The sequence below is a fragment of the Theobroma cacao genome, chromosome 2, assembly GCF_000208745.1.
Source record: "Theobroma cacao cultivar B97-61/B2 chromosome 2, Criollo_cocoa_genome_V2, whole genome shotgun sequence".
Lineage (NCBI taxonomy): Eukaryota > Viridiplantae > Streptophyta > Magnoliopsida > Malvales > Malvaceae > Theobroma > Theobroma cacao.
In genome coordinates, this window is record NC_030851.1 from 37,291,537 (window position 1) to 37,363,301 (window position 71,765).

The 71,765-nt window shown below is 33.0% G+C and overlaps 8 protein-coding genes across 10 annotated transcripts in view; 5 read left to right on the plus strand and 3 right to left on the minus strand.

Annotated features, from left to right (window-relative positions):
• LOC18609950 lies at positions 1,816–5,676 on the minus strand. The gene is made up of 7 exons (XM_007045325.2): positions 5,478–5,676; positions 4,912–5,367; positions 4,702–4,778; positions 4,499–4,535; positions 3,751–3,898; positions 3,307–3,574; positions 1,816–2,146 (listed from the first exon to the last, which is right to left on the minus strand). Exons 2-7 carry the CDS (start codon positions 5,036–5,038, stop codon positions 1,862–1,864), a joined length of 942 nt encoding a protein of 313 aa, XP_007045387.2. The 5' UTR covers positions 5,039–5,367; positions 5,478–5,676; the 3' UTR covers positions 1,816–1,861.
• Positions 24,258–28,041, minus strand: LOC18609953 (NADH dehydrogenase [ubiquinone] 1 beta subcomplex subunit 7). Its single transcript, XM_007045330.2, has 2 exons — positions 27,631–28,041; positions 24,258–24,494 (listed from the first exon to the last, which is right to left on the minus strand). The coding sequence occupies exon 1, from the start codon at positions 27,949–27,951 to the stop codon at positions 27,643–27,645; it is 309 nt and encodes a 102-aa protein (XP_007045392.2). The 5' UTR covers positions 27,952–28,041; the 3' UTR covers positions 24,258–24,494; positions 27,631–27,642.
• On the plus strand, positions 29,779–31,240 carry LOC18609955 (short-chain dehydrogenase reductase ATA1). The gene has a single exon (XM_018115530.1). The coding sequence runs from the start codon at positions 29,876–29,878 to the stop codon at positions 30,686–30,688; it is 813 nt and encodes a 270-aa protein (XP_017971019.1). The 5' UTR covers positions 29,779–29,875; the 3' UTR covers positions 30,689–31,240.
• LOC18609956 (protein NRT1/ PTR FAMILY 8.3) lies at positions 31,101–37,046 on the minus strand. The gene is made up of 5 exons (XM_018115529.1): positions 36,885–37,046; positions 36,550–36,655; positions 36,236–36,453; positions 35,058–35,614; positions 31,101–32,199 (listed from the first exon to the last, which is right to left on the minus strand). Exons 1-5 carry the CDS (start codon positions 36,933–36,935, stop codon positions 31,377–31,379), a joined length of 1,755 nt encoding a protein of 584 aa, XP_017971018.1. The 5' UTR covers positions 36,936–37,046; the 3' UTR covers positions 31,101–31,376.
• On the plus strand, positions 44,924–47,468 carry LOC18609957 (glutamate decarboxylase 4). Its single transcript, XM_007045335.2, has 6 exons — positions 44,924–45,134; positions 45,249–45,453; positions 45,710–46,125; positions 46,219–46,472; positions 46,584–46,636; positions 46,758–47,468. The coding sequence occupies exons 1-6, from the start codon at positions 45,049–45,051 to the stop codon at positions 47,238–47,240; spliced, it is 1,497 nt and encodes a 498-aa protein (XP_007045397.2). The 5' UTR covers positions 44,924–45,048; the 3' UTR covers positions 47,241–47,468.
• On the plus strand, positions 50,438–52,629 carry LOC18609958 (non-specific lipid-transfer protein 4). The gene is made up of 2 exons (XM_007045337.2): positions 50,438–50,857; positions 52,384–52,629. Exons 1-2 carry the CDS (start codon positions 50,506–50,508, stop codon positions 52,398–52,400), a joined length of 369 nt encoding a protein of 122 aa, XP_007045399.2. The 5' UTR covers positions 50,438–50,505; the 3' UTR covers positions 52,401–52,629.
• LOC18609959 (protein XRI1) lies at positions 54,465–56,199 on the plus strand. The gene is made up of 5 exons (XM_018114654.1): positions 54,465–54,812; positions 54,971–55,131; positions 55,244–55,328; positions 55,462–55,653; positions 55,750–56,199. The coding sequence occupies exons 1-5, from the start codon at positions 54,707–54,709 to the stop codon at positions 56,028–56,030; spliced, it is 825 nt and encodes a 274-aa protein (XP_017970143.1). The 5' UTR covers positions 54,465–54,706; the 3' UTR covers positions 56,031–56,199.
• LOC18609963 (probable potassium transporter 17) overlaps positions 69,796–71,765 on the plus strand; it is a 4,946-nt gene continuing 2,976 nt past the window's right edge. Inside the window, exons 1-4 of one of the 3 annotated variants that reach the window (XM_007045342.2) lie at positions 69,796–70,012; positions 70,427–70,649; positions 71,088–71,330; positions 71,407–71,457. In XM_007045342.2, coding sequence (XP_007045404.2) covers positions 69,884–70,012; positions 70,427–70,649; positions 71,088–71,330; positions 71,407–71,457 — 646 coding nt within the window. In that variant the 5' untranslated portion in view covers positions 69,796–69,883. Of the gene's footprint in view, positions 70,013–70,225; positions 70,650–71,087; positions 71,331–71,406; positions 71,458–71,765 lie in introns of all 3 variants that reach the window. The other 2 variants (XM_018115495.1, XM_018115496.1) reach the window with 2 other exon arrangements.

Sequence of the window (71,765 nt, forward strand, 5' to 3'; positions counted from 1 at the left end):
ATCATTAATATTTTATAATATTAATATTTTATTTATAATTTAACTAATATTGTGATTATTTATTTTTATTTAATTTTATTGATTAATAATTTATAATTTATTTAAAATATATTTTTTATTTTAATATATATTAATATTTTATTAGAAGTTGGAATGAAGGGAGAGGAGGAGAGAGGAAAAAATGTTTTTAGATAAGTAGAGTTGTAATTTTTCAAACTTGTAAAGGGTATTTTGGTCTTTATAATTTTTTAAAGCTATTCTTAATCTTGAAATAGATAATACCATGAAGGAGGACAGTATTAACTATTTATAAGTTTTAAATGATTTTGAGGAATAACCATTTTAGAGAAGTGGCCATTTAAGAGGGATGACTATTCCTACAAGTATGCGACACCCAAACAAAGGAACAAATGTTTACTTAACCCATTCCCCAACCAAAACATACAGTTAATCCTTAGATTGTTATGCTGTAGATGGAAGATCTAACAATAATATATTACATTTCATCAAATCTTTTTCACATGGTAGCCAATAAACAAACGAGATATAGCAATCAGACGTTACCCTCAATGATAAGATCAAAAGGATAAGTTCAAAGTCGTACACTGAGTAGTTTTAGGTTGACTTTGTTAAGTGGTATACAGTATATTGTTTACCGTATGTGTACTCTCATTAAAGGAGAAAAGGAAGACAAATAATTTTCAATGTAAAGCTGGGTTTTAGTGGATGTCGAACGTCAAAAAAAAAAGACAAGTTGGTTTAATAGGTGCATTTATGCGGTCCAAAATATTTTAATATGAAACCTAGCTTGTTATCTGTCTATACACTAAGGTTGTTAACCCCCTTAAAATATTTGATTTGTAAAAGATTATATGTTAAGTTTCTTTTAGTAATTAATTGCAATTAGACTTGTAGCCCCCTAGCTCTAAAAAATTGTACACTCGGAATGCAAATATCTCAACTAAATATTAAACCGACAGCTAATTTGGTCTCTGCCATTGGTAGAAATAAAACTCAATTACTAATCTAGAGAATAACAAGAAACCAAGTGTCAAATTGGGTTAAATGATACTTTAATGCTAAATAGTACGAGATCAGATTGCGTCCACTCTATCTGAATTTTAATTTTTTTTGTTTCGTATAGCATTTTTTTTTTTTGTGCCTAACTTTTCTTGGCATCCACAAGTTCGGCAGGAGGTTAGTTGAAGTTAATTAATTTAAAGAAGGGTTCATTAGTTTCCTTTATAGAGTATGTTCACGAAGTAAATAGAGTACTTTCGAGGAATTTGAGACTTAAATATTTTAACTCTTGGTGGTATTAGTATTAAGCCAAGTTGGAAATTGTTGGTTTAGATTAATAATCACAAGCAAGTAATTTAATTCATTCAGTTCGTGCATACTATATTTTATTTTCAACAATATCGTGTGAAGTGATTTCTGCCTACATGCTGCGAGGCTACGTCAGTTGATTACTCGTTTACTTTGCTCGGTCACCCAGCAAATTACAAGCAATAATATTGCTTTAAGGATAAAACCAAGTATCTCAATCAAGTACACTGGCGTGGCCTGTACATGCTCGGTAGACTTGTTTTCCATGAAAAAAAAGTGATTATAGTACCCTGCAGGTGATTCATGTTTTAAGTATGAAAACTATATGTAAGTTCTTGCTATTTCAGGTCATACACTCTAAACCAAAACCTAGATGAGAGCTAGAGCCATGATTAACCAGAGAGTTCAAGGAGAAGAAAAAGTAATAAGAACCAAGAGATATAAATATATATATATATATATATATATATTAGCTTAAAATGGAGGTGGAGGTAAAAAAAAACTAACTCATAAAGAAGAAATATGGGAGACATTAGTTGCCACAAAGAGCAATAGAAAGATCTAAGTTTACACTACGTTGGGCGGAGGAAGTGCCGGAACAGTCTTTATAACTAGACCTAGAGTACAATGAGAATGCCTCGCTGCTGCTGATTTCACTCGTGGAAGATGTGTTACTTTTCTGGGAAGATGGATGATGATGCAATGAGAGTGACAATGATAATTCACAACCACCGTCTGCTTCTTCTTCGTCCCCTGCGTGTCTCCTAACAATTTGTTCAACATGTGTGTGATGATCTTCTGCTTCTACCTTGGCAACCTAAAACAAGCCAAAAATTCTGGTTTAAATTACTACTACATGCATTTTTCATGTCAACATGTAAATGTTTGATAGACTTCCTTTCCATGAGAAAGTCTGTGAGGATAGAACCCTGGCAGGCCACAGTGTACTAGTTTCCTAGCTGGGAAAGATAAAAAATTCCTGGGTAAAATTTAATGGAGATAAACAGTGGGGAAAAGAAATAATTACGAAGGCAAAATAGATGTTCCAGGAAAAAGCTGTAAAAGTAAAAACAAAAAGAGAAGGGAAAAGCTTCTGGGAACTTAATTAAAAGCTGAGTTTGGTTTTAGGGACAAATACTAGTGCAGAATCAACCATGGAATTCAATAAAAAGGGGGGTAGTCCCACCACGTTAATCTGTAAAGACCGTTGGTTCTCAACAAGTAATGTCTGGTCCAAAGGCAATAAAGGTTCATTTTGAATTTCCATTCTGACTGCCCCAAAAAGGGGGGGGTCCCCCCATTCATTAGCATTGCAGTGGACCACAGAATGTATGAACTCTAGCAATCAAAAAGCTTCATAGCAGTTTTCTAGGTCATGGACGACCTGGAATTCCAATTTAATGAAGGGTAAATACAACCTTTTTAGAAGCAAAAATGTAAATATATATATATATAATAAAAATACAGTTTGGCATTGAATATTTACATAAAAAAAAGAAAAAAAAACATTCTTTCCCTTAACTTAAGCCGTAGAATATGCTATTCTTATACATGACTGACAAACGGAGAGATCACCATAACGAAAGAAACTAATGGAGGGAAATTCTAATTCTTTCTGGCCTATTTCTTTCTGCCTTTTTTAATTCGGTTTGAGCAATTAATGTGAAAGAAAAAAAAAGGGTTATAGGCTTATACGGGGTTGTGCTTTTCCTGAAGAGGTGTTGAAGCGGAAACACTATGTAACTAGACCTGTAACTGTAAGGCGAGTAGGATCAGAAGACACGGATATTCCCTGTTACCACTGGTCATAAGAGACACATTGTGTGTGAAAACTAGCTACAAACAAGTCACCTTCCCTGAACTGGTTGGAATGTTAAAAGTTGGAACCAAAACCAACATTACACTCAAGCTCGTAAACAAAAGCTGGCAAAATAAATACATCAGGGACAGAGAGAAGTGTGGGTTTTTCTACTGTACCTTAAGGAAATCAGGTTCCCCCATCGAATATTTGAAAGAGTTGAGGTTGTAAATATCATATGGCAGAGAGAAGGTTGTGGATTGACCCTGGGAGTGAGACTGGGTGTGCTCCCACATGAAAGCACCATTACCCTCCTTTATTCCCTTGTGCACAGCCATGGTCTGCAGATAATCATCAAAAGAGTACGGATTTGAGACTGTCTCACATATTCCTTGGCTGCATTGCAGATTCTGATCAGAGATTGAACTCCTGGTCTCGATTCTAGCTCTGAGAAGATAAATTTTTTAATATAAAACAAAAAGAATTTTAGAGGAAAAAGAAAAAGTAGTAGCTGAAAAGAAAGGATCATGCAATACACTTTTTTTGTTTGTTTCTTGCACTACACTATCAACTTTTATTGATATTTGAAAAGTCTGTACCCATGAGGGTAAAGCTAAGCTGACCTTTTTGAAGGAGGAGGACTGTAGATCAAATGAGAATCTGATTCTTCAAGTGGTTTTGAAGTTGAGTGAAAAACCAGATCACTCACTTCATCAACGCATCCATCATGGTTCTCAAAAGATTGTCTTCTTTGATGGGTTGAACTCCTATCTGTCATACAGAGACCCAACACCAACACAAAAAGCAAACAAAAACATGTTGGATAGAGGAGACCAAAAGTAAGTTCAAAGCAAAACATATAAATACGGTTAACAATAATAATAATAATAGTAATAAATGGAGTCAAAGAAAGTTTGTGCATCACTCGGTTTCTGATAATATGCATGCGTTATTCATGTTGGGAGAAAAGGTAAAAAGGATGTTGTCATTTTTCATGGTTTTGATTGATGCAGAAAACATTGAGAAACAGCTACAGTGAAGTCGGAGTTATGGGTTTTATCAGACATACCAATAGTAGAAGATTTGCAAGTAAACAAGTTAATAGTTGTTCTCATCTATTTTGGTATCAAAGTCAATAAGAGAAAAAGGAGATAATAAATGAAGTGATGCATCTACTCTTTACCAAAAAATATGTAAGGATGGGAATATGATCTTTGATTTTTATTTCCAAAAGACAACCATTAGAGGAAAGTATCATAGAAATTCTGTCTTTAATGCAAAAACACACACACTGATGAATAATAAGCAGCTGCAGAATTAAAATCGAAACTTGAAAAAGGTTATATGGAAAGGAGCATAGAGCTACGGTACCTTGTCTGCCGAGATCACTTCTCATGCTCCGGTACATCTGGTTTAGAAAGAATAAAACCCATGTGAACAAAACGATCAAAGGACACAGACGGATAACATTTGAAAACAATTTCAAAGAAATAGAGATTTGATGGCTAGGAATCAAGACAAGTGAGGATACTAAATAAATCAAACGGTAGAATAAGTGAAAAGGAAAGACCAACCTGAAGGTGGCTTTTCACATGTGAAATGGTGAGTCCTTTCACATCCATCAGTTGGAGAACAAGTTTTGGCGTGGCTTCTGGCAGACAACGAGGCCAACAGGAAAAGAAAACGAAAAAACCATTATCATTAAAATAGCTCAAAACCGAGCAACAAGCTGATGAGGAAGACAAGAAGAGAGACAGGAGGAGAAGAAACAAAAAGGAACTTACTGTCTTGACCTCCAAGCCTTTCGATGGCATGAACAAAACAGTGATGAAGTTCAGGAGTCCACCTTAAACGAGGCACCTTTGATCTTATGTACTGTCTCACTGCACCACTCCTCCCACAACTACCCATTTCTCAACTTGTTTCAATCTTCTTCACAATCTTTCTTTCTTTCTTTACAACCCTTTGATTAAAAACTCAAATGGGTATCTCGAAGCCACCCCTTTTTAGCCAAAAGTATATGCTTTCAGGCTTTCACCAAGATTCTCCGCAAGGAATACCCTTATTACTATCACTTGCAATAAAAAAGAAAAAAAGAGAGAGAAACACTTCACAAAAACTTTATAAAAAAAAAAACTATCTTTCTGGTTTTTATGTTAGCTTTTACTCCGGCTTCTTTCGATCTTGTTGGGATTGTCTAGGTACAAAGCAGCAGCAACAAGGCACAAGGTGCAGGAGCCCTTGAAGGAAAGAAAGAAAGAAATATAAGGTATAAACAACGAAGGGAAGGAAAGAGAAAGAGAAAAGGAATAGACGAAGCTGCAAATTCCTTAAGGAGCACTGATTATACCTGCCTACTGCTGGCTTTGTTCTGTTTCTATACTCTATAATCTCTGCACACTTTCAGATAAAAAAGAACAGAGAAAAATAAAACGAAAATCCCATCACGAGTTTCTGATCTGCCTTCCCTTAAATCATTACCCCTACCCAACTGCCTTACTTTGACCTTTGCTTCCGTCTCTCTGAATGTATACAGAGCTATCTGCTCTAGTTTAATACCAAAAATAATATATATATATTTTTATATTCTCTAAATTGTAATACTGCCAACGTCGTCATGATCACAAAAAGGCCCCATGAAAAATATATATAATTTTCCCCCTTGTTTTCTTTTTATCTTGGCACAGATTTCATTTTTCCACCACAAGGGAAGGGGACACGGTCTAGGACACCCCTTTGACTGTGCTTCCTTCTAAAGAATGCCAGCATCAGCTACTGCACCATTTTCTCGTACACATGTTTTTAAAGACGGTTTTGCCCCTTTTTCAGACTTGTTTAAGGTTTTAATCAGTTTATAATTATTCAGCCATAATTATAATTTTTTTTACTACTTTTTCCATTGTGAAACGCATATTTGTAATGTTATCATAAAAACAGTAATCATAAATGAAATGTTCCCGTCGGGTGCCCTTGATAAGGGTAACTGGGAAGTCCAAGTCATTGAATAGTAGTAATTACTTTCTTTTTGGGAGGTGCCCTAAATGGCTGGCCTAGAAATAGTAATAATAAAACTGGTTCTACTACTGCGATTTATTTTAACCTAACCGAGGAAATGTTTAAAAAAATCGCCGAGCTGAGAATATAGAAACTACGGTGAGGGCTGGGGTAATAGTAAGATACACTAAATAATCATTTATGTTTATAAATTTATTTTTGAGTTGTTAAGGTCAATGCAGAATATAGCACCATGTTCTTTTTCCTGGGATTACACGTGCCGTTTTGGTATTTTCAATTCAAGTTTTCGACCAGAGGGCGCGTGGTGGGAACATACAGGGATAATATAATCATAATACAAAAATCGCATTGACAAATCACAAATTAAATAAAAGGATACACTCAACTTGGATTAATTTTCAAAGTTGAATGAGTGATGTGTGCTTATTGTGTAATTATTGAGATAGATCTTTTTTCTATACTAGGCATGAAGACCAATGGGAGTTTTTTAAGTTCACAAGTTCTTCAATCCCAACGTCCATGGGGATTTATTTATTGTGATTTTACATGACTATTGCAGCATCCATAATTTAATATCTAATCCAACCATTAAATTAAGAAAAATAAATGTTGAATCGAGTTCTTTCTTCCATGGGTTAATAGTGGAAAAGAAGAAAAATGTGGACTAAATGTTGTGAACAATTCTTAAATCAGATTTAATCCACAGTACTCTTTGAATGAAAATATTAAATGTATTTATTGTTGAATCAAATTCTCGCACACACAAAAAAATTTGCTAGCATGATTGTGTAAGAAAAGCTTGATGAATGACCTCGAAAAATCAGAATTAAAGTGTTTTTAACACAAAAAAAAACACGAAAAGATGAAAAACATGGGGCAAAAACCAAAACACAACCATTTAAAGAGGGCAACGTTTGGCAGCCTATAATAACTCTATAAATGATGTAACCAATATTGTCCTTCAGAGGTTGGGAGGCTCAACTTTTTTCTGTAGAACAAAATATAAAGATATATGGATGAATGAAAGTATTCTGAATGTCATCTACTTGTGCAAACTTTTTATTTCCAATAATATTAACTTACTATTTTTACACATTTGGGTAAGTTTAATTATGGAAGGGAGTGAAAACTCAATATTCAAGTACATATTTGAATTAAAAACTCACTAAATAATATTTTTAAAAAAATACTGATAAAATTCGAATTATAATTCATTTACATAAAAGTCACATAGCCTTTATGTATTGATCCAAGTTACATGGAATAAGTGAGAGCCAAGCAATGGGGGTGCAAGAAAAGGTGGTCAAAGCTAAAAATCGTAATAAATGGGAATGGGCTCTAAGTCTAAGGAGGGTCCTATCTATCTGTTTTCGTTAAATCAAATCGAAATGGACAAAGTCAACTACAGAGACAATAGACAAATTTGACGTGGAAGCCCCATCGAGACAAAGCTAGTTCGTGCTGCTAAGATCTAGACCGTCCAAGTTTTCGATAGCATCGCCAAAGCGGATCTCGAGGAAATATCAACGGTGATGTAGTGAGAGAGAGGAACACGTAAGTGGGACCGGCAGATAATAGGGTTTCCGTATATGGAATTTTGGGAATAAGGATTTTGTTTTGTGAATCCTGACCAACTGGACCCGACCCTCATTCATCAAATCAATCACGTTATTTCCACTTGTTTTCTTGTAGAGCCGGTGCCGACTATTCGACAAATGCCACATTTTATTACCAACTATTCCTATGTACTTTCTTATCATTATATTTCACCAATTTTTTTAACAATATTTTTAATAAAGGTTTATAAATTATTTTAAAAATATTTTAAGTTTTATTTTTATTATATTTAATTTAATTGTTATATTTTATTTGTATTAAATTATTTTTTTAATTAATATTTTTTATCTTTTTATATCACATGATGTTAATTTAGTATGATAATATATCATTATTGATAATAATATATTAATGTAATATGAAGACATAATCACGTGACATAATAAGTAATATTTTGATTAATATTAATTAGTTAAATATTAGTAATAGAATCTATTTTATCTAAAACAAAAATATATAAATTTAATTAAATATAATAAAAAATAAAAATACATTTAAATTTTTTCAAATAGATTAATTTTTTAAAAAAATATTATGTATTCTTTTTATTAATTTATCAAAATTCTTAATAATATATTAAGAAGTAAATAGCATTTAATTTAAGTTGCTAGCGCTTCCCCATGGTACAGATGGATTTAGGTTAGAGAAGTGGTTAATATAGAATAACAAGAATCATATAATCCATGGGAAATGATAAAAAAATCATAATTGAATAAGCTAAATGGGACATACAAAATTTATATCCTTAAGTTTGAAATAGTTATATTCATTATTATTATTTTTGCTTTCTCTCTTACAATATCAAAATAATACACTGAGTTTTCTTTAATTATTTAATGTCAACTACGTTTTAGTACCTTTTTAATTATCACTTACATGTTTAACACAATTTAATGGAGAAAAGTTGAATAATCCATGTTTAACACAATGTGTAATAATTTGTTTCGTATTTTGGATAGGAGTGTAATAATTAAGCAAGTTCAATTAATTTGTGGTGTACTTTATCATGAATTATTCAAATAACAATTAGTAAAATATTAGTAATAGGGTTTATTTTATCTAAAACAAAAATATATGAACTTAATTAAATGTAATAAAAAAATAAAAATATATTTAAATTTTCTTAAATAGTGTAAGAATTTTTAAAAAATATTATGCATTTTTTTTAATTTATCAAAATTTTTAATAACATATTAAGAAGTAAATAGCATTTAAGTTAAGTTGTTAGAGCTTCCCCCATGATAGAGGTGGATTTAGGTTAGAGAAGTGGTTAATATAGCAAAACAAGTATCATATAATAGATGGGAAATGATAAAAAAATCATGACTGAATAAGCTACATAGGACATATAAAATTTATATCCTTAAGTTTGAAATAGTTATGCTCATTATTATTATTTTTGCTTTCTCTCTTACAATATCAAAATAATATACTGAGTTTTCTTTCATTATTTAATGTCACTTACTTTGTAGTACACTTTCAATTATCACTTACATGTTTAACATGATGTTTAACACAATGTAATGGCGAAAAGTTGAATAATCCATGTTTAACACAATGTGTAATAATTTTTTTTCTTTTGGTGGATAAGAGTGTAATAATTGAGCAAGTTCAATTAATTCGTGGTATAGTTCATCATGAATTATTCAAATTCCATACACACATAACGTGTGTCATAGACGCATTGGAGAACAAGTAATTCAAATTGATTGTGACAACATTATCTAAATTAATTTAAATAAACTTTGACGAAATTTGATCGATTAATTCGGCTTAACACATTAGTTTATGTAAGCAGCATTGACAATAAAAATTATATTTGGATAAACCTTATCAAAAAGGATGTCTGGATTGAGACAACTCACGTCTGATGCTTAATATTATCATCAAACAAATCCTTCCATTTGTGCCAACACACACAAAAACAAGTTTAAAGTTTCTCCATCCTTAGGATCAAGCTTGATTAGTTAAAATTGAGTATATTTTTTAGTTAGACCAGAGCTTGATTAACATAGCCTTTATCTGATTGTTGTTTTTGTTATTTACTTTGTTATTGTTTGCTTTAACATTCTATGCTTAAAATATAAAAGAAAATAGTAACAAAATCATAATAATTAACTACAAATGAATAAATGATTAAATTAAAACGTCCATTACATTCCAACATAATTGTTCTGAACAGAACTAATTAACATGTGCATTGTTTTCCAAAAATATAAAAAGGTGAGAAGAGGCACATAGAAAAGATTCTACCTTTAAATAATATATATAATTAGAAATGTATTTAAATTAGTACAAAGTTTGAGGTATAAATAGTTGAAATTTTGTAATATTAATCTATAAATTACTCAATGATATTAGAATTTAAAATTAAGAAAAAAATTTCAATTAAAGGTATTCAAGGCAACTAGAATCCTTAATAAAAATCATTTAATATAATTAGAATTCTTGATTAAATAAGTCAAAGTTACATTTCATTGTAGCATAAAACTCCAACAATTCCTTTATCACATTGATTCCAAAGGTTAGAAACCCAGTGGAAATGAAAGATTATCGACCCATCAGCCTAGTTGGGAGTCTCTAAAAAATTTTGGCAAAAATCCTTGCTAATAGACTTAAGGAGGTGATCGGCCAAGTGGTTGGAAATAATCGGTTTGCCTTTGTGGAAGGAAGACAACTGATAGATGCTGTTCTCGTTGCCAATGAACTTATAGACCTGATCAAAAAAGAAAGAACTGGTGGGCTGATTCTGAAAGTTAATTTCGAAAAGGCATATGACTGCATTGATTGGGGTTTCCTAAACTTCATTATGTCTAAGATGAGCTTCCACGAAAAGTGGTGACGATGGATTCATGAGTGCATTTCACTTGCTTGAATGTCTATTCTTGTCATTGGATCACCCTAAAAAATTTTCGATATGCAACGAGGCCTTCGTCAAGGGTGTCCGATGTCTCCTTTCTTATTCAACCTGGTGGCTGAAGGTTTTAGCTGTCTGATGAAAGAAGTTGAAAGAAAAGGTCTTTTCAACGGTATTCTTGTGGGCAGGAATGGACTCTCGGTATCCCATCTTCAATTTGCAGACGATATCATGATTTTTGGCTACCCTGACCTTGAGCAAATAAGGAATACCAAAAGGGTTCTTAGAATTTTCCAATTGATGTCTGGTCTGAAAATTAACTTCGCCAAGAGTAGCCTTATGGAGATTGATATGGAGCCTGATATCATTGAGGAATGGGCTTTTTTATTGGATGTAAAACTAAATTGCTGCCTAGCTCTTATTTAGGGCTTCATCTTATCTCTAATCATAGATCTAAGCAAGTATGGAGGTCGGTCATCCAAAAATATCAAAATAAACTCGTTGGTTGGCAATCAAAGCTGCTGTCTATGGGCGGTAGGATCACGCTGATGAGGTCGATGCTCTCCAATTTACCCATTTATCATATGTCCACCTTCCCTATGCCTATTGGAGTGAGCAACAAAATTGAAAAAATTCAACGAAGATTCTTATGAGGTGGGAGCGAAGACAAGAAGAGGATTCATTATATAGGGTGGGATAAGGTATACAAATCGAAAAATGAAGGGGGACTTGGCATCGTTGATTTACAAACAAAAAATAGGGCTTTGTTAAGCAAATGGATTTGGAGGTACAGAAGAGAAAGAGAGAGCTTGTGGAGAAGAGTGGTGAGTGAAAAAAATGAAGAGAATCCAAAGTGTCTACTGCCCCAAGTGCTATTCGGAAAGAGAGTTTCGTCAGTATGGAAAAACATCACAAAACCCCTTTCCCCTACTAACTCCTTTTTTATGCAGGTACATCCTTATTTTGGTTTTGCTCTTGGTGATAGAGGCAATATTCGATTTTGGATTGACGAGTGGTTTGAAAACGGAAGCTTAAAAAAGCTATTCCCAAGAATATACGCCTTGGTTGAAAACAAAAGTGGAACTGTCAAAGAGTTTGGAGAGTGGCTAAACAGGATCTGGGAGTGGAAAGTGAAGCTCAGATGGAATATTTTTGGATGGGAACAAGAGCAGCACAACTCGTTTATTAATACTATTAGTGAGTTCTTTTTATGTGAAAACATGAGTGATGAACTTGTGTGGAAGAAAACTGCCAGTGGCGAATTCTCGGTCAAATCTTTCTGTCAAGAGCATGATGCGCAAAGAGGGATAACCCAAAGGGAATGGAAATGGGTCTAGGGGGTATAGCACCTCACAAAACGAAAGTGCAAGTCTGGCAATTTTTGCATGGAAAGGCTGCAGTCAAAGGTGAACTAATGAAGAGGGGAATCATTAATAGTGTTGAAACTTCTTGCCCGCTGTGTAAAGATTCTACTGAAACCGTGGATCACTTGTTTGTAGGATGTAAAAGTGTGACAAGTCTGTGGTACGATTGGTGCAAAGAGTGGGGTTTAGCTTGGGATATGCCAGCAAGATACAAAGAGCTGGTGGTTATATGGAATGCAATCAAGATGACGTCAAACTGTGACAGAATATGGAAAACAGCGATGTTCACTATAACTTGGACTGTCTGGCTTGGCAAGAACGATGTGGTTTTTAACAACAAAGTCTTGGACAAAGAAATCTTTTGGGAGATAATTAAACTCAGAGTGGCTATGTGGGTTAACACTAGATGGCAGCATTCTGCAAGTTCAATCCTTGATATTTACAGATACCTTGCAGCGGATTTTAATCAGCAAAGAGATTGGGATACAAGACCTTAAACTATATGGGAAAAACCTAGGGCGGGTGTAGTTAAATTCAATGTTGATGGAGTAGCGAACGGATGCCCAAGTAAAGCGGTTATAGGTGGTTTACTTAGGAACGAAAAAGGGGATGTCTTGATCAAATTTTCCAAAGTTGTGGGCAGAGGAGATTCCAACCTTGCTGAATATTTAGGCATTAGGGAAGCTTTTAATTTGTTCTCTAATTCCATTTAGGCAAATAACCACTCTCTCGTTATTAAGAGTGATTCAAGGAATGCCATCAAGTGGATTAATGACCCTTCCAAAACTCCTTGGAGGTTGAGGAAATGAATGCTACACATTGAAGTCCTAAAGAAAAGAGTGATCGATTGGAAGATAAGGCACATGCTGAGGGAAGGGAATAGGGAAACTGATCAACTAGCCAATGAGGGAGTGGGTAGAGAAGTCGACCTGATTGAATTCTACAACCCCATATGAGTCTTTCTTGTTTTGAGGGGTTATTTCTTGTCTCGATTTACGTCTTGATTCGCTACTTTGCTTGGAGTGATCTTATGGCAAGGTGAGATTCTGCTCTTCTCTGATGATGAATTTCATTCCTCTGTCAAGGGTCCAGTGGATGGTTTTGTTGATGTTATCTAGTCGGGTTCCTGCGGTTGGTTAGGATTGTTTTTGTCATTTTGTTTTCCCATTCTTCTGGTTGTTTCTTATGATGAAAGGTCAGGTCTCCAAGATGTCCACGGGAATCGCTCATGTTTCCATCACCTGAAGGTAATGCTAGTTTTCAGTTATCAAAAGGTCACGTGATGGGAACCTGATACTGAAGGATTTCTGTTATGATTTTGCTAAGAGGTATCTTGAAAGAATGAAGGAAATTTATTGTTAACTGATTTTTGTGGTTATCCTTCGTTGAAGAGTCTACCTATGTATCAACCCTTTATGCTTATGATTCTAGGTAGGAAGGTCTGGTTTCTGTTTCTCCATCCCAATGTCCATGTAAGACATCGGTGTTGTATAAGAGATGCTACTTTTTGATCAGGAGTATTGGGAAAGTATACCTTTACAAGTTAAAGGCATACTAACCAATATTTTTTATGTATGCCATGGTTACTCGCCACGGTTCTTGTAAAGGGGAAATCAATTTCCCAGTTCATTTATGAAATCTAATCTTGCTTTTTAAAAAAAAATAAAACTCCAATAATTAATTTAAGATTTAGTCAACCTTGAACTAAATCCAACCAAAGCGTATCTTAAAACTCTATTATATATATTTGAGCTTAGTTTGGTAGAGTTTATCAAGTTGTCTACTAGAATTTTGAACCTATGGTAATAAATATTTTGAAGTTTGAAAAATTAAATAATTATGCTGAATTATAATTATTAGTCCAAGAAAATATTAATAAAAGATTAAAGTATAAGATCTACACATTGTAATCTCAAGTTTTAACCATTGCCATGTTTTCTTTAAGATATAAATATTGCACTTACAAACAATTAATCCTCGATAACAAGAATTTAAGCATTTGACTTATTGGTTGGTGTATGATCTCTTTCAAGAGAAGGGTTCGAATCCTCTTTCCCTTAAATAAAAAAAAAAATCTTGACAACAAACACACTATCACGAATCTTTTCAAAAAAAAAAATCCTCGACAATAATCACGGATCTCACATCGATAAAAGATATGGTGGATCTTAAATATATAAACATGAGTTTTTCATCACTTATCAAGCATATCTTTTAAGTTAGGAACGTGTGTCCGTAATTTATAAACTTATTTAATTTATATTTTCAAAGCTTTAAGTCCGCATGAAGTTTGGCTTAAGTTTCGACCTGTGAGAAGTGGTATTAAAGTAAGCTTGAATTTTTACTGATATGGAGCCCCCATGAGAGATACAAAGGTCGAAGTGAACCTAGACTAATGAAAGAGTCCATCTCCTTTATGAGTAAAGAGCCAGTACAATGGAGATGTTGCACAATTAGATATGGTAGAATGTTACAAATTCCACATTAGCAAGAGATGGAGTGGGTCTTTGACATATAAACATGGATTTTTCACCACCACTTATTAAGCATGTCTTTTGAATTGGAAATATAAGCTCATGATTTATATGTTTTTTTTATAATTGAAGGAGGGGGATTCGAACTTTACTCTTTAAGCAGTGGATAATGTACTAACCAATAAACTAAATGTTTAGATGCTCATGATTTATATGTTTACTTAAATTCTATTTTTAAAATTAAAGTCATAAGTGATTAGGTTTAAGTTTCGATCCATGACACACACGTACTATATGATACAACTATTTCAAACAAAAAGAAACCATTTAACAACTTAACTAACTTATCAATATAAAAATAGAAAAGCTATTCAAAAAAATATATATACAAATAGAAAAGTTTTAAGTGTAAAAAACTTTGATTGTTCAACTATTTATAAAAAATAAATGTAAATGCTTTAATAATCAAAACGGGAAAATCAAAGGATGTAACATCAGTCGTATAAATAATTAAAAGAGGATTTCATTAATGAGTGTCCTAAAACATTTTTAAAGTTAATTAAATTACTTGTTTATGATTTTTTTATAAAAAAATCTAAGGTAAACATCAATAAAGTTGGATGTAAGAAAATATATAGTAGCAGTAATTAATTGTAGCAGCAGGAAAAATCCCTAGAATTGAGTGAAAATAAAAGAAGGGGTAGTTTAAAGGGGACTCTCCTCTGGGTTGTCTCGGTGGTGGGAGGACAAAACGCATTTACTAAAATGAGCAGCTACCACTGCCCCCTGGTGCTCGTCACAGGTGCAACAGTGAGAGAATATCCATATATTTTCTGCATTTCTGAATCTGATTCTGCAATCCAACCCAACCGTAGAAGGAATTATCATCACACCCTGCTCCTGCTCTCTTCTTCATTTTCCTTGGGATACGCGCTGGCTCCTGTCCCGTACCCTCACGCGCATTCATTGTAGTATGCTGGTACTAGCCATTTTCATTTCTTCCTTTTTCCCGCTGCAAATAAATTCTACAAAAGAGTTCAACTACACCACTCTGCACCGTTTTTCTTTTTCTTTCTTTCTAGTACTAATTGCTTACCTTTCGCTCTCGAGCTCTAGGGTGGCTCTAGCTTCCGACTCTTGCCATGATTAATTACAGTGAGTCATAGCCCGCACCACACTTCTTTGTCAGCTTTGACACTATATCTGATTAGTATTGCATTTTGCAGACTCTTTTGAGAGTTTTAATTCTTTTCCAAAAATAATAAAAAATGTCTCTCTTTTCAATGCCAAAGTAATAATACTGAGCTACATCACATTTTTATGCCATTTAGGCAGTAAGGTTATTTATTTTAATTGCAAGTATTGAGAAGAAATTATGATAGATTTTATTTAATTTTTAAATTTATTAAAATCAATTATTGATTAATTACGGTAAGACATCTCATTAAATAAAAAAATTATTATAAAAACAAAATTTTTAAATTTTTAAAAAATAAAAATATATTATAAAATTTTAAAACTTGAAAAGTGAGGCTCTTGCTAACACCCCATTTCCTTCGTCACTGAGTAGAGAGCTCACACGTGAAGAATAGTGTTAACAATGTTATTCTACATTAATTAAGTTTTAAAAGTTTCTTAATATTTAAATTAAAATTTTTCACTTAATACAATTTGATTTTGAACTTATCAAGAGCGGTGGAATAGCTATTTAAATTTTATTTAATCGTTATTATCTCTGTTGAAGGATTGAGTTTGAAGTTTTACATGTCAATGTAGTATTCAATTATAGAAATATAAAAAGAAAATGAATACAAAAGGATTTATAAAATTGAGAAATAGTAAAGTAATAGTTGAAAATATCCTAATAACTGATATGGAGAAGAACAAAGATGAGGACATGTCAAGTAACATCCATACTCATTTGAAAACCAAGGTCACTTTCTTGTTTGACTTTAGGTAGCTTCAATTCCAATCCAAACCATTGTTCGCAGTGGTGGACTGGAGCGTTGCATCTTCAGTACTGATATCATTATTCCGGCAGAGCCCCATATACATATTCAAATAGTTTTTTACCAACAATTGGCTAATACATGGGGTAATCGGATCTGCGTTACACGTGTCAAGATCTGGTAACTTGCTGGCTGGCAGGAATCTGCCTCCTAGATTGTTTACGTGTCATTTTGGTTGAGATAGACTAGAAGCAACCGTAGAAACCTTGATGACTAATTGTTTCTTATAGGGTTAAGTCAAAGAATGAACACAACAAACATCTAGTCCGATGTGTATCTGGAGTTTTTATATAAGTTGTGCGATCCTCACCCGAGAAGCAAAAGAAAGATGAAAACCAGAACAATGATGAAGTTTTAACCTTACGTAGAAAGCAAGAGTGAATGAGAAAGAGAAGGAAAATTTATAGTACGGCCAGAAACCATAAATGATAGTATTTATTTGAGCAAATAGCAGGTCCCCTTTGGCCTTAATTCACAAGCCCCGGCACCAAAAAAAACAAAACACTAGCCGGTACTATCAAGACAGTAATAAGGGGGAATTATTATTCTGATAAGAGGAAAGGAAAAAAAAAAAAAGAATGGCAGAATCGTATCTGCAGAAGGAATGATGGGAATTCCTGAGAGAAATGGAATGATTTCAATTTTGGCCAAAAGGGTTCTTAGGATAAGTCCAAAGAAACCCACCGGAAATTTATTACCCATCTGAATCTGAATCTGAATCTGACTAATAAAAAACGAAACAAGAGATGGGGATGGGGATTGGGGTGAGGCTTCGAGGCCGCCGGGTAGTTTTGGCGTGTGTGCAGCAGAAAGGTTGTACATTACTTACTGCCTTTCTTTGATTTGCCTCGAACAATGAGTCGAGAGGGAAAAAAAATCTACAAAAATTATTATGCAATAAGGGAGGGGGAATGAATTTATGAATTGAAATGAATATGAATGTTTTGTGTTGGCTGCTAGTGAATCCAATATTTTTATATTTTGTGTTTTTTTATTTTAATGAATTATGATGCATGATGATGATAAGTCTAGTCAAATCGCCGAGCTAGAGGAGGCATCTTGACGTAGACTACGTGTTTTGTCCATACATCCGAAACTATTTGCCGATGCTGCACCCATAGTCCACCCTCGTCATCATCATTTCGTCAAACTTTGTGAAACAATTCCGCGCTGGAGAAAAAAGTTACCCTCTTTCTTTCTTCCACAGAGGAATGAAAGAAATATTAAGAGAATGTTTTCATTTTTTTCAACAAGAATACAAGAAATAGTACGCCGGTATGCAACATATATTTAAAGTTCTTTAGCAAAGGGGAAACGATGCATCATGTGAGGATGTATATGTAGACATATCAAATTAAATATCCCTACGGGTATTAAATATGTTGGTCGTATATAGGAAAAGGGTGGTTGTTCGTAAACCATAATCATATCACTTGCTGGAAATAGAAATCTTATATCTGAATGCCAATTCTCAACTTAGCTTTATTTCAGATACACAGAAAATCCTGGCATGTGTTGTTCAATAGCCAGAATTATTCATAAAGAAAAGTAACTCATCATTTGACATTTACTTTGTTTCACAAATAATGCCCATATATTGTGATGATGATATGCTTCTCATTTCTGCTAAAATATATGAGTTAATATTCACATGCAAAAAAGTAGGTTTGGGAATTGCAGATTGGCAGTGGTTGAGAATTAGACACGACATAAGATAACGTGCAGGGCTCAGTCAGTGCCCCAAGTTTGAATAATGTATGAAACCTACTAACAACTGGTAAGTAGGCCGGTGAGAAACTAAAGTATTAACAGTAATACCAATTTATTAATTTAAAGAGTGTTAGAGATTGTATGCCCCTGCAAATTCCCCTTCTTTTAGTTATACAATCTTACCTAACCAAATCAGGTCATCCGCACTGGAGTATAATTTGTAGCAAAAACATTTGAACAATAATTTCCTATATATTCAGATTGTCACTTTTAATTCTTTTTTTTTTTTGTCTCGGTCAAGTTTATGCAAAACAATATTCTTTTTAGACTTTAGCCGTTTAGAAGGAATACAAATCTCTTGTCCCTCATTTGGTATATATTCGTGAAATTTTAACCTAATAAGTATTAAATATCAGTGCTACATTCATTCATGAACGTCCTATTGACTTGAAGACCACATTAATAGGTGAGCTTCTGTCTTTTTTTCTTTTTTTTTTTTATGCATGTAAGGCATATCTTGTTTAGGTAAAAAGCTTTTTAACAAACTACTATATCTTTATTCCAGGTTTTCTGGCTACTTGATTGCATACTTTGATAAATTACTGATTTATGTTTGATTCAAGGGTTATTAATTTTTCAAAGCAGAGGTTCAAGATTCAAACTCTCCATTGCAATTTCAAGTTAGTAAGTTTTCACGCCATGAAACACCAATTTTTCTTCAAAACATTTATTGTAACAGTGTACTAAGCTTCAAATAGAAGGGTTACCACAATGACAAGCTGCATAGCAAAAGATAGAAGGACAAGAAGAAAAGAAAGGAACAAAGGGTAAGAGCTCTACAAATTTGCTTTGCATTTACTTTCCGATATTCAAAAAAAAATTAATATGACAAATTAAAAGACATACAATAATATTTTATTTTCGTTTATTGAGTTCAAAACTCTTATCAAGGATATATAAAATAATAATTTTAAACATAACAGCATATATACTAAGGATATCATCATTGGAGTTTCAAAATCCGTAAACAAAATTAAAAAAAAATTATCACATATTTTATTAAAAAAATTAAAAAATTAGTAAATCCATATAAGGAACTTGGCGATATATAGAATAATAATTCATATTGCTTAAATTCAAAAAAAAACAAAGGAAACTTAACTAGAACGGTGACATATACGGTAGGCGAAGAAGGCTAGCTCTCCTTTTGTCTACAACAGCGGCATTTGAGGAAGGGATTTCTTCACCCACTTTATTGCCAGTTATTTGTTTTGAAGCTTTTTGTTTAAAGGTTCCCTCCCACATCCCACCCACGTGAGCTTTTGCAAGAAAAATGACCTGCTACGCTTGTAAGGTTTGACATTCACTTGCTAAGCCATTTTTGTCAAAAAGATGGGTCATCTACATTGCAAAAAAGGCACCCTCCTCCATTATTTCCCCGTTTCTACCTCGACTCAAGGTTACCTAAAACATTTTCAATAATCCTTGAAAGTGACAATGGAATTCTGGCATTTTCCATGTCCTTACCCTTTTCATATGTTACTCTTTTTCTTCTTTTGGTTTAGTCTTTACGTTTTTTTTTTTCTCCCGTGGCTTTTTGTCAAACTAGGAAGTTTAAGGGAAAAGGGAAAGTTTATTAATTTGACCAACTCTCTAATTCTTATGTTTTGACCCTAGCTAATGCAATTCTTACGCATGCATTAATCATCCTACTTGTCGACTGACCGATCAATACTAGTGTTCTTCCATGCATAAATTTCACGGTTAAAGACTAAAGCTTTGAAATACAATTGCACCAGCCTAGCACGGAAGCAAAAAATGTATTTTTCAAACGAAAGGACGTATATGTGCAGATATTTGAGAGAGACGCAGGGAGAATTGGTGCATGAAAACCAGAAGAATAATATATGTATATATAAGTTTGGAGGAATTTTACAAATTGGCTTTGACTGTTTGTTGTTTATTTATTGTTGTTTGTTTGTCTCGATGTGCATGCAAACATGAAGGAAGAGTGGAATGTTGGGAAAATATTAGTATATTGCATATGTTTATTCTGATTAATCTAGGGAATGAACAATGATTGAGGAAGGGTTCCCACCATCTTGACTTTTCTACCTCCAGGCATTGAATTAGGTACAAGTTTGAATAATTGTGTCACTTTTATTAATTGAAGTGCCTTTTTGGTCATGCATATCATGCAGGGTGAGTGAAGTTTCGGCAAGTTTTTGGTCAAGATTTATTACTAGAAAACTTCAGCTCGCCATGACCAATTTCTGGGTTAAGGACCATTTGAAAAACACTATTACTTTATACCAAGTTTATTTAATAATGGGTATATATATATATATATATATATTAATGATTTTATGTAGAAAATTGGGGTTTTCGCAACACGTGCGCAACTTGTCAATAATATTTAAATTATTTTGTGAATTTTAAATTAAAACGTATATAAATGAATTTTGAAATATAAACATGATACTAATAAATTATACAAAAAGATATTCTCCTCATATATATGCTTACAGTCAACAATCAAAGAATTTCCAAAAGAAAACAAAATTTTGAGGCAGAATTGTTTCTAGCTAGCTATTGAGCACATATTTTAATTTCGAAAAAAGATAATCAATGCTAATTACAGCATTGATTATATATAGTTTGGAATTTTTTTCTGTATATATATATATATATATATATANATATTATAAAAAAGTGGGTTTGAACTTTTCTTCAAATGTTAATCATCACTCTCCATTGTAATAAGATTGAGACATTTCTTGATGGCAATAATAATCAAAGTAAAAGATGGCCAGTCAATGATCTTAATATCATCAGCACATAAAAATAAAAGACAGAAAGCACTTTTGAAATTTGTGGTGTGACTCCCACTTTTAGTCTTTCCGCTCTTCACTTTATTAGAAAGAATTAGGGATGGGAAAGGGTTGTCACCCACTAAGGGGAAGACTTACCTAGAGAATGGTGGACGGTATGACAAGTTGGCAAATGAAATTAATTTTGCCAACCTTCCCCCGCCCAACCTTTTTGCACTTCAAAAGCCTCCATTTTCAACATGGAAGATGGGCTACGGATTTGACGACTGCTCAAACTGCACATCTCTCACAATCACATAATTAATTAAACACTCATCTCTAATATTTGCGTTTATGTGGAGAGAAAATGGAGGAGTTTTTCCATTAATTTGAAGTTCGTAAAATAAAGATTTAGTTTGAAAATCAAAACTTAAAAATATAATTAGTTAGTTTCACCCTAGCTATATACTGTATGCTAATCAAACTATATATAAACATGATTCCCAAATGGTGTAGGGAATATCTGATGATCGGAGAAAATAGGGCCCATCTGCTTTGACTTTCCAAGCATGAAGATGGGGAATTGGCTTATATAATAAGTAAGAATACAAATGGGAGGATTGTTTGGTGTGTTAAATATTGATTTCTTCTAACCTCTATTTATGCACGTAACCAGCCGTAAAAGCCATTTTCTGACCTGGCTTGGATGACAACGTGATAAATTGTGAGTATGGTTTCTAGACAATCCCCCCCAAAAATCAAAGTGGTAGGTTACGTTTTGATTGTTGAAGCTTCCACATTATTCCCCAAAACCAAAACTTCTAATCAATACCAATTTCTTTTTATAATAACATTTCTCCGATATGCGTGTCCCATACTTCCAATTATTTTTAATTTAATCCAAGGGAATTTGACTTCCCTAATCCAACCTTGATGTTTTTATACTTTTATTCTTACATTCTCTCCACAAAGTTTGTCTTTTATCGCTTTTTCCTTTTGCCCTTTTCTAGCTTACTTTCTATTTCTTATTCAAAGATGTCATCCGTCTTTCACACTTTGGTGTGAACTCTCTTCTGGACTCTGGATCAATCCCATATTTACCTAATCGGTAATCGCTTTCCATGGACATTAGACAGGTTTTAATCAATGCATCATGATTTTCAATGCACCCCTCTCTTAAGTAATTACATTGTGAAGTTTCAAAATTGAATTTTAGAAAGAGAGATATATGTAGTATCTATAAATTAAGAAAGAGTTACCTCTATTGGGTATATATTTGAGACCATACATACTAAGAGAAAGCCCTAATTGATTTGGCCTTCTAATACATAGGTAATGGGATTATTAACTTGATCGATTTAATTGAAATAACATTTTCAAAATAGATTCAGTCTGTGAATGCACATATATAATTTATGCATGCATGCATGTATGTATACAAAGCAAACAATGAAGAAATATGCTTTGTTATGGTTATAATTGAGGCAGGTGTAATTGTTAAATTTATGCTGATTTTGCCATTTGTTTTCTCCTCGAAAACAAACAATTTAGATACAAGAGGATTAGGAGAGGTGGGCGATTAGGTGATAATGAAATAATGTTATAATAATGTAAAGGTTTTTGATGAAATAGAAAAAAAGGGAACAGAAAGTTTGTATTTGTATCATGAATAATAATCATATGAATTGAAGAAGGTGTTTATTCCCATGGGCACCATGGTTTAACTTTAGAAAACCACGATATCTTTGTCGTCAAAAAGTCCTTGACAAACTCATTTTACCAAATCCTTCACCCATTCTTAAGCAAGAACGAAGATGGAAAAACAAACCACGTGCGGATGTCGCGTGTCGTCTCTCTGTGAAATTATTTGCAATTTTTCAACATTACCCGAATATCAATGAATGAGTTGAACCCAAGAGATCATCAGAAACTTTCACATTTGGCTCTATAGTTTTTGGGATAGATTCGTTGCAAGTTGGCAAATCAAAAACAACATTGAGAAAAGATAACAGTGATATTGCAGCCATTCAACTGTTTGTCAAGCTAACATGCTATAATGAACACACATGGTTCTAAGTTCAACAGTGAGCTAGCCTCTAGGTATTCTATATGCTTTGCATTCTCCTACACCTTGCTTCTTAAACTATGCATGCACCGAAACCAGCTCAAGAGAGAACAAGCCAATAATTGAATGTCTAAGAAAGGAGTCTATGATTGCATTAGGTCAAAGTGATCATACCTTTAGTTTTAAAAGAAACATCTCAATCTCATCAAAATCATAAATTTGAATCATGAAATGGAGGGACTGATATGTATAGTCCTCTTAAGCACCCAAAAGGCATACCTTAAAGTGCAAATATAACCCCTAGTTCACTACATTATTTTGGTAATCATGGAAAGCAAGATGGTTAAATCCTCAGGGTACTCACAAAGAATGCCCAAAGAAGCGCAGCCTACATCAGTGGAGAACAAAAGCCCAGTACACTATCTCAAAACCCATTTTCCTCGAAGGGCCCCCAGTCTTAAACTACTAAGCTAGGAATGAATAACCTTACAATAAATCGGGAAAAAGACATATGCCAATGTTTGGTTAAAGCTCCAGAGTCCAAACCCAAGCACAGTTTTTAAAACAGAAAAACAACTAGACATATAACAGGCAGACGCAATCGAAGAAGAAAACAGGAGGCTAGTGTTCTCCGGAGTATCAGACATTAGCGACCCTCAAGAGTCCAAGCCCTTTGGATAGAACTGTCGAAGTATAACCCATACCATTGATTAAGGGATTAGCTTAATAACCGTTTCTTTTCCATGCTCCAAAGAAACCAGGCTACAAGGACCGATTGAGATTGTAACAGTCCACCATTTTTTTACTGTTGAGATTGGAACGTGACTCTTGTTTGAACCGAAGTTCGATTAATTTGTAACCTGGAATTGGCCTTACTCACAAACATTTCAGTCGTGGCAATCTATCCATACTGATTCATTATCCTCTTTATCAGTTCCCTTTTACTTAGTCTAATGGTTGTGCTACAAACTTCAAGTAAAAACCTTCATTTCTTACTCCCTACGACCCCATTGATCTTATCTGACTGGTATCTCAACCTCACAGATCCCATTCATTTTCTGTGATACAGAAGTGCAGCTCACTATGGTCATCAGCAGGTTCCTTAAATTTAGTACAAAAATGAATTACGATACCTCCCCTCACATACCTCTAATTTGAAACATATAATAATGTCTATGCAGTTCCATTGGCTGTCTGCTACAATTATCATCCACCAATCTGAGGCATATTTGCCTAGTTGGCTAGTCGTGACCATCTTCATAGAATATGTGAAAAAATCATGTCAACTTTGATGAGCAACTTTATTCCCATAAACAAGATTGTAGAGCTGATAAAGATCAGAAAACAAATTGTATCCTTTACATTAGTCCAGGACAAACAGTTTCAAATTTCCCTCAAATTAACGGTGACAAACATCAAACATCCACCAAAGTAGTTTAAACCTTCCTGCCACATTTAAACCAGGTATCATAAGCACAACTCATGTAGAATAAAATAAAAAACCATGAAGGCAAAGAGTGATGAAAACTAAAACAAAAAACATATTAATTCAAAATTAAAAAATACTATCAACAGAAAGCATTATTAGCAACTAAATCTTGAGAAGATTAAAGCAAACAAATTTCATATAGACAGGATATAACACAATTGCAGTGCATCCTGAGTCTTTTTATTCTTCCATTTGAAACAATTATAGTTTTTCTTTCTTTGTAATTCTTTTTTTTTTTCTAAGAAAAAAGAAAATCAATGATTTTTAAAATTTGATCATCCATTTTGATGCCCTTGCATATGCATTGCATGCTAGAAAAGGCTTACCGTCCTTAAATAATAATCTTATTACAAAGGATATTAATGATAGTAAGAATGTTTAAGTATATATATATTTGAACACCTAAAATTGAATGGCCAATACATCACAAGCTTATTCTCAGAAACCAATATATCAAAATCCTACAATGTCTTCCACATTTTGTCTTAACAAGCATGCACATTGTGGCTTTGATGAAACTGCAATGCCACCTAATACATGCATCAGCTTCTGTACCAGAAAATAAGGAGTTGATGCAGCCTTTCTAGAGCATGAAGCTAAAACCGGAACTGACACATGAAGTCCCTTAGGATGTAAATAGTGATATTTAATATTTGACACAGCTGTTCTAGGCACCATTAGCAATTGACTTGAAATAGGAAAATGTGATGTCCAGGATTTGGTTAAAAACAGGAATTTCAAATTTATCAGTAAGGCACACTTATGTATCCCTTTTAGCATATGAAGATCAAATTCCATAGTTCTCTAGCAGGCAAGCAATGATGGACCGAACAGTGACACGCTGAACACCATGCTTTCTTATATGTAAAGAAATTAATTAGAACTAATATTTCAAGAAAAAGTATGTAAGCACTGTGTTTTCTCTTAAATAATAATCATAAAAGGAAGCAATAAACATCTAAAGTGTCAAACACTCCTTACTCAGACGAATAAATCATGCTCAATGGTAGAATAAACCAGAAGGCCAAAAAAACAAAAGAATCTTTTATAACTTCATGACAATTCCTTAAAAGATGCATGTATATGTATCTCCAAATCCTAAATAGTCATATGTCAACTCTTAATCAATCTCACATCAGATTCAGAGTAAATAACTTTCAAAATCAACTATGTACTGTTAACAGTGTCAGGGCAGCAAGCTCCCTAAATCCTTGATTTCTTCACTCTACCTTAACCCTACCAAACCCCGTTGTAAAACCTAATTATACCAACAGTTTCCCACTGTTCTATTCTCAAAACCATAACCAACCACCCTATAGTGATTACCAGTTTCCATCTGACACATCCTACTACACCTTGCGCTTGTTTGGTGATAACTTTCAGCAAGGTGTTTTCTTTAGTTAATAACACAGCTCATTTTGACTCTGTTCACTGCTTGTTTGCGGGTAACTTTCAGCAAATTTTGTACTCAGGAGTGCTATAATGAGGGGAGAGAAACAAAATAGATGAGTTTCACTAGTATCTGGATCTTGAGCTTCTGATCTAAAAATGTTGAGAGTATGATGTTTTTGTGCTTTCAGAATTTGAAAAGATCATATTTGTTCCTTCAATTAAGTTTAGTTTACTAAAAATTATTTTCTATAAATATTCTCATCAAGAAATGGTTCCATCCTCTAAACCTCTAAATGTAAAGTTCTATGAAATTTTGACCAAATACTTCCATTCAGCTCTCGAATTCAAGTCAGCACAGTGCACAGCAAAAGGGTACCTAAGTATTAGCTCTTTACCATGTCTCTTTTCAAGCTCAGAACATAAGGCATATAACTTCATCGCAAGCTTTAATAAAAACAGCAGTATCATCAATTCATTGGCTCAGGACTTTTAAGATATCTCAATTAAATTTTGAATTATACCAATACCAGTTGAGAGAAACAACCACAGACACTTAAACAAAAGGATTGATCAGATCTCATGTTATGTAAATAACTGAGGTATTCCACTATTGTAGATCTCCATGTATAACCTCACTGATCTCGAGTTACACTTCCATTTCTTCTTTACACAGTAACCACACTATCTTATACTGACCATAATCAACATATTTCCATTGGCTGAACCTACAAATCCACTGAAATAAAGAAAAGAGCCTAATTATAAATTTTGCACGCAAAGTAACCTTCACTGGCGAAGATACCCCAAAAGAGTCAAAGGTAAGTGAAAAAAGTACCACCTATACATCCAATGGCGTCCAAAAAGTAAAATGCAATCTGATTAATCATGATCCAGAAGAACTTGCAATCATTAGCCATCACAAAACTGTTCATTTTGTCTTTAGCAAACCCATTTTTAGAGGTTGTACACAACATAGAAGTCCAGAATGTGTGTTGTTCTCAATCTCCTATAAGAATCCCCACATTGTGGATAACACCACAATATTCTAAACCATTAGGCAACTACAACCTAGTATCAATTCCAAAATCTTCAAAATAAAATGCTAAAACAAAACACGATTCTATGGATTGATGGACCCAAAGCACACACCTAATGGTAGGGTACATTCCACTTACCCTTTTCTTTCCAATGAAATACCACAGGAACCAAAAACAAAATAAACCCAAAATTCAATATACCCTGCTATAAATAGACCAAAAGAAAAAGACTCCCTCATTAGAATACAGGAAACCACCAAAAACCTAAAAAATTATTGATAATGGAGTGTCTGATTGTCAAGAAATAAATTAATTTCAAAATATTCAACATTAATCCAACAAGAAAAGAGAAAACAGTTAAACGCTTCAAATTCAATACTAAGACCAAATAAGAAATTTCTATTGAATATTCAGCAGCAAACCCTTGATTAAAACGAAGCCTTAAAGAAAATTAATAAAATCTAAAACATAGACAAATTCCAGATCGCCCAATAAACCATATGGTCAATTGAAAAACCCAAAAAGCTAAACTTAACCTAGCTAAAAACCCCAAATTTTCGATCTCTAAAACCCTTAATCTAAAATCAAAGAACCCATCAACAAATTACGCAGGAAAACATCAATCAACAAAAACCCAATAAAAAAAAACGAAATTTTGACTGACCATTGAGGTAGCTTAAGCATTAGCAGTTTTGGGAATGAGAGGAATAGAGCCGCCTTGTTTCCCAGCCTGTTTCAACTTGGCCTCTTCTTCACGGATCTTCTGCATCTGCAGCATCCTCTCCATGACGAGCTCGTACTCGCATTTCTCGTAGGCGTGGCGTTCGATCTCGCATTTCCAGGGAAGGTAAAACTCGGCTTGGCGGCACTTGTTGAGTGGGATGAGAAGGTGGGCGCATTGGTCCCTGTATGGAATGGGGACCTTGTTCTCCACCATCTCTTCCTGGGTCGCTATCATCTTCTTCGATGAACCCTCCACTTCCATTTTTCTCTGGGTTATGGAAATGCTTCGGTCCTTTGATGTTTTGTTTTCCCGGACTGACTTCGGGTCTAGCGTAAGGACGCGCGGTAAAGAAATATATTTTCAGGCGGTAACTTTTTTTTTCCTTCGTATTATGGATAAAATTAACAGCTCATTTGTTTAGATTAAGAGGGCAAATAAATCAAGCTACTCGTGAGTGATTTTAGTTTTGCTTAATAAATAAAAGAAACTCGAGCTCGACTTGTTCATGTTAAGTTTGAATTCAAATCATTCCCGTATATAAATAAAGCATTGAATTTATTTACATGTTCTCAATTTTATTTAAATTTTAAATTTAAGTACGATTTAAGTTTCAAGTTATTTATTCAAGTTGATAATAATCGAGTCTAATTGAATGGAGATGAACTAGTTCAATTATTTTTCAAATGAGAAAAATCTATATTTAGCAATTAGTAAATTACTTTCTAAAATATTAATTACATAAAAATATTTGAATGAATTAGAAAATAAAATTAAATATAACATAAAAAAACAAATTTTAAGTTTGGTATGTAAATATTATTTTGAAAAAAAAAATATTTATCATATAAAAATAATTACAATTTTATAAAAAAGTAAGTTTTTTATTCACACGTTAAAAGGGTAAAATTGTTTATAATAAATTTTATAAATCACTTCATCTCAATAATAAATGTTTTATATGAGAATTCAATCACTTTCCAAGACAATGATCTAATTACTTTCGATGATCTTAAATTATTATCACGTAAAATTAACAAGATCTTACTAAATACAATAATCAAATCATTAAACATAGATCACCATGGATTTTGAGGTAACCGCCTCATATCCAACGTCACCTATATGTCTAACATTTTAGACGCATAGACTTTTTATATAATGAATTAAAACATATTAACCTTCATTGTGTTAAAAAATACTTTTGTAATTTTTAGTCTAATATTCATTTTATAAAGACTAGTATTTATTTTCATTGCACGTGAATATTTATTTTTTAAATAACAATTACAAATGTTTTTAAAATGTAAAATGAATTGTTTATTAAATAAAAAATAGTTATAATTAAAAGACAATTACTGTTTCAATTTTGTATAATTAAAATTTCATAATATTAATTTATAAATTGTTGAGTAATATTAGAAATAAGAAAATATTTTTTAATAAAAGTGATTCAATACAATTAGAATTTTTATATGTTTACAAAGTAGATAAATCTTTTAATATTAATAATAAAAAATTTTAAAATGATAATTTAATAAATTATCCATAATTATATCCATTTTTCTAATTTCTTTTCTATTTTAGGCCTTATTCCTCTCTGCCAACCATCATGATTAAAAATATCACAAGTGTTGGACTGACTTTCATCTCTATTACCATATTATTCTTTAAACTTACTCAAACTAAAATGCCTTGTTGTATTCCACATTAATTATGAAGTGAGAAGGTAACTGGTTGTTGGAAAGCAGATTACAATCAACAAGTGAAATGCACATATTCACATGTATTAAAACAAGATTCTCTCAGTACAAGATTACCAGCTTCTAGTTTGGAAGTAGTTGTTTGACAATGAAAACAGTGCCTTTGGGTTAAAAAACACAGCCTTTTCAAAAAGCCTGTTCAAGTTTAGCATTAACAAATTTTCATGGACTTTGAGTTGTTGCTATATAACATGTTTGCTCACAACCCAGAGTTGCTGTGTATGCAATGGAGCTAGGTGTTGATAAGCATGATCATGTGCAGAATTTATCTGCTAAGAGGTTGGTTCCGTTCATCATCACTTCAACAGCCTTGTTAATGATCCTGCTCTTTTCTCTTCTGTTTTTTCTCAGTTTTAACTCACAAATTTTGAACAGAGCAAACTTGGAAGTCTATGTAAGTAACCCGAAATGGAATATTCATTTAAATGAATTCTTTGACTTGTAGGTTGATTGGCAAAGTCGCAGTTATAACTGGTGGTGCAAGAGGAATTGGAGCTGCCGCAGCTAAATTATTTGCTGAAAATGGGGCTTATGTTGTCATTGCTGACATATTGGACGAACTAGGGGCCATGCTTGCTGAATCCATTGGAGCTCGCTACATTCATTGCGATGTAGCCAAGGAAGATGATGTGGAATCGGCTATCCAACTAGCCCTTACATGGAAAGGTCAGCTAGACATACTGTTCAGCAATGCTGGCATTGGAGGTCCTGCAGGCAGCATAACCAGCCTTGACATGGAGCAAGTGAAACATCTCATCTCAATTAATCTGCTAGGCAATGTACACGGAATCAAGCATGCGGCTCGAGCCATGCTCAAACACCGCACGAAAGGTTCCATCATATGCACGTCAAGCTCTGCAGGTGTCATGGGAGGGCTCGCATCTCACATCTACTCTTTGTCAAAAGCAGCCATCATTGGATTGATGAGAACCGCAGCCTGTGAGCTAGGCGTGCATGGGATTCGTGTGAATTGCATTTCTCCTCATGCTGTCCCTTCAGATTTGCTTGTCAGTGCTTATAGAATTTTCCTGGGGAATGAAACAAGGCCAGAACAAGTGAGTAAACTCGTCGGTGAAACGGGGAGTTTATTACGAGGGAGAGCTGCAACTGTAGAAGATGTTGCGCAAGCTGCACTGTTCCTTGCCTCTGAGGATGCTGGATTCATAACAGCACATAATCTTGTCCTTGATGGGGGATTTACTTCTTCTTGCAATACATTGAGTTTCATCTACCAATAGTCACGAGAGGGAAAAATAAACAAAGATTTATCACAGTGCTAGCTAACTTCCTTACAGAAGCAGAGCTACAATCCATACCGGAAGCTGATATGAATTTTGACCATTTTATCACTGTAAGCACCTCCTGAATGTTTATGGGCTGCAATTTTTGTCATGTTATCTAACCCTGAAGATTCTTTAATCTATACGATTATGGTCTAAACAATTCAAACCACCACATATGAGCAACAATTATCCATTGTCCAACTATTTAATGCTTCCCAAAACAGAGCGATATACCACATGCAAACCTGAATTCATCAAACAAACAACTCTTGGAACTGCTAATAAACATGCGTGAATGCCAACACCTTTAATCAAATAATAACAGTTGTATTACATCTAATTAACTATGAGAATCAACAAGTAAAAGAAAGCAAGATTATTGCTTTAAGAAGCAATTCCTTTCATGCGATAAGATACAGACAGTTTCTTTGAATATGGAACGCATGGTTTATAATTGAACAGCATGCAGTAATTACGTACAATACCTGAGAATGAGCTCAGACAAAAGAGCAAGATTAATGCTTTCATAAGCAAGTCATTTAATCCAATAAGATACAAACAGGGAAGGATGTCTTGTATTGAAATGATGCAGTTTTCTGTACAATGAATTTCAGTTGTTGTTCTCTCCATAAGAGAAGGAACCTTAACAAGCCTTCTTCTGTTTGTACTTCTTAGCGCAGACAGTATAAACCAACATATTTAAGAAGCTGAGACCAGCCAAGAGCCAGAAGAAATAGTCAAGATGACCCTTGTTCAGGTTATTTGGTATCCAACCAGTCTGCCCATCCCTTGTTGTGAAGTATGTTACGAGAGTAAGAATAAAAGAACTGAGATAATTTCCCAAAGATGTAGTTAGAAGCGAAAATGCACTACATAAACTTCGCATAGCATCAGGAGACTGATCATAGAAGAACTCAAGCTGTCCAATGAATGTACAGACCTCTGCAGCACCCAACAAGAAATATTGAGGTATTTGCCAAAAAATACTAAGTGGTACAGCAACGTCTTTATCAACCAACCCAAGCTCTTTTGCAAGCTGTAATCTCCTGATCTCCACCACAGCAGCAGCTGACATGCATAGGACTGAAATAAAGAGACCAATTCCCATACGCTGCAACTCTGAGAAGCCCCTCTCCTTGCCTGTGAACTTCCTCGCAATTGGGACAATGATCCTATCATAGATGGGAACCCAAAAAATAACACTGATAACATCAAACGTTGAGAGAGAAGCAGGAGGAATTGTGAAAGAACCAATTGATGTGTCCATCACCATCCCTTGTTCCACAAACATAGTTGACATTTGGGCATATACAGCAGAAAAGACAATTCCAGTAGCCCATATGGGAAACATGCGGATCAAGATCTTAAATTCCTCCACTTGAGTTACAGTGCAAAGCCTCCATGGGTTTGAGAAGTCCCCACTTTTGATCTCAGCATCAGTGAGTATGGCAGCTTTATCAAGGCACCCGTAACAAGATGGACTTAGCAATACTAGCACTGAAAGAAACTGTATGGCTGTTACGACTTCAAGAAACTTGTCTATAAAAAAACAAAAAGAAAAAAGAAAAAGGGATTTAAAGACATGCAAGTTGAAACTTCAATGAACCTACAATTACAAACCAACAAGTTGATAGATGACAATTGCTTAAATCAGTGATAATTTCCAAAATAAATCAGATAAAACTCTCTCCAATAAGTGCCTCAGTGGAGTTTTTAAGAAAAAATGTAGTGCTATGAGAAAGGAGAATTAGTGAGTATGGCAGCTTTATCAAGGCACCTGTAACAAGATGGACTTAGCAATACCAGCACTGAAAGAAACTGTATGGCTGTTACGACTTCAAGAAACTTGTCTAGTAAAAAAAAAAGAAAAAAGAAAAAAGAAAAGGGGATTTAAAGACATGCAAGTTGAAACTTCAATGAACCTACAATTACAAACCAACAAGTTGATAGATGACAATTTCTTAAATCAGTGATAATTTCCCAAATAAATCAGATAAAACTTTCTCTCCAATAAGTGCCTCAGTGGAGTTTTTAAGAAAAAATGTAGTGCTATGAGAAAGGAGAATTAGTGAGTATGGCAGCTTTATCAAGGCACCTGTAACAAGATGGACTTAGCAATACTAGCACTGAAAGAAACTGTATGGCTGTTAAGACTTCAAGAAACTTGTCTATTAAAAAAAAGAAAAAAAAGAAAAAAAGGGGATACCNTAGCACTGGAAAAAAAAAAAAAAACGAGCAGAAGAGAGAGAGAAAGAAACAAAAAAAAAAAAAAAAAAAAAAAAAAAGAAAAAAGGAAAAGGGATTTAAAGACATGCAAGTTGAAACTTCAATGAACCTACAATTACAAACCAACAAGTTGATAGATGACAATTTCTTAAATCAGTGATAATTTCCCAAATAAATCAGATAAAACTTTCTCTCCAATAAGTGCCTCAGTGGAGTTTTTAAGAAAAAATGTAGTGCTATGAGAAAGGAGAATTAGTGAGTATGGCAGCTTTATCAAGGCACCTGTAACAAGATGGACTTAGCAATACCAGCACTGAAAGAAACTGTATGGCTGTTACGACTTCAAGAAACTTGTCTATAAAAAAAACGAAAAAAGAAAAAAGGAAAAGGGATTTAAAGACATGCAAGTTGAAACTTCAATGAACCTACAATTACAAACCAACAAGTTGATAGATGACAATTTCTTAAATCAGTGATAATTTCCCAAATAAATCAGATAAAACTTTCTCTCCAATAAGTGCCTCAGTGGAGTTTTTAAGAAAAAATGTAGTGCTATGAGAAAGGAGAATTAGTGAGTATGGCAGCTTTATCAAGGCACCTGTAACAAGATGGACTTAGCAATACTAGCACTGAAAGAAACTGTATGGCTGTTAAGACTTCAAGAAACTTGTCTATTAAAAAAAAAGAAAAAGGAAAAAGGGTATTTAAAAGACGTGCAAGTTGAAACTTCAATGAACCTACAATTACAAACCAACAAGTTGATAGATGACAATTGCTTAAATCAGTGATAATTTCCAAAATAAATCAGATAAAACTTTCTCTCCAATAAGTGCCTCAGTGGAGTTTTTAAGAAAAAAGGTAGTGCTATGAGAAAGGAGAATTAGTGAGTATGGCAGCTTTATCAAGGCACCTGTAAAAAGATGGACTTAGCAATACTAGCACTGAAAGAAACTGTATGGCTGTTACGACTTCAAGAAACTTGTCTATAAAAAAAAAAAAAAAGGAAAAGGGATTTAAAGACATGCAAGTTGAAACTTCAATGAACCTACAATTACAAACCAACAAGTTGATAGATGACAATTGCTTAAATCAGTGATAATTTCCAAAATAAATCAGATAAAACTTTCTCTCCAATAAGTGCCTCAGTGGAGTTTTTAAGAAAAAATGTAGTGCTATGAGAAAGGAGAATTAGTGAGTATGGCAGCTTTATCAAGGCACCTGTAACAAGATGGACTTAGCAATACTAGCACTGAAAGAAACTGTATGGCTGTTAAGACTTCAAGAAACTTGTCTATAAAAAAAAAAAAAAAGAAAAAAGGAAAAGGGATTTAAAGACATGCAAGTTGAAACTTCAATGAACCTACAATTACAAACCAACAAGTTGATAGATGACAATTGCTTAAATCAGTGATAATTTCCAAAATAAATCAGATAAAACTCTCTCCAATAAGTGCCTCAGTGGAGTTTTTAAGAAAAAATGTAGTGCTATAAGAAAGGAGAATTAGAACTAGTAAAAAAGGAAACAATGCATGAAGTAGCAGCCCAGCATAAACACAGAACACTCTTGCTCTAGATAAAAATGCATGGGTAATACCTTCTTTCTATGCTGTGTTTTTGATATAGTAAAGGTATCAATTATCACCACATGTATAACTTAAGCTGAATATGCAGAATTTATCAATTTAACATATAAGACATAGCTCCTTTATAGCATATGTTTCCACAATCATGAAGCAGAAAATGAAAAGAAGAGAAAGGAAAAGATAGAGAATGAACTAAAGATAAAATAGGGTTCTCAACTCCCAGGGAAATTGAAGATCACAAGCTGTTTGGTAGAGTGGTCAAATTAACACCAGGGTATTTCTATAAGAGATAATCAATCAGTGGTTTCAATACCTATTTTTGATTCCTTATCATCCATTAACCTATTTCTTGTATTAATTAATGTTGTCTAAAGAGAAACAGAATAAATCAATTTCAATTTCATTGGATTTCAAACAAAAGAGAATTTTCCTGATGAAAAACATGACTAAGAGCAAATTGGAATACATGATTCAAAACTCAGAAAATTAATTCAAGAAATGTAGAATATATTTACTTTAACTCATCACTGTGCTCCAGTTTCCGACTTCCTTCAATGGCAGAGTGTTTGTCACCTGTTTCATAAAGGAGACTACTGTCTTCAGGTACCTTCAGATTCCATTTACGAAATGATGCAACCAAAACCTGGCACATTCTGGTAATAGGGCTTCCTCCAGGTCTTTGAAATCTATAGAGAGGTGTGCCTGAGAAAAAACTTGCTATAGCAAGGCCCATAAACAATGCTGGAATGCCAAATCCTAGACCCCATCCAGCATTGTCTTGAATCCACACCAGAAGACTGCTTGATATCAGAGCCCCAATGTTGATAGAAAAATAAAACCAGTTGAAAAAGGACCCTTTCTTCACTCTTTCTTTGGGATCAGTATCATCAAACTGATCTGCCCCAAAGGATGAGACACACGGTTTGATACCACCAGTCCCTAATGCAATCAGATAGAGCCCAAGGAAAAATACCGCATACTGAGCTGGAGTAGCTGAGGGACATATAGAATCCACACATTCAGCAGGCTTCAGTGCAGGGATTGATGCTGAGAGAGTCAATGTACACATTCCCTATCAAATATTAACTGTGTTATCAGAGGCTTCACGAAGAGAAATCAGAACATAGATACAAGTCTTGCACTTTAACCTAATATAAATACCAGAATTCATTAACCAGAGTATGACTAGAAGGATCATAAATTAATATTCCACATAACCAAAAAGCAAAATTTCTACCACGTGTACTGATGGAGGAATGAAAAATACAATTCATAAATTCCTTCAACTATGCTACAAACTCAGAAATTTTGTGCAACAGGTGGTAATTAAATCTTCAAAAAGGAGCCAAAATAAACTACCAATTATCCCCTATGAATTGAACACCGAAGATACTCACTATAAAAGCTGCTAACAACAAAATATGAAAACCATGAATTTGAATTGCATGTCACGAAGGATCAAGAAGAGAAAACCAAGGTTAATAGCGTACTGGCATTGGTGAAACATACAATGAGAAAAGAATGGCATGCAAAGGTTCTAATGGTGCTGGCTCAACTTCATGATAACTAATTGAATATAATGAAACAACAATTTCATAATATAGAGTAATGCAGCAATATAACTAACCGGAGCATAAACATAATAAGCATCTAAGGCAGGGAAAAAAAAAGTAATTTGAGTAAATAATTATACAATGAAGTAGATAGTGGAGAAAGTGGCAATTGTCCAATATCTTCCCCAATATGCATCTGCTAAAACAGCTCCAATGAGAGGTGTAAGATAGCAAGTTCCTTGCCATGTTGTCACATTTCTTGCAGCTGATACATTTCCTTCATGCAGCTTTTTGGTTAAGTAAGTAACAAGATTAGTCGCAATCCCATAATAAGCCAAACGTTCGCAGCATTCATTACCTATAATTTCAAATTAAAAGAGAACAAAACTTGTCAGAAATTAAATAAGCTTACCCTTACTAGAAAAAAATTAATAATATGATATGATAAATTCACCCAAAATGAAAGGGCATGCTTTCCAATTCCCAGTATTCTGCTTCAAAACAGGCTTCCCATCAAAGTCAACAGAGCCATCCCCAGTGTAAAGTCCACTGCTTTCAGCCTGGAAAATATAAGATATTAAGACATTATTTCCAACATAAATTCCAAGATAAGGCTTTTAACAGGAAAACAAAACAAATCCAGAATCTCGTTACATGTTAAGATGTCTCTGATCAAACTATTTAAAATCTAGGACTACAAAAAATTAAACAAATTAAAAACTAAAGATCAAGGGGAGACGTAGTGAATCTGAAAAAAGTGAAAAAGAGAGAGAGAGAGAGAGAGAGAACGTGAACAAGTCCAGCTTCCAAAAGCGATCTCTCTTCGTCAGCCGATCCCATGTTTGCTGTTTCACCGAATCAATCAAAGTGCTCAAACCCGAAACAGCGAGTCAGCGACAAGAAATATAAGGGAAGATGAGGGACAAGGTATCTATCTAATCGCTATTATTGGAAATCTAAATAAATGGGCAATACGGGCCTCCACGCCCTGAAACGTATACGTATTTACCTTCTTAGGTTGGTAACGGTTTTTGGTTTTTTTGAAACTACTGTAAACAAGAGGAACGTTAGGTAGGAAGTCATGCCTTTTGCCTTTGATTACAATGAAAAGGAATTTACTTATTTCATCTAATTTAACCTATAATGAGTTTTTGACGTTAGTTGAGATTTGGTTACATATTGATGATTAATATGGGATTATAATCTTAGTTATAATTATCCTTTGAACCTATATTAGATAAATATTAATCCATCCCAAATCAAATATTAAGATTCAATCTTATCTACTATGTCCAAATAAAACTACCGTAATGTTTGATCGGTGGATGCACACATCATGTGGTTCTCGTGATTAAAGAATTTTTCTTTTTTCTTTATTTTAATACATTTTTAATTTTTTATCGTACAAATGGATTCAAATTTAAATTATTTTAAATATTATATAAAATATCATAATATTTTTTAATTTGGATGTATTTCGATATTCTGAATTTAAATTTGTTCAGTCAATTATTGGTATCTTTAAAACAAAGTAATTTTATCTTAATTTTAATTGCCTATTTATCTATATCTTAGTTGACTAGCATTGAATTTATCTCACCTTTTTCATAATTCAATCATACGACTTTAACTTATCCATTTTAATTAAATGTTAGAGTCCTATCTAATCAACGCCATCCAATTCAAGGAGTTAAATTAAAAAAATAAATAATAAATAAAAAAAAAGCACATGCTACTCATTTAGCATGAGATAATGTATAATATTGATATCAAAGTAAGGTGGAGATGAGACATGAACCATATACGGATGTGGAAGGTATTACGAGTGGCATAACCTCAATCTTATATTCTTCTATCAATTGGGAGTAGCATTTTGAATCAATAAAAATACTTTAGTCTTACATCAGTAAGGTTATCCATCCTTAATCGCCGCTACTTAGTTTACATAACCTCAAAGAAGTCTGAAAAGAGCAGAAGAAGGGCCTTTGCAAAAGACTATTAATGTGGATGAATGGAGTAACAGGACCAAGTAAAGTAACAACTCCAATGGGCCTTTAAAGGGCCTCAGGCCTACTTTAATCATGAGCCAACTCCCTGTAATGAACAAAAGTCAAATACAAATGGTGATTTCCCCAAATAAACCTATTATTATTATTATCACCAAATAAAACCATATGTCCTTTTTTCCTTTATAAAGTTTATTATGATTTAACAACCTAAGTTAGACATAAAGATTGGTAGACGGTGGGTTTTACTAATTCAATCAACACACATTTAACTTAAAATTTTTATATTAATTAACCCAACCAATCAAATAGCCAAAACAATTTATTAGTCCAATTTAGTTGGTGAATTCGGTCAATTCGTTTGGTTACCAAATTGTCAAAGCTAGATGTTAGATGGGTGTAATTTGACCCTTATACCTTGTTCTTTATATTTTATATTTAAAGTAAAAAATAGTTTTTATGAGGTTACCCATTACAAGTAAAAATTTCGATTATAATGAAATAACATTCATGAAAGAAATTACTTAACAAATCAGCTAATTAAAGAAACCAACACAAAATTGGACAATATACATACCTATAGTGAGACTTGAATTTGGGATCTAAAAATTTTAAGACTTCCTCTTTGTCATTTAGATAAAGTCTCATTGACATACAAAAATAAAATTTTAATTCGGTTAATTGTTTGATGTGGTTATGAAATTTCATAATATAACTAAAACTACAGATTTAATATCCAGATTCAAACTCATTGTCGTACCAATGAAGAGATCGATTCTTGATTCAAACAATTTGATCGGTTCAAATAATCAATCTGATTAAAAGTTATTTTTTATTTAAAAATATATTTTTGTTATTGAATATATATTAAATATGATCGACATTTAACACACATGTGATTGGCTTAATGGTAGGACCTTAGTTAAAGGCTAACTAGGTGAGAGATTGAATCCCAACGATAATAACAATTTTTTTTAAAGATATTGATACTAATGACTATTCAATGACTCTTGTCGGATTGAATATCCCTTCGAATCTTAGTTAAATTGATCAATTTGGTTTAATTTTTTAAATACAAATTAAAATTAATATAAAAGATAACGAAAAAATATGTCTAAGTAAATCACATAACTCAATTAACCAAAATTTTAAGTTCTAAACAAATTTAGTTATAATTAATTTGGATTTGACCAATTTATTCTTATCACTAGTCGTTATTATCTCTCTCTTTAAGAGGATTTGAAAAAGATTATGCAAATAAGAAAATAACCAGACTCTAGACTTTCTCAAAAGAAAAAGAGAACTATGATTCTTGCTTAGCTTTAATATGTTCAAACACAAAAAGAATATAAGTTAAAACATGTAACGGGGTAATAATTTTTTTTTAATTTAAGAATTTCATCATCGATATAAAATAATAATTTTATAATTTATTTAAAAATTTCACAACCCATATATAAAATAATATTCCTATTGTTGTTATATATAAGCAAAGGGAGCTTTATGTAGAAAATTAGAACACTTTGATTGGGATAGGGCTTAGACAGGGGTGGAGTTAGCCAATTTTTATTGGGAGGGGTCAAAGATGAAAAATATATAAAGATTAAAAATTTTTAAAGCTAATATATTGAACTTAAGAAATAATCAAAAAATTTATAATATACAACATTTTTATATAACATGTGCATTAAAAAAATAAAAAAAGATTTATAATAGTTTTATAAGTATCAGATTTTACTTGAAAAACATCCATTTCTTCAAGATTGAGTCTACGATGTCTTGATTTATATTACTCTTTTTCATTAATTGAACTATTGAGGTTTGATTATTCATGTGTAGGAAAATTATTCGAAACTTACTCATACTTTAATCAAACTAGAATTTTTTTTTTTTTTGTGAAATGTGTTTTTATTGAACCTCTAATTGACCAAAGACTCTTAAATTACTCGAAAACTTATAATAGCTACTCAATGAGAACAAAAACGCTTAACAACAAAAAGAAGGGCAAGCACATCAGACCACTAATATAAAAAAACCTAAAACCAAATCCTAGTTAATGTATAGTCAACATTCAATATTCTTATTTTATTTTTATTTAAATTTAAAATATTAAATATAAAACTATAATGTTTAAAATATAAATAGTTAAATACGATATATAGGATTTTATATAATGGTTAAATATATAAATAGTTAAATAATATAAATAAAAAAAAAGATAAAAGAAACCTTTACCTTTTCTTAATTTCACATAATGATGGTGAGTGGTTTCCGTCATTTTTTATTCAAGCTCATAAGCTCATAAATGTCTTTTGAGAAATGAAATATATTTTAATTGTGAGTTATAGAGAAAAGACTAAAGAAAAATAAAAAGACAAAAGAGAAAAAGAAAGAGGGAGAAAGAGGTGTAAAAAAGCTTAAATTAGGATAAAGTTAAGTATGGTTTATGAGATCATTTTATTATTATTTTGTTTATATTAATATTAAAATAAAATATTATTTTGAGAAAACTATTAAAAATATATAGTAAATAAATAATTTCATAAATTTTGAAAGGAACCATTAAAAAATATATAATAAATAAAAACTTCTAAAAATTTTAGAAAGGTCATTAATATATATATATATAAATAAAAAATTTTAAAAATTTTGAGGGGGCCGTGGCCCCCCCATAGTTACATTACCCTCCGCCCCTGGGCTTAGGGCCCTAGTGGAAGGAAGGGAATCAATAAAACTCTTTTGCAGCAATGAAGTTTCCAATCTGCGCTTTCCTTGAAGACCAAGACAAAGAAAAGAAGTCAAGTTAAGTATGATATCTGCCAAAGCTACACTATTTGTTTCTCAGATAGATCTTTCATGTTCGTATGGCAATGGTTAGAGAATAACTTCCAATTGGAATCTGTTGGAAAATATTGAAAGCGGGGACCCTACAACCAAAATAATTAAATACCAACCACTATAAATATAATGTCATCATGGGGTGCCAAACATGCCACAAAGGTTGAGGCCAATGTCAATGGCTTTGAAGTTGATGGACATCCACCGCTTTAATTATTTCCTTAGAAATCAACCAGCCTTCCAATCATATCCTATGGGCGGGGACCCCCTTATTGTTTAACGTAATCAATGAAATAGGCTAGTTAGACATCTATCCCATTCCCAAGCCCAAAGCACAAGACCTTGAATTTCATGTGCATCTACTTTAACCTTTTTTTTTTTTCAAATTTGGTTTCTGGATTGTGTGTATAAGTACAAAAAAAAAATCTTTTTCGAAAAATAAAAGAAAAATTTTTTCTATCTCATTTAAAGATTTGGTATGAAATCCACTGGTTTCTTGTTTTTATTATTAATTTTTGTTTTTTCAAATGTTGTTCTAAATAAAAATTTAAAATTAACGTCATATTAAATAACAAATTCATAAGGATCAATAGCAAAATTAATTTAAAAACGGTGATCTCATATAAAAGTAAAAATCTTTTTTCTTCTATTAGAAATGGAAGTACAAACTTTAATTTCAGTCCACGAAAACTATTACTTTACTTTACATATTTGGAACATTAAAAGCTTCATTAGTTAAGCTTTGATATCATAATCTTTATTTTCCTCCTCATAGTTATTGAAGGGGTTTTTTTTTTTTGGTCAAGGAATTTTATCAGTATTATTTTTATTAGATATTTTGTTTTTATTTATTTTTCATTAATTTATAAATTTAAAAAAATTGAAAAATTTCACGTAATTGCCGGTTGTCATCCCAGTAAGATAATAGCGAACCAGATTCGCCGCGTCCAGCGCGAGAGTCGGTCCATTGACAGACAGCTGCCGGTTTCTTTTTTATTTTCCGCCTTCATAATGGCCGTTGAAACCGCGTCTTTGACTTTTATGTTCAACCCTTTTTTTCCTCCCTAAAAAAATACAAGGGGCTAACGCCTTGAATTACGCTAAATTAAAAACCTTTAACCCCCCCTTTTCCTAAACTAGCATCAGATTCTTTATCTTACCACTCCGTCACCCACCAATTGTTTTCAACATGCGAAGGGTATTATTACTTGGGTCTCGAGATGCATGCCAAAGGAAGCTGAATTTGGTGTCTTAATTTCATCAAACATTACATTTGAGATTTTAGAATTTTGTTGCCACACAAAAGGAATTGGACCTTTCTTAATTCATTTCTTGTTTCACACGATATTCTCTCAACAAAACCACAACACCAGATTTCCAATACAATGAAAAAAACTCATGACGTCATCATATTCAAACTCATTAAAATGGAATAATTTTCATAATGACAAGACAAATATCAAAAATAATTATCTTCATTTCATTTATAAATAACTTGACGATTCCATTCAATAGTATTATCTCATGTTAAAACTCTCTCTTGTAAAAAAATATTATTTTAAATGATGGGTTTGATAAGATTTACAATTTAATTAACCATTATGGTGATAAAGTGGTAAACTATTAACCTTTTTGAAAAAGGAAATTTCTATATTTTCACTGTCTATGTAAGGGGATTTATATGATTCAATCGTAATTAAAATGAATAAAATTCAAAATTGTAACCTCTTGGAATGGAAGATTGAACAATATGGCAAGCAAGTACAAATGCCCTTCACCTTCATTGGAATGAATCTTATAAAGCAATCATTCTCTCTTGTAAACGTTTGATGGTAGGGAACATGTTCTTTTTTCTAGAAAGAGAGCAACATCCATTGCTTTGGAAAGAAGTTATGGTGTGAACTAAGTGTGTGGGTTGGATTGATAATTATAACCACAAAACAAATTACTTTTCATCAAAATGTGTATATATTTTATTCGCACGTGCAAATGTTACGAAGCAAAACAGAATTAAGACAGCTCATAATACAAAGTTTAATAAGTTGAGACAAAGTGAATTATTACAAGTTTAACTATAAAATAGTGATTTGGTTGGCTATCATTTAGCTTCAAATCTTCACGATATTCCATTTCATGAAAAGAATTTGGGTTTTTTTGTCTTGCATCTCTTGGCAGTATTGATGGAAGGGATAAGGAGGAAATACGTTACTCATATTCAATCTTATTTAATATGTTAATAGTTAAATTAAAGCACGAGTTTCTCATGTATAATTATCAAACAACAATTAGTTTCTTTATATTGATTATTATAAAATAAATAAATCAAAAAAAGGAAATACTGAGGGCACTAAACGAATATATTCTCTGGTTTCTTTGTAACTTTTATTTTCCCATTTGAAGCAAAAAACTGTTTCCTTATCCATTGGTTTTGTTTAAAAATGGTTCTTCTCTTCTCTTATTTTATTTTATTAATTATTAATTGGAATTTGTTGGTGGCAAATTATTTCCCATTGTTTTTGTCTCCAAACCGGAAAAAAAAAAGTTGGTTCCCATTATATTGGATTAAAAATATTAATTTTTATTATTTTACAATATGACTAAGACTTCAACTGAAAACTCATGCCAAAGACTTGACTTTTTTGGAGCCGAAGCTGTTTGCATCACTGGTTCAGGGCGTAACTATGGTTTGATTAAATCAACGTCCTGGTCTCAATTAGCAGTCCAACTGACTTATTATAATTAATACAAAGCTTTCTTCATTTTAGTTTAGGACGTATTCTGTTGATTGTTGACTAAAGAAAAGAATATTAAATGTTTACTTATTTTTTTCAAAACTTTTGGGGCAAAATGGAGAGGGACAGGGTGCAGGGTCCTCCATGTTCAATGCCCCCGGGGGGTTTTTTTTGACCGCTACCCCATCCACACTAACGTACGCCGTGCCGACGAAGGCATGTGTACTAGGCCCTGTTTGTTGGATGTCAGTTGTTTTATTTATTTTGGTTCTTTTTAATTACACCCCACAAACCCTTAATTTGGCCTAATTGATCATCATTATTTTCTCAATTAGATGCCATAATTAAGCCACGTTGCTAGGCTTAATAATTCATCATTAAAGTATTTGCTTTGAGTGCCATAAAATAAACTTAATTTTTGTGTTTTTTTTTTAAGTCAATATTGACTTGAGATAATATTCAACAAAAAATTGAAAATCCTCATCACTCAATTTGGTTACATAAATGTTTAATAGCAACTTGATTATTGGGGTGCAAGTTGAGACTCCTTTACACCTCAGTTGCAATGATACTGTTTGGAGGTATTAAGAAGGTATGGTTAACAATTACAAGGATAATATTAATTATAATGACCCCTTTTAAGCCAAACATGGATTATTAGTTACAAATGCTAAGCATATTTCTCCACCAATAGCGACGCCTTTTTCTCTTTTAAAGGAAATACAAAATATATAAAATAAGATAGCAAGAAACACCCAACCCAAACGATGCTTTGAAGTGGCTTGGGGAGAGGTGCCGTGTGCCTTGGGCGGGAAAGTTCCCATACGTGGGAAACAGGGGAACTAGCACTTGGGCTGTGGACCAGAGCCTGGAGCCTCGTATTTCTAATTCCATACGTTTCAGTGGGTGGCTAATGGCTAGCTAATGAGCGGAAACATCCTATCAGGGTTCGTTTTTTAGGACCCCACCCATTGTCCAAACTGGGCTGCGAAGGCTTGCTTTGACCTCTACTGCTCGCCACATGTTGCCCCTTGTCTGCAATGGAAACATCCAGCAAGTTTGCCCTTTAATTGCTCAACGCTCTTTTTTTTGACCAATAGTTGCAAACTTAACAGCAGGGTCAAATTTGGTATTTGAAAGTAGTACCACCTTTTTATTTTCTAGACAATTAAAGATATTTGTTTTCAATTTCATATGGGGGCGAAGTCTTGCTTACTTTTTCAACGATGCGACGCCCCTATAAATATCATTCGCATCTCAAAGCCTCCTTCACCAAAGCAACAACAGCTCTAGCTTTACGCAAGTTTCATTATTCTCTCTGTTTTGCAGTGCATTTCATACATTTTTAGACTGTTTTAATTGCTTAAGACATCAAAGATGGTGCTATCTAAGACGGCTTCTGAGTCTGATGTTTCAATTCACTCGACGTTCGCCTCTCGCTATGTCCGAGCCTCACTTCCCAGGTAATCCGTTCAACGCCAATTTTCTAACATGGATGCCTGACTTAATAAATGGTACTCTAAAAAGGCATTGATTTCATGGTGATAAGGTGGCTGATTTGTGTGAAAATATTGCAGGTTCAAGATGCCAGAGAACTCGGTACCAAAAGAAGCTGCATATCAGATCATTAACGATGAGCTGATGCTTGATGGGAACCCAAGGTTGAACCTTGCCTCTTTTGTTACTACCTGGATGGAGCCTGAATGTGATAAGCTTATCATGGATGCCATTAACAAGAACTATGTTGACATGGATGAGTACCCTGTCACTACCGAGCTTCAGGTATAAATTTCTGACTTTCTCCTCTCTTCTTCATTCATACTTCTTTTTTTAGCAAATCTCAAGAAAAAGTAAGCAACAATTTCTCAGAAAAGTCAAACGCTTGAATGGTCTTTGCCTCTTTCCTCAAAGTGTCAATCCAGTTGCAATAAACAAAAATCCTGGGAAGAAAATTTGTTTTACCATCATAATAGGACTGAAACATAATCATGATTAAAATTTCGGTTTACTAAAAGGTGAAAGTGTACTTTTGATGCAGAACCGTTGTGTGAACATGATAGCACATCTGTTCAATGCACCGCTTCAAGACTCCGAGGCTGCAGTTGGAGTGGGAACAGTTGGGTCATCTGAGGCAATCATGTTGGCTGGCCTTGCCTTCAAGAGAAAGTGGCAGAACAAGCGTAAGGCTGAAGGCAAACCTTATGACAAACCCAACATTGTCACCGGAGCCAATGTTCAAGTGTGCTGGGAGAAATTTGCGAGGTACTTTGAGGTGGAGTTGAAGGAAGTGAAGCTGAGGGAAGGCTACTATGTGATGGACCCCGCCAAAGCTGTGGAAATGGTAGATGAAAACACCATCTGCGTTGCTGCTATCTTGGGTTCCACCCTCAATGGAGAATTTGAAGATGTCAAGCTTCTAAATGATCTCTTGATAGAAAAGAACAAGGAAACTGGGTACATATCAATTTTTGCAGTAACATGAATCTTAGTAATAGTTTGAAATATCAAGTGCTAAATTTAATATATCTAAACTTATCTCTTCTGCAGATGGGATACACCAATTCATGTTGATGCAGCTAGTGGTGGATTTATTGCGCCATTTTTGTACCCAGAGCTTGAATGGGACTTCAGGCTTCCCCTTGTGAAGAGCATTAATGTTAGTGGCCACAAATATGGTCTTGTCTATGCTGGAATTGGATGGGTTATCTGGAGGAGCAGGGAAGACTTGCCTGAAGAACTTATTTTCCACATTAACTACCTTGGAGCAGATCAACCCACTTTCACTCTCAATTTTTCCAAAGGTGACAATTCCTATCCGATTTCCTTGATTCTCAAACTGTCCACACTTCTTTTTTCCAAGTCACAATTTATAGCAAACCAACACTAAACTTATGTATATTTGTTATCTGCAGGTTCTAGCCAAGTCATTGCCCAGTATTACCAACTTATCCGTTTGGGTTATGAGGTGAGAACCTAGTTAAGGCTTTTAATTCTAAAACAATCCTTCCAATGTAAAATTTATTCAATTCAATATGTCTTGCTTTCGACATACCGATTAACGTGATGCAATGATGTTTTAACTACAGGGATACAGAAATGTGATGGAAAACTGTCATGAAAACGCAATGGTCCTGAAAGAAGGATTGGAGAAAACAGGGCGGTTTAACATTGTGTCAAAGGACCATGGGGTTCCCCTGGTGGCCTTTTCTCTCAAGGACAACAAGCGCCACGATGAATTCGAGATATCTGACATGTTGCGCCGGTTTGGTTGGATCGTGCCTGCCTACACCATGCCAGCAGATGCTCAGCACATCACTGTGCTCCGTGTTGTCATCAGGGAAGACTTCTCCCGCACCTTAGCCGAGCGTCTCGTGCTTGACATCAAAAAGGTGCTCCATGAGCTGGATACCCTCCCTGCAAAGGTCAATGCCAAACTGGCTATGGCTGGCGAAGAGAATGGCAACAATGGCACTGTCAAGAAGAGTGCTATTGAGACCCAGAGGGAAATCACTGCTTACTGGATGAAATATGTCAGCGAGAGGAAAACTAACAAAAACAAGATATGTTAGAACTTGTTCTAACCCATACACACAATTTTATTCCAATCTTTTCTTTTTTATTTTTAATTTTTGTTTTACGGTGTTTCACTCCCCTAATTTGTTTTAGAGCTTTCTGAGTTGAGCCATTAATGTAATCGATTTTTTATTTTGTAATTGTGAATCTCACAATGTGAGGTTTGACTTCTATATAATGAATGCTATATAAGGAAATTTGCAATTGATGGTTTTTGAGTTCAATACAATGAATCTGTTTTAAGAAAATTTCCAATTTATGGCTTAGTTGCTTCTTTTTTTCCATAAATTCCTTTGATATATTCTCTTTTTGGGTAGATCATCAATCAAAAAGAAGGCAGGACAATCCTGTGCTACAGAGTAAACATGGAGCTACTATTGCTAGCATTAGAGCAGAGCCGGCCCTTGGCTGAAGCCACCCAAGTAAGGGTTTTAAGTTCTGGAGAGGTTTTATATTTAGAAAAGATTTATAATTTATAATAATTATATATTTTAATATAATTAATTATATTAAAAATAAAAAATAATTAATAAAATTATTTATTATCTGATTTTTTTAATTATGTGTCTAATAAATTTTAATTTTCTATCACTTCCTTATTTTTAGAATATTATCAATTTTCAATTATATCTTCTTATTTCCAATCAACTAAAGGTCATATGTATTTAATCATCTCTAATAACTATTTTTTTCTCACTTATTTCTCTTATTTTCAATCAACTCATTTAATGATTTTCAACAACTATTATTTTTATATAAAAATTAATTATTTTTTTTATTTTCTATATAGCGATAAAAAGTTGAAATCATTATATGATAATAATTTAAAAGAATATTGCCTTAATCTTGAATGTTCTTTAAAATATAATAACTATTCCGATATCGATGGTTTATATTTATTTTTAGAGTTAAAAATTTTTAAAAAAATTATATAGGAAGAAAACAATCCAATTAACATACTTAATCATACAAGAAAACTCGATTCTTTTTCAAATGCATATATTGCTTTTAGAATATGTTAACAATGCCAGTAAGTATTGCTTCAGGAGAAAGAAGATTTTTAAAACTAAAATTAATAAAATTTTATTCAAGATCAATAATGTCTCAAAAAAAATTAAATGGATCAACTATATTATTAATTGAAAAAGAAATATTAAAAGAACTTAATTATAAAAGTTTAATTAAAAATTTTACATATAAAAAAGTTAAAAGAATAAAATTTTAATAATTTTTTTTTAATTTTAATAAAAAAAAACCTCATTTAAATATTTTACTTTAGCATTTAAACTTATTAGACCATCTCCGCATTAGAGCAGCATATAAAAACAAAAACAGAGAAAAGTACATCAAGATAAAAGGAGAAAACATGCAATTTAAGGTCGAGTAACATATTCTAATTGGAGTAACTTTCCTCTTCTGTGTTAAGCATGGTGGATCTTCCGCATCTCTGATACAACATAGTTAGGTTACAAGAATAACAAGCACATAGGGGAGCTAACGCTTGCGATATACTCCTTACCTCAGATCACGATTCAACCATTCATCTCAATTCCCGTCAACTTTTGAGTTACCTACTCATCAGTCGCCTCCAAGCATGGGCCTAACAATTCCCCTGATTAGTTCCCATGTTTTCTCTGCTCCAACCTGATGGGGCTTTACAGCTTCTAACAAATATCATGATCGCAGAGTTGAGAGAAGGAAACCATTACGTTCCTCATCCAAGCTAAGCTTCTTGGGACTTGTTTCCTTCTTTATCTTATCCTCTTACTCCCTCTTCTTTGCACGCTTACTGTTGTGCTTCCTTTCGGGAAATGCGAGCCATAGACCTCAATTGCTATCATATTTCTTCAACTGATTCAACATAATTAAATATTAAAACAGATTCATCAGTTCCCTCAGAGAGAAGTTGCATGAATTATTTTCATTTGCTCAACATTTAAAAAGAGGACCCAATTCCAGGAATCTTTGCTATATCTTCAGGAATCCTGGTCATCTTCCTTATTATGATCCTTTCAGCTGGACTTCTTTGTTCACGCTTGATACCTTATGTCTTAAGCCTAACTCTGCTAATATTACTTACTTTCAGCCATTTCCCCTGCTAATGTAACAAAAGAATTTCCTTTGGGTCATCTTCCACCCTCTGAAATCCCTGTGGATCCTGTTGATTTTTATAATAAACGAGTTATAGAGCAAAATCCAGCCATGGGGTGTGTAAATACTTAATGAATTTTCTTTTAATTTTTTCTCTTTTTTGATTTTGCTATTTAGCCTGGAAATACTTTCATATGTATATTTATTTTATGAAAATTTGGCTTTTGTTTATGTTCTTTCATATCTTATAATTTTCCCATATTGTTTCAATTCAAGTAATTGAATTCATATGAATTTTATGCTATTTTTCTTCATAAATTCCAATCTTTTTTTTTTCTCAAGATTCGAACAAAACACTTCCAAATTGAAATTTTAAGTTTTTACCATGGAATCCCCTTAAGATATCAAACTATTGGCACTCTTAAAAATTAGTAACAATATTTATTACACCTTGCTTACATCACCATTTGCTAACTCTTTATTAAACCTCAAATTATCAGTTGAGAAACCGCTAGATAGATACTACTCTCTGCCTTTTTAAAGGTTTTCATTCATAGTTCAGGTTGGTCTTTAGAAACAATAGGCTAAAGCAAAGCATTATTACATGGCATATACCACCATACAATAACAATGCTCGAATCTATGTTAACAATATTATCTTCATAATTAATAAATTTATGACACGTATACTCCTTTGTCACATACATTCATGCTTCTATAGATCATAGTGGAGTGAATTATTGAATGTCTCCAAGCCTGCCAAAAGTTGAATGAAATTTTACATACCCAAGTCTAAATGTTCACACGGAGTTTTCATGCCACCTGCCTAAGGAAATGTGAAGGAGAGAACGTGCCAGGATAAAAAAGAATGAAGGGAGGAGCATTCTATTTATGAACAAAAAACCTATGAAAGTAGCAGTGGATCAGCAATTCTTAAGTGGGAACATTCAAATGGTTCAAAATCATTACATCTTGAATAAAGATAGAAGCAGAAGCCACAAAATTCTTCCACGTTTCCACAACCACCCCACTAAGCCCCGAACACCAGGCCACACAAACTTTGTTTTTTCTTTTAATATGTTGCAGCGTCTGTGTATATATATCCATGGTTTTAGTTCAGCAAAACTCAGAGTAGAAAAGGTGTTGTGTGAATTGGCGAGTTTCACAGAGATGGCTCTCAGATTTAGCTTGAAACCTTGCGTTGTTGTTCTGTATGTGTTCTTGATAAGTTACTCCGTGTTGGTTAGGGATGTTGATGCAGCTGGAGAGTGTGGAAGGACCCCGATTAGGTCTGCCGCTGCAAGCTTGAGCCCATGCTTAGGTGCGGCTGGGAATGCAAAGGCAAAAGTTCCACCTGCTTGCTGCTCCAAGGTTGCTGCCTTACTCAAGACTACTCCGAAGTGCCTTTGTGCCATTTTGCTATCACCATTGGCAAAGCAGGCGGGAATCAAGCCTGGGATTGCCATTGGCATTCCAAAACGGTGCAACATTAGGAACAGACAAGCTGGGAAAAAATGTGGAAGTAAGTAGTTGTTTTTGTCTCTTAACGCATGTTTGGCTTAATTTTTTTTCAATTTATCTACTTCTTAAAAACAAAAATAAGACTAAACATGATTTTTTAAAAAGCACTTGAAAAAATAATTTTTTTTTAAACAAAATTTAAAAAAAAAACTTAAAAAAAAGCTCACGGGAAGAGCTTTTTTTCTCTTTTTTTAAAAACACATTAATTTTCAAGAATTACCCATCTCTTAATTAATCTCCCTCTCCTCTCTTTCTTTTTACAAATTACCATTTTTCAACATAAATACATGATTTCTCTCTTTTCTACCTCTCTCTATAAAAACTAATAAAAAAAAAAGAACTAATAAAAAACAAAAGACTTAACAACAAAATATCAAAATCTAAAATTTTTTTATTCTTACAAAGATTAAGAGAGAAAAAATCTAAAATTCAAAACTACATTCAAATACTATTTAAAGATTTTTTCTCTTTTTTACCAAAAAAGATTTTAATATTAAATACATCGTTTCCTCTTTTCTTTTCTTTATTGAAAATTAAAGTATCATGATCTGATTGCTTATTAGATCAATAAAAATATAATATTATTACTACTATACAAGTTTAAAAATTATTTTTTTATTAATTTTTTCGATTTTAACATCTGAAATTATATACAAACTTGAAACATTACATTATAACTTATTAGGTGATTAAAGATAGCATAAATACTTTTTATGGTAATTTTAATCGAAATTAGAACTTATATAATTTATTTTGTTAAATAGTTTACCAAATAATTTTAACTTAATTTTAAAAGTTATTATTTTTTATAAAAATTTAATAATAACTTTTAAATTTAAAAAAAAAACTAGACCAAACAGACTCATAGCTTAATCTTTAATTTGATACACCTTTTTTGTCACTTGGATTTCCAATAAATTCATGCCGTATTTCATTTCTTTGGGCTCAAGAGTGGCAATGGAAAAAGCCCAGCAGTAGACAAATCCCGGACCAAGATGACTGGGCCTGACACACCCTCAAAACTTTTTTTTTCCTTATAAAGCAAAATCAGATTAATTTCCATTTCAAGAAGCTAAATTTGCATCACATTTCTCTCAAACTAAAATAATAATAATAATTGATTAGGAAATATTTTATAGTTATTCACCTTTAAATCTTTGAAAAAATGGTAAAAGACAGATGAAAAAAAAAAATTGGGTTCTCATGTGATTTTTGAAGAATGACAAACTCAACATAAAAAAAAAGTGAGAATCCTTAAAAAAAGGGTAAGAAGTTCAATTTTCAAGATAAATTAAGAGGTGAGATTTGCTGGATTAGATCTAGTTTTAATTCTGAAAAGCATGAGATATATAGAGAGAGGGTTAGTCCAATGTGTACAAGGGCAATATTTGAGTCTATTATATTAAATTATATATATATTGATTGGAGGAAAGGAGATTGGAAATTATTATGATGTCTGCCACTTAATTGTTCAATAAAAAGAGATTTGATGCTAACTAAGTATATTTTTGTGTCGCTAATTTTCAGGTTACACAGTCCCATAAGCAACCAACCATATACGAGAAGAATGGGTTATCTCAGTGCATACTACTGTTTTAGTAGGGAGTGCTAATTAATAAATAAAGTACTGCTAAATGGTTTTTTGCTGATTGACCCATGAATGCTGTACTTGATCTATTCTTATGTAACCTTGACAACTTCTGTTGGATCTCCATGTTACTTGACCATGTGCTGCTTTTAAGTCCACTCTATATCATATAAGTATTTTGCAAATACACAATCTCTCTCTCTCTCATGAGTGCATGCACACAATTTTGTGGCACTTTAAGATAACTGTACTTTAATAGCAAAAGTTGTACATGAACCTTCAAATTTTATATGTAAATTCTAGCTAAAGAAAATGTTGAACCAAACTGATATATAAAAGGGTTGAAGGAAGCAAAGTAACATATATACTAACATCAAATTTATTCACCCATATGAGTAATACAAAGATTAATGTTAGAATACGTCTCTCATATTTTAATTGGAGGACTATCACCAACTTGGGTCTTTGACACCTTTGTTTTCATTGTTTTTGTCCTTTTTTTTTAGCCCTTCTTCTCTTTGAAACCTTTATCAAAAGGCAATCCAAGAGTACAAAACTCAAGATTATTTACCTTGGATTATGAACCATTCTTTTCTCATCAGTTATACAGACTCAAGTTTTTCTTCACAATCTTCACAACCAACTTACATGGTAGTAGGGATCTTTTGCTCCTGGGCATACGAGCACATTCTATATCAAAGCTTGTAAAACCACAGGATAAACAATTATGGTAATAATAATATATATATGCTTGGGGGCTTAGGGAAGGAAAAGATGTAGTGAATAATAGAAGGCAATAATTACCCATTGCCAAAAAGCTCAGTGAAAAATCAGCAAAACATGATCAACTTGCATTCAAACTCAAAAGTTGATAAAAAATCCTTTAAATTCAGTGAGGTTAGGACAATTTGTTTTTACCATGTGAATTCAAATATCAGCACTCTCATATATAGCTGTTGCCTGTCCCAACCCAAATGAATTATTACAAATTTCTATTGCTTAATACAAATCAGTGCTTTAAAAGCAGGGTGTTAATTATGAACCTCAAGGCAGTTGAACACTTTTAACTCAAAACTAAAGGAAAGGGTGTGAATGTATTACAGCTGTCCATGGGCCTAGCATTCAATTATCTTTGATTAATGCATTAGACAAAATTTCCAACTCAGGCCCCCAGCCCATTCCTTCTGTCTGATCGAAAAATCAACTCAATTTTGTACCCTAGAATGATTTTAAAGAAGATAAAAATGTTTAGTATTATTGTTACTTGATGTATATAATGGTTTTCCGGGGCATGAAACTGATCAACTTTCGTGGATATAGCAGTGACCATCCTGATGTATATAAAAGTTGTGAACACTATGATCCGAAAAATGGAAACACATGCACAGAGAGGGATCAGAGAAGCTTGTTCCAGCTTCAGATCACACATCAATCAGGCGTTCCACACGAAATACAAAGTGGCTTAAACACACATTTAGACAAAGTTTTTGGACCATTCAAACTCCCATCAACAAACAAAAACAAAGGGGTTTGGGACCCACTTCTTTTGTATCCCACAGCAAAATTCTTCACTCCCTTCTTCTTCTTCTCCTTCTCCTTTCTTATTTCCTGCTAAAATGCTGCACACATTATCAATGGGCCCCCACAAGCATGCTGAAGAAGTGGACCCTACAGCCACCTATTAGGAAAATATATATATATTTAAAATAATAATAAAATGGAAAATAAAACTGAAATGAGAGTCCCCACAATGGTGAGAATGTGCAAGGCAAAATTGAAAAGGAAAAGTTGCCAAAAGGAGAAACGGTTGGTAACCATATCAGAAGGAAGGGAAAAAAAAAGAAAAAGCTGAAATTTGAATTATGTCTAGCCATGTTTTTTGTCCTTTTTTCACAACAATCAATCCCTTTGCTTTTACATGGAAAAACAACAGCATATGATATCATAAGCTTTGCAATTATTCAGTCCCCCGTATACCAAACCCCACATAAATTCCAACATCAAATTAAAATGAAAAATAATTGAAAACAAAAGGTTTGATCCCTATATCATAGCCATAGGTGTGTATGTATTTTCCCCATCCCAAGAAACACAAACTTTCTTCTCTCATTGCCGTTGACTGACTCTCTGCTTCTTCTAAAATCATCTAATTTTCACCCCTACCATTACTTTTTTTAAGCACAACCCCAATCAAAGCATTACATAAATAGAACCATTTCTCGTGATTTTAGCTATTTAAGAAACCCATCAGCCCCAACAAACATGGGTGAGCTTCACTCTATGGCTTACGCTTCCAGCAGCCTCCATAGCCCTTCCCTAGGTTGGGATCTTCAAAACCTTGGAGTTCTCAACGCAGACATGTCTTTAGGTACAAACTCTTTTCTTTCTTTATTGTCTTTCTTTTCGCTGTTTGTTGTCCAGGATTCTTTTTTTTTTTTTTTTTTGGGATGGGTTTTAAACTTTGAAGCCCTCTATGTTAGTTTAGAGGGGTTTAACCCCATTTTGCTCTTCCGCATGTGAATGCAGTCATGGATGGAACTGCCCCATTCTTTCCACATCTGGACTCTGATTTCTCTTCTGGGTATCTGGAGGATGCTTTGCTTGAATTCAGTGAACGGTCCAAACGAAGACGCCTGTTGTTGTGCGGTGATCATGATCAAACCAATGACTTAAATGATCTTGCAAAGGTAATTTTGTTCCTTTTTTTTTTCATAATATAATGTTTCTGAACCTGGCTAGCTAGTTTAAATAAACCATTTCAAAGATTAATACTGACTGGTTTTACTGTTATTTATGCAGAGCTACTGGAATTCAAGCTGCAACTGGGGCCTCTCTGAGAATTTCAGCTGCATGAGCCAGATAACAAGCATTAATGGAGTTTCAGGTAATGAGACTTAACCATTCTTTTACTCTTTGTACAGTTTCAGAATTAAAAATGTTTAAAAACACTTCACTTAACTATATAACAATAATAATGTTTAATATGGATTTCTGTTTCTTTTTACCATATACTTTAGATGAACCAGTGAGTACATCAGTGAGCAGTGAGGAAGCAAACATTGTTACAGAGATAAAAACACCAGAAGAGGCAATATCTGGCAGCCCTGAAGCTCTTGATTCGTCATCATCTTCTTACAAAGGATCAGTCAAGACCAAGTCGTTTTTTAACAAAGACACCCAATTCTCCACTGACCCCATATCTTCTTCTGGTAATTTCTCTCTTGAGAGTGTATGCATGTAACTATATATTTATGTTGTAGATAATAGTTAAGAGTAACATTGATATTTTTTTTTTCTGTTCTAAGGAAGTAATGACAGGAAGAAGAAAAGGGTGATAACAAGGGTTGTTTATCCATTTGCATTGGTGAAGCCCGGAGGGATTGAAGGCGACATGACCCTAAACGACATTAACGAAAGGATTCTAATGCCACCGACAAGGCCGGTAAGGCACCCTGTTGGGGACTTTGCTTGCAGACCATGCGTATCTGCCGATGGTCCTGGTCTTTCTGGAAAAGCTGTGGTGGCCCTTACCAAAATACACACTCAAGGGAGAGGCACCATCACCATTATTAGAACCAAAGGTTAAGGAATTTAACATTAGACACTTATAATTTGATACTGCTTGCTTTACTTCAGCATAGCTCATGCTTTGTTTAAAATTGTATAGGAGAACGGGGTGAATCATGCATGAATGTAAAATAGTCCACTTTTTACACATTATAGTTACCATTAGTCGTTGGATTTTGATGCTTGAACTAGCTTTCTACTTTTATGAGAAAAAGATTTGCTCTTTGAATCAAATGGAACGTGAAGAGGAAGCAAGGGAAAAAAAGGGTGAAAGGAGGACAAAGAAGGAAAAGGAAATGGAATATAGAAGAAAAAAGGAAAAGCCATCCGAAATCATTGTTTCCAATTCTTGCTTGACAAGGACACCAGCCAAGGCAAATGCTTTCCCTATGGTCTGAATAATCATGGACCTGACCCCGGGTGTGAAGGCAATTGTGCTTGGCCAGATTCAGTTTAGGTTCAAATATATATATCCAATACGCAAGAAATCAAACTGAGTTATATCTGTAGGCCTTGACCTGAGAACGTCCAACTGAGTTATTAATCAGATAATAGAAACAGAAGAACAGCATCTTTGGTACTTGTTAAATTGAGGATTCTTTTGTCTTTTATAGACCTTTGAGTTTAGTATTAAAGAACTTGAAGCAATCAGTGGGTAGGAAGAGTGAATGATCCATTTCTGTCCTGGCATTATTAATGAAAACGCACAAGCATGCAAATCCACCATTCAGTCATCCAATCAAAGCCAAAATTCAGTGTTTCCCAAGGCTGCTACAATAGATTGCCCTATCGTGTAGGGCATGCAATGTCCTATAGCTTGCATCAATACACTGAATACTCACAGTCACAAATTTATGGGTAATGAAATTCTAAAATTGGAGTCAGATAGATTCCCCAGTGAATTATAAATTCATAGGTGATTCATCGGATTACCAGACAAAATAGCAGCTCATAATAAGATTTTACTAGTGTATCTGTTTTCTTGGCAAGGTAGGCAAGCCTGGCAACTGTATACCTGAATTATTTATGATAATGGAGAGAAAAGAAAAAAAGCAGTAAGATATATAGTTGCGACTATATGTCAAAATGGTGTTAGGTACGTCCGTAGTGGCAAACATTAAATGGCTTCTGCTTTTTTTTTTTCATCTTCCATATTAGCACAGTACATGTATATCTCCTGCTCGTTCAAGCGACTGTCATGCCACTAAGCTAAATTTTTCTGTTCCCATTTTGAATAAACAGTCACTACTTCACTAGTATTACTTAGTGTAGTGAAATTTTAGGGATATAGGAAAAATGGTTATCTTATAAAATTCATGAAATGCTCCAATCATTAGTCTAATGTTATTGTGGTTGTTAGCTCAAATTCTTCCATATCTACTTGGTTCGGGATTGATTGTCTTCTTCTCCCTAGGTCAACACCCACCTATTTGAAAACTTCGCATACACCCAGACAGAATATGAGCAGTGGGACCCAAAATAAAACCTCAAATGTTCCTACCCTCTCTTTGTTCTCACCTGCACCCTGAATCACCACGATTGGACACCCTTTTGACTCTTCCACAATGGTCGCTGGGGATGGTCAGATAAATCCAAGGGTGATGAATGTGAGGCAGAGCAACTCATGAGAGTCGAGGGAACTCTTTTCTCACAGCTGTAAGGCAAAAAGTCGCAGCGACGTGGTTGAAAAAACCACCAGGGGGTGGTGGGGCGTGACAAGGAAATAGGAAATGATGGAGATTAGGGTTTTGTCTCTTTACAACATGATTATAATTTTTGTTTAGGTGAAGAAGCTTTTGACCTTTTAGATCATGTATACCTATCCTCATTACAATATCGGATTAGGTAGACCCCATTCAGATTTTTCATTATTTTCTTTATTAATTTGAACTTTTAAACTTTAACTATCATTAATTTAAATTAAATAACACCATTTTAATTTAGGCCGCTTATATATATATATATAATATTAATAGTATCATTCAATTAAGGTAACTAGTGACATGCACATGTTTTTACATATATTATCTATTCCACTGTTTTGATTTGATATGTAAAAGTGGAAATATTTTTCTTTAAGTCTAGAAAATCTATTTGCCTATCTTTTTTATCTGCCGTCACTTTTTTTAAATTTACTCATTCTTTTTGTTTTTTGTGTTTTTTCCTTTGACCAAAGGAAAATAAAATAATTTACTCAGCGTGATTAATGTTATCCCTTTTGCTCTTTGTTTATTTTATTTTAATTTTATAAAAAGGGGAAAAATAACAAATAGAAAAGAAAATCCTAGATAGACGTGAGAATATTTCCTGCTTTTGCCTTTTCTTTTTTCCAAATCCCAAATTGTGAGAATTGGATTCTCTTCCCCTTTTTATATTGGAAATTATGAATTGGTTTTACTATTTCTCTTGAAAAAAGAAAACAATATATATTATATAATTAATTTATCAACGCGTACGGTATTTTTTTGCTTAATTCAGTACATTGTAATGACGTCATAAAGAACACCTGGTGACGTAAGATCCAACATTGGAAGGCAAGGCGAGGCATGCACAAGACAAGAGGCAGTCAGTGATCAGCTAGCAACGACTGACAAGTGACAACCCATTTTCGTATGATCATAGACTTCATTTTTTTGCCCTTTTTCAAGTGAATACTTCTTTTTTTCTTAATTTTAGCATTAAAATAATTAAACAAAATTTTTAAAAAATTAAAATTTTAATATAAAGTACACTAATTGTAATTTAATAATTTTTTTAACAAAAAATTGCGTGAAAATTGCTAAATGAAATTAAACAAATATACAAACAAGGGACGAAAGGAGTAAAACAACATTTTTGTATAAACAATTGGAATACAGAGCAGCTAGCTATCAGGCAGCCGATAGCTAGCTATCATGTGAGGAGGAAGGAAGAGCAGGAAGCAAATTTTTGTTCTATATACTTTTATGCATGGGTCGTATTTTCTGTTTTTCATATATACCTTTTGGCTTCTGTGACGTCTGCCGTGAGCTCCTTAAATTTGACTAGTGGAAACTTGAAAGTCTTAATTTCATTACCGGATATTATTATTCCCTTGAGGTGTATTGACTGCCTTTAGCAATATTCAAGCCCCTCCTGCCAAGGGAAAATTGCAAGAGATAGTTGTTGCTAGTCCATATGCCACCAGTCCTGCAAACCACACCAACTCCCCCCTTCACAAGACTGGCATCAAAGGCTGCAATGCATTTGGTGCAGTGGAACCAAACAACCAGCCAGACATTGGGCTGCTACAGGACAAAGGTTAGAGGCTTAGGAGTATGCAACCACACACAGTCCTTAACAGTGCATATGTTTGAAACTGTTGTTTCTTTTTGACCAAACGTTCAATAAGTTATACGGTCACTTTTAGCTATTCCTTTCACTATTTTTTTCCCATAAAAGAAAAACAAATATGAAAAGTTACTAGAGTTATCATAGGTTTTAGTCAATATATATATGTATGTAAGACTTAGTTGCTGTCATGTGTGTATTAATTTTACACCTTTACACTTGCCTTTATTTGTGCAAGAGTTACTATAGATACAAAGGCCCAAACCCTAAAGGGTTAGACGGCATTTTAATATTTTATGGTATCAAAACAAGCAGCTTATGTTTCTTGTCTCTTGCTCAGTACTCTCGCTTTGCCCTGTTTTTAAACTTTACACGAGAATCTTCTTTCACTTTTTGAGTATATATATATAGACTAAAACCTATATATAATAACTCTTTTAAGAGTAATTAAGTTGAAAAAAATAACAATTAAATCAAGAAGTAACATACTATTGCATAAAGGATAATAAATTTCTTTTTTGAAAAACATATGAATTTCATTGAATAAAGTAACTGTACCTAAACAAAAAAGACCAGCCAATTTGCTGTTTATACAAAATAAAGGGGTCAACAGGACCACCATTTCCAGCACTCAATAATCTTAAATTCCCCTGTACAAAATTGAACAAACAATGGGAGGACATGATCTATACATTTCAAACACATGCCCCCCTTAAACAAAAATTCTCCAAAGAAAACAGCTCAATATTAGTTTAACAAAGATAATTGTCAAATCATTCAACATCAACATTTGCCACAAATGACTCATCAATCACAATCCCATCATTGGCACCAGGAAAACATGCAAGCAAATAGCAAAACAGTAACCATCGTTGTCACACAATTCCAGAATGTATTTAAACTCATAAGAATTACAATGAACTCATCAATCATGCTTGGGTTAATTGTGCTTACCTCTGGTGTGATCCACAGCAAGTCGCTAGTCCTTTGAAGCCCTATTTAGCAAGCTCGCGAGCTTCCTCGTTGGATGACTTGGGAATGTGTCTAATGCTCTAGTGTTGAATTTTTTTGAATAAATTTAAAATCAGAATGACAAGAAGTCTCAGTCGTCAAGGCACATCTGTAGGATTAGAAATCTATTTTGCCACGTTGTAAGAATCACATTCAAGAAAAAGAGGATGAAATAGGCGCCAATTAGTAGCAGCATAGATTAATACAACCTCCTTAACTGCTAAAAGCTCTGCCAAATTGGAGTCCAAGTGTCTAATAGATTTCAAAAATTAAGCAAGAGTTTCCCCTTAATCATCTCAAAGAATTCCACCAATTCCGGAATCGCTCGAATTACCCTTTGAAGTACCATTCATGTTGAATTTAAGTGCCCTGGCTTCAGGCTTCTCTCACAGCACCCTTCTTTTAGCTTTTGGAAAACGCCTTGGATTACTACCTTCGTTTGGTTATCTTACCAATTCACCTATGGATAGGTTAAGATTAGGTCACTTGGCATTCATCCACTATGGAAAATAAAAAATTGAAAACCTAAGGGTTGAATACTTGAATTTTATCAAGGGGTCGTTCTTGATCAAAGGGTGCAATTAGGTAGGTTACTAGTTTGGGCAATGAGTGAGTTCATCAAAGCACATTTAGATCTTTTATGGATGCGAGCAGAGACAAAAAGACAAGGCAAGTAGGCAACACTACAGTGTGCTCAAAATGGAAAAAGAAACAGAAAGCGTTGAAAACAACAGAAATGAGGAATGGGATATGACATAGAAGGATCGAGGAGATGGGATCACAATGGAATGGAGACAGGCTACGTGGATTAATCATGGTTTCTATCTTCTTCAGCTCATTGAAAGATATATGCTATAATTAGTACAAGAAATAATAAAATATTGAATAGGAGATCCTTGTATTAGAGTTGATTATAAATTTTGTAAGATTAGATTTCGGATGGGCTTTTATAAACAAGTTGAGGTTGAGCTTTGCTCAAAGTTTTAATGAAAGCCCAATAATCTATTCTAGCAGGCCCAGTTTCTTCCTTTAACTTCTGTTCCCTTCTCCATGCATGATGGATGTATGGATGGAATTACGCTTCAAAAGAAAGAAAAAAAAACATTTGGCTTGAGCTAACATCTTCAAGTATAAAACCTAATTTTGACACTTCAATTCTATTTGGTAACTAATTACTAAATTAGGTTCAAATGTTTTAAATTTGTTTTTAAATTAATTTATGATGATTCTTACAAGTTTATTATTAGATTAAAAAATATAAAATTTAAATTTTATAAAAAAATAACCATACCAATTAGTAATATCCATGGAGGAATCATAAACACAACATTCCAATTTCTACTAGTATAAATTTTCCTTTTTTTTTGTTTGATAGCATAACTTTTCTTTGGCCTACGTGACAAAGTTTATCTATAAGGAAATTTTTAATCCATTCAATAAAATTCAAATAAATCAATATTTTTTATTACATTCAATTAAAATTGTGTATTTTTATTTTGAATCAAATAGGCTTTTATGATTAACAATTAACTAATTATTATTAGTTAAAATATCATTTATCATTTTATACTTATTTGACAATAATTTGACGTTAACGTGAAATGTAAAATGTCACGTAATCATGTCATTATATATTATAATATGTCAGCACTATATAATATAAAAGATTAACAAATGATATTTTAATTAATAACAATTAATTATGAAGGTCTATGTAAATCAAAATAAAAATATAATGATTGGATTTTATGTAATAAAATATTAAAAATATATTTAAAATCTTTTGAATAATTTGACACTTTTTTTTAGGTATTATGAAAAAATGGGAGACAATCAATTAGTCACTTGGTCAAGGAGTCAATTTTTTTTTGGAGAATGTCAATGAGGCAATTAAATGTAATAAATTGATAGATGCAGATGAAAAATTAGAAAAAATACAAAGTCTTGTATTCCCATTTCGTTCTTTAGCTAAGAGTAGTCAGGTTTTTGTCCAAGGCTACCTTCTTAACAAAATGACCGCCGTCATCTCGTTCACCAATGACCGGTCAAACTCTAAAGTCTGCACTTTGACGTTGGGTCAAAGCTTTACTTGTTCAAAGAAATCCCGGTCAAAAATCAAAGGATTCCTTCCCCCAACTTTCAACTTCATGAGCACCTGACCTTCAACTTATTATCCAACTAAATCATGCCACCTTGCAACATGGTTCCAATCATTTCTTCTCCTCGGAAAACAAAATGTAGCGGCTGTCGCACCAGATTAAAACCCCTGATTGATTTCCGTACAGTACGATTTACATTTTTATATGCTACAGATGTAGGTGCTTTTAAAATTTATTAAAATAATTATATACTACAAGTCAAAGACGACTCAGCCAGACACGTTTTGTTCTCAAATTTTGGTTTTTCAAGTCGAGAAAAGAAACAAGAACAGCTCCTAGTGATAAAGTATTTATCCTGTTGAGCAATTGATAGAAAGATACTCATACATAATGGGTAGATATTGACCAAATTTTGTTTTACATTTCTTCATTCATTAATGAGTAAAAAGTATTTGAATCACATTGACCATGGTAGGAGTAGTTAATACTGTTTTGTTTATATAATGGTGCCTAACTCATAAATTAATCGAATATGTGTAATCTCAAAAAATCAAGCATATGGTAAAGAAAACAAATTAATGATCCCAACGTGGTACTGCCTTAACCCTAGATCACGAGTCATGATCAAACTCTGGTCCTACGCATGCAACTTTGCACTTTTGGAAAATTTCCCTTCTCATCGATGAACAAATTTACTTTAGATGATTGATGGAATGAAACACAAGTAGTTCCATCACGTGATAACATCCTTTTTAGTTAATTCTAAGTTGCAAGGATCGTTGCTCACTAGGAATTTTCATGAAAATGAAGGTGGTGTCGGCGAAGCAGAGACTGCTCCCCTGTTCTGCCAGTTATTTCACTAAATTTTGATCAAGATCAGTGCGGAGAATGAATCAAAAAGTAAGAGTTACTGCCATTACAAAAGCAAAGCTCAGTTGCAATCATTTGAACAAGAGTGCAACAGGAGGAAAAAACTACCCAAGGCCATGGCACGGCTATCAGCTCCAGTTATCCCCTGATCAAAACTATAACCAAAAAACTCCTAAAATTTCCATTATTGAGTTTTACAACATTGAACTCAAGCAGATTTGTTGTGTTTCTTTAAAAAAACGAAGCCATTATTGACAATTGACAGACCTAACAGAATAAAGAATATAAATGATCAGAAGAAGAAAAAACAATTGGTTGCCTTTTGGTTCTCAACTTGTTAAGCTTCCTTGGGTACCTGGGAAAATACCCATTTGCCAACTCTTTTGATCTTCTCCCTTTGTTGAAAATCATTCATTGTTGTTTACTTCTGCTAAAAGAATAGCTATGGCAGCTAAAACTAAGAAAACGGGTAGCTAAGAAAGAAAGAAACTAATTTTCAAAAAAAAAAGAAAAAGCAAGAAAGAAACTAAATGTAAAGAAACTGTCGTGAAACAAGGATTTCAAGAAGGATAGACCATGGAATGGCTTTCTGTTGATGGGGGTTTATTGCCGCAGAGACAGAAAGAGAATACAAGTTTGAGGATTCTCTTGAGGACTTGGCCGCGCAGAGGAATCCAACGAGGCGCTTTCGCTGCTGCACCACTAGGACGTAGGGGATATCCTCGAACCCTGGTGGCTGCTCCAGGTTGGCAAGTAGACGCAGCCATAGTACGATGTGAGCTGTTAAAACTCAAAAGTCAGGATGGGGGCAGGAACTGGGAAGGATCGCTTGGTTAGGGCTTGGCTGGCACACCGACAGGTTAATATACAAAGCGCAATGGTGCCAGTTTAAAAGCGCGGGCAAACCGAGTGAAGCCGCGTGTGAAGGGTTGGTGTATACAAATGACAGAGCCGCGCTTCTAACTTGGTGAGACCTAGACTCGTTCTCGAGAGCTGAAAACCTCTAATGCCCATATCTTTCCCAAAATCCCCTACTTTACCATCTATTAGCTTGGCTACTTTGATTTCAATTGAACGGGTCCTCTCCTTCTCACTCTCCCCCCTAGAATTCCAAATTTTCCAATCCAAACACGCCAATTATTTGCGCTCATCGTTGGCACAACTAAACCAAGGAGAGCTTTGGATATAGGGTTTAATCGCCATATACATTGTTCAACATCTGCCTAACAAGTCATTCAACACGTAAATGAATGCATCGCCACTGGTTATAGGTATGTTAATGACTATCCTGTAATGGAGTATCCTATGTTACTCGAGTCGATTAATTAAAATTAAGATAATTAATAATCAAATTTTGATAGTAAAATTACTATTCATCACAAATTTGGATAATAGTTTTAAGGTATTCACTAATAAAATTCAATTATAAATATTAATTTTTAATATTAAAATTTTATTTTAGATATATTATTTTTTGTTTATGAATTCTTTAGACATGATATTTAAAAAAATTTCTAAACTATTTAAGAAAATTCAAATAAGTCTTTATACTTTTATTCTATTTAATTAAGTCATAATATTTTTATTTTGAGTCAAATAAACCTTTGTACTTTTTTTTAACCAAATAAACCCTTTTATACTTTAGTTTTGAGTTAAACAAGCCATTATCACTAATAATTGAGTCAATTAAAATGTTATTTGTTATTTTATGTTGCGTGATACAGGCCTGTCATGCTAAAATGTCATAATTTATGATGATATAACATATTAATATATCATAACTGATGATGACATGGTATATTAAATTTGACATGATAATATGATCATGTGATATTTTTCACCTTCTATATTAATACCATATCAGGATATTTTAACTAATGATAATTAATATTATTCATATAAAATGATAAGTGATATTTTAACTAATGATAATTAATATTATTCACATCCAATCTTGAGATACTAAAATAAGTTAATTTATGGGCAATTAAACAATAGTATAAGATGTAATTGTAAAAAGACGTGAAGATTCATATTTTTCTAACTGTTAAGTTAAGTTTGGGATTATTCTTACGCGTTGCTGTAGGGTAAAATGTTTTTATTTGAATAATTTGTAAAATTTTAAAATATTTATATAGTTTTTTTTACATATTTTAGTATATATGTTAATATCAATATATCATAAAAACATTCAGATTATTATTTATTTATTAGTAATTGATATTAATTTAATATTTTTATTTTTTGTTCATATTAATCTTAATATTGTTAATATAACCAATTAAACTTTCCAAAAGTTTCTGTTTAGATATAACTAATAGAATGAAATGTAATGTAAAAGATGAAATTAAGACTTAACTATTTTGTTTAATGATAAGTGTATGTATCTCTTTATTAAAATAATAATTTTTCATCCTCAATCTGAAAAAATGAAATATGAATTTGACTTTCTTACGTTATATCACTTCTCAATATAAGAATACTATATGTAAAATATTCAAACCTTTTGAATTTATTATTTAATCATATTTCATTGATTTATTTAATCAATTAAGTATGTTATTTTTATATTACACATTCTGCACTTTCATTTCTTTCTTTTTTGACAATATAAAAAGAATAGTATGAACTAAATTATCTTTAATCTATTTAAAGAAATATATAAACATATTATATTGCTGTATTAATAAAATAATTAGTTATGTTTAAAGGAAAATAAAAAATTGAAAATCATTTTTAACATTTACATTATAATTAAATAGTATTGGATATATATTTTAATTTTTTATTAACATAATATTAATGATATTATTTTTCTTTAATAATTCATATATGATTTTATCAACTTCATAGTAATTAAATATTTTAAATATGTTATTTAATCATATATTTATTTTATTTAATTAAGTGTGTATTTTTATGCCACACTTATTTTGTTATTTAATAAGAATATTTTTAGATCATTTTATTTCCTTTTCTTTCCTTTCCTTTAATATAGCTAATTAGGCCCCTTAGTAAAGCCTAAGAGACATTAATTGAGTGGCCTTAGGAACCTTACTTTTATATTATGTAATAGATATTAAGAAATATGAGTATTATTGTAAGAAAATTGGAGCGCGTGACGGCTCTTGCTAGATTTATTAATAGTATTATGCCGGTCAAATAGCATGGGTACGTGTTCACACTACGAGCATGTGAACACAAGTATATATCAAAAGGAATTCGTAAAAGCGATGTCATATTGTTTCGCTTTTTTACATCATTTTCACTTATAAAAATAGGTTTCTTTAGTTGAAGAAAGAGATATTTCAATTCTGTTTTTTAGATACAAGATTATATATCAAATAATAAATAAAAATATTTTAATTATATTATATTATGATGATTTTAATAAGTGAATTTTAGCTTTTCATTCAAATAACTTTATATCATATTTTAACTATAATTAGCTTTCAATTAAAAAAACTTTTTAATTAATTTTGTTTAAAAAAAAACTTCAAATTGTTTTTTGTTTTATAAAACTTTCCTTTAACTTATTTAATGTAAAATTAAAATTATTACATCAATAAAAAACAAAAATGAAAATGCAAAAAAATCCTGATTACAATTTTAAAATCAATGCATTTATGCCAACAAAAAAATCAATTTCAGGGCTAGAAGTTGATGCTCAATTTTGTTAAAATCATGTTGATGGATATTGTTACAACAAGCTGGGCCCTTTTACGGATTGGATGACCGAATGGATTTTCATTCGGCCCATCATGCTTTCATTAGAAAAAGATTGGACAGGTTTTGCATGTAAGGCTAAGGGATAAGATAATTAATTAGTGGAAATATTGGATAGCAACTTTCACCATTTCAATCTTCAAAAGGGACACCTTAACAGTCAGAATTTCAGTTTTATTATTATTTGTTTAAAGTTCACAGGTTTATATATTAGGAAAGAAATGATAAGATTACGAGTCAAACAAAGGATTATATCTTTTTGCGTGTGTAATAATAATCATTTGAGAAAATGTGTATTTAATTTGTAAAATTATATTTAAAATCATTAACACGTTCACCCGCAATGGATAAACTATCATTATTGATTTATTATTTTTAGGGAAATATATGTATGAATAGCAACATGCATATTTTGGCTCAGACCTAAATCAAATGATTAATATGTTCACTTGCAATTGATAAGTCAAGCACCACTGATTCAATAACTTTTTAAACTTAAATCACGTGATTTTTTAAAATTTAAACTTAAGTTATTAGTAGTGATTGATTTAAATTATTATATAAATTTTAATAATCGTAATCATAATCATATCTTATATGAGATGGGGTATTACATACTCAAACTTTGATTATATTATTAAAGTCGTCTACAAGTTGGTAAGGGTTGATTGATTGATTGATAGTTGTGATGAATATCCCATGTTAGAGGGGCAACTCAATTTTATCATGTGCTTTTGATCTTCAAATTAGTCATTTTTCCAAAATTTTCCAACTTTCCCTTCACATCAACTTTGTCATTTACCAAATTTTCCAAAATTTTGTTCTTCCTTATATTTAAGGTGGCCAGGTCTTAGGTGATTATTATCACATAAACAATAAAAATCATTATCCAGAGAATCTTTTAATTTTTTTTATCTTTAAACTTTTTGATTAATAATTTCTCTTTTTAATTTTTTAAAGTAAATAGTAAATACTTTTAATAACAATTTTTTTTTTTCAACAAATAGAAAGCAGGCTACTTCAATTGCTTGCAACAAGTACATGGCCAAATATGCTCCATTTGAGACTGAGGGTTCATCCCTTCCATGTTCTACGGATCAACAAGATGCTTTCATCTTCTTCAGTAAAAAAAACAAGATGCTTTCATGTGTTGGTGCTGATAGGCTTGAGACTGGAATGAGGGGCGCTTTTAGGAAACCCCGAGGAACATGTGCATGAGTCAAGTCTTGCTTTTTGTGTATTGTAAGGACAGCAAGAGCCATGTTGCAGAAGAGGATTTCAGTGAAATGTGCAGGTGAGCTGGGAGAGGAAGAAGAAGAAAAGAAAAGAAAATAGAAAGCGAGTGTCGGGGAAAAAAATATTTTAACTTTCCTTCTGTTGGAGGAATGGCATTCTCTCACCTCAGTGTGATAGCGTTACAATTGCAAGTGCATTTCCTTTACTTATTTACAAATCAAACATTATAAAATCATTACATATCCATTTAAATTACAGAGAAAGAAGAAGACTTCCACAATACCAAACCCCCTCTTAGTCAAAGCCAAAATCAGTACCCTGAGTGGATGTGCTCCCTTTCCTTAAACACGTTCTAAATGATAATAATGCAAAATAAATGTAAACCCTACTTTTTTTCTCCACTGTAGAAAAAGAAAATGAAGCAAGTCCTTCCCAAAGTCTTCCACACCAAATATAAAATATTATATCAAAACCTCTGCAACAGAGGAATTCGGTGGGCACTGATTGCAATGTTTTTGTAGCTTTCTGCATTATTAATACTTTTATCAAATCAATTGTTGGCATTTGGACTAGAGAGAGGAAGAGATTTAAACCTCTCAAGTGAGTATTAGTTAAGTACTATTTTCGAAAAAGAATTCATTTAAAATAAATAACAACACATTAAAATCTTTAAGATAATATCCAAAAACCTAACTCAGATCCCAACACAAGTAGAAGACAAAATAAACTTCATTTTCACTATTAAAGTCATTGGTGAAGTCTTCCACTAACCCAAAAAGTTTCCAATAAACCAGAAAAAGTAATTTACAAACTCATTGCATCAGCGTACGACTGCTTACGCAACGCAACTACGTTAGTGACCACCCACGATTCATCCTACCACGTTTCAACATGCCACTTTCCTCACTTCTTTTTTCTTTCTGCCTTTTCGTCTTTAATAATTCTTTTAAAGTATAAGATGTAAGCTTAACTTAATAAAGTATCAGACTAAGAACGAGAGAATAAAATTATATAAAATTGAAAATGACCGATTGATAGAGTGTGTAACAACTTATGCTAAACTTAGTGGTGGTTACCTCTGTTTAAGGAGGTGTGATATATGCTAAGGTTGCAATCTCATTTCCTTCCCCTCTTAAAATTCCTTATGTTTAATAAAAACAAGTGTATTCATAATGTTTGTTGCACACATCAAATGCACAAAACTTTGAATAATTGCCAATATATAATTTACTAGAACAAATATTTTCATTGAAAATTATGATGAAACTTTTACATATTATTAATCTATTCATTAAACTCTAATAATTTATTGGTTTTGAGATTTCGGGTTCAATTTATTTAATAATTTTTAATTAAAAAAATTTCAGAGACTTAAATAACTCAATTTGAAATTTACCATTTTTAAAATAAAATAAGCTTTCAAGATATATATATTTTTTATCCTTTTTTAATAACAATGTAAAGGTTGAATAACTTCAATAAATGGGTACCCAAAAGTGCAGTGATTAATTACCCGTCGGGAGTAGCTTCCCAAAAATCCGGACTCTTTGTGTATATAATGTGTGTATGTTTCTCTGGTCTCTAAGTTCTAAGTTAGAGCTAAAGCTCCTCATTCATCAGAATGGATATACAGTCAGAGGCGGCTCTAACTGAAGTAGTTGCTGATTCTGCTTCTACCAATGGTCATCACTGCGACTATCTTCACTACCCCCAAGGCAGCACCGCCATGGTTCAGTCTACTGACAACAAGGTACTTTTTCTTTCTCACCATTGTTATCTCACTTCCTCTCGTGTCCGTTGCACACGTATATGTATAGATTGCTCTTCTTCTTCAACGGATAGATTCTTCTTGCAATGGCTTGTTTCGAAACTTTGAGTTTCTGGGTTATGCGTTCATTATATCTGTTCTCTATCTCTTTCTCTATCAGTTTGGCTTGGAATAACTTTTTTTTTTACTGTATAGTTGGTTTTCATCCCGCATTTTGATCACTCTTATATACTTAACATGGACCAGCAAGTTCAGATATTGCAACCTGATGAGTTTTGAGTGGCTTATAATTCGGACGGTTCCTTTTTTTTTTTTTGATTGGTTCTATCTGTGGTTTTTGAAAATTTAATGGATTGGAAACCAAATATGTAAATTGACATATACTCTTGAAATCAGGACACTTTTAGTTGGAGCAATCTGATACTTGCATACAAGACTCTAGGAGTTGTATTTGGAGGGCTTGTAACATCCCCACTCTATGTATATCCATCAATGACTTTAAATTCTCCAACTGAAGAAGACTACTTGGGAATCTATAGCATCATGTTTTGGACTCTTACTCTCATTGGGGTTGTCAAGTATGCCAGTATAGCTCTTAAGGCAGATGATCAGGGTGAAGGTTTGTAAAATATTTGTCTTGCTAACATTCAAATTTTCGTGATTATGAGCTAGCCAGCATAGTTTATTCTGTATTTAGTTTCTGTCTGGTTTCTTTTCCAAGACCCTTATCTGTTTTAAGCAAGATAAGTTGGATGTTTTCTTTTCACTTGCTGGGTTTAAGTGCTTATGCTTATTAGTTTCTTGGATGTGCTTATGCTTATGGGGCAAGGCCCTGATAGTTGTTGGATTTGCAGTCCTGATTCTGTGTTTCTTTCACAACATAATTTGTTTTGATAATATGATTTGAATTCTAATTCTCATGGTCAAAACATTTTCACTTATTAGTTTCTTCGAGATTTTATCTCAACTTTCCATTAACAGGAGCTTAAATTTTACATTTCTTTTAAGCACTACTGCACATGATTTCCTGACTTGGCCAATGACTGATTGGATGCAGGTGGAACATTTGCCTTGTATTCATTACTTTGTAGAAATATGAATATTGGAATCCTTTCTTCTAAACATTCTTATTTAAACTCCAGTCGCTCACGATCTGTTCTTCATGAGGGGACTAAAGGGAAAAGCAGACTTGGCAAAGTGTTTGAAACAAGTATAGTTGCCAGAAGGTTGCTGCTTTTCATTGCTATGTTAGGCACATGTATGCTAATTGGCGATGGTATTCTTACTCCGGCAATCTCAGGTATGTTTGGTTTTTTGTTGTTGTTTTATTCGTAATTATTTGAGTATTTCCTTTTGACTTTCAAATGTTTTGACAGTGTTATCAGCAATGGATGGATTAAGAGCACCCTTTCCTTCTGTCTCTAAATGTAAGTATTTAAAGCTTTTAATCCCACCCTTGTTAGATGTATGCTGTGATAAGAAGCTATCATCTTAGTATGGTATTCTCTCAATTAGTCTGTTCTTTGTGTTATTAGAGTCTAATATGCCATAAATAACTGTTAAGATTCAAAATGAATAAACAAATAAAAAGAAACAGAAACTGATTATCATATCTGTTTGATTCACTTTTGATACTACCTCCTTTTTATGTTTTTTGGTTTTTTTTTTTTTTGGGGTACGAGAAAAGCTATCATATGGGAAACTTAAACAAGAGCTTTGGAAGTTTTATGAGTAT

Bases quoted from the DNA above. Each gene is read 5' to 3' on its own strand.
- LOC18609959 (XM_018114654.1), top strand. From the start codon at position 54,707: ATGGGTGAGCTTCACTCTATGGCTTACGCTTCCAGCAGCCTCCATAGC. The intron at 55,329-55,461 runs GTAATGAGACTT...CATATACTTTAG, and splicing joins AAGCATTAATGGAGTTTCAG to ATGAACCAGTGAGTACATCA. The intron at 55,654-55,749 runs GTAATTTCTCTC...TTCTGTTCTAAG, and splicing joins TGACCCCATATCTTCTTCTG to GAAGTAATGACAGGAAGAAG.
- LOC18609955 (XM_018115530.1), top strand. From the start codon at position 29,876: ATGAATTCTTTGACTTGTAGGTTGATTGGCAAAGTCGCAGTTATAACT.
- LOC18609953 (XM_007045330.2), bottom strand. From the start codon at position 27,951: ATGGAAGTGGAGGGTTCATCGAAGAAGATGATAGCGACCCAGGAAGAG.
- LOC18609956 (XM_018115529.1), bottom strand. From the start codon at position 36,935: ATGGGATCGGCTGACGAAGAGAGATCGCTTTTGGAAGCTGGACTTGTT. The intron at 36,656-36,884 runs GTTCTCTCTCTC...TATATTTTCCAG, and splicing joins TGGAAGCTGGACTTGTTCAC to GCTGAAAGCAGTGGACTTTA. The intron at 32,200-35,057 runs GTAAATATATTC...ATCTTGTTACGG, and splicing joins GAGCACAGTGATGAGTTAAA to GTGCCTTGATAAAGCTGCCA.
- LOC18609950 (XM_007045325.2), bottom strand. From the start codon at position 5,038: ATGGGTAGTTGTGGGAGGAGTGGTGCAGTGAGACAGTACATAAGATCA. The intron at 4,536-4,701 runs GTTGGTCTTTCC...TTTCTAAACCAG, and splicing joins ATGTGAAAAGCCACCTTCAG to ATGTACCGGAGCATGAGAAG. The intron at 3,575-3,750 runs GTCAGCTTAGCT...TTATCTTCTCAG, and splicing joins AGTCCTCCTCCTTCAAAAAG to AGCTAGAATCGAGACCAGGA.
- LOC18609958 (XM_007045337.2), top strand. From the start codon at position 50,506: ATGGCTCTCAGATTTAGCTTGAAACCTTGCGTTGTTGTTCTGTATGTG.
- LOC18609957 (XM_007045335.2), top strand. From the start codon at position 45,049: ATGGTGCTATCTAAGACGGCTTCTGAGTCTGATGTTTCAATTCACTCG. The intron at 46,473-46,583 runs GTGACAATTCCT...TGTTATCTGCAG, and splicing joins CACTCTCAATTTTTCCAAAG to GTTCTAGCCAAGTCATTGCC. The intron at 46,637-46,757 runs GTGAGAACCTAG...TTTTAACTACAG, and splicing joins TTATCCGTTTGGGTTATGAG to GGATACAGAAATGTGATGGA.